The sequence below is a fragment of the Phaseolus vulgaris genome, chromosome 9 (genome assembly GCF_051622355.1).
Source record: "Phaseolus vulgaris cultivar YP4 chromosome 9, ASM5162235v1, whole genome shotgun sequence".
NCBI classification, from domain to species: domain Eukaryota; kingdom Viridiplantae; phylum Streptophyta; class Magnoliopsida; order Fabales; family Fabaceae; genus Phaseolus; species Phaseolus vulgaris.
The window spans coordinates 2680831-2752919 of NC_143506.1; the positions used below are offsets into that span (position 1 = coordinate 2680831).

Below are 72089 nucleotides of genomic sequence, written 5' to 3' on the forward strand. Positions count from 1 at the left end.
CTCGGTCGTACTCTTTCAGCACGGTCTCTAGGGGCAAGAACGACACGTGCAGATCGTGTCGCATTTGGAGCATCAGCTCTCGGAGGCCACTCAGTCCTTGGAGCAATCTTTGGCCGCTAATGCTGACTTATTAACCAAGATTGCCAAGGAGTCGACCGAGAGAGAGTTGGCCCAAAGTGAGGCCGGCGAGGCGAGGCGGCAGCTAGAGGCCGAGAAGAGGAGGGCGGCTGCTGAGATCGCCCAGCTGAAGAAGTGGGCCGACGAGAAGCTCGCGGAGTCGGCCGCTGAGGTGCTTGCCCTTCAAACTGCCAAGGCCAAAGTCGAAGCTGAACTCGACGAGAATTACGACGAGGCCGAGGAGTTATTGAAGCAGTGCTTTGAACGAGCCGTGCGTCAAGCGCACGTGCTATATGGAGGGTCGCCGGCTACTGGGGAGTTCGACCTTGACTGTGAGGTCTATCAGGGTCGGATCCTGCCAAGTGCCGAAGTGGACGCTCTGACTGCTCAAGGGGCTGAACCGGTCGGGACCGAAGGAGGGGAGGTCAAGGTTCACGGTAGGGAGGCGGAGGCCGAGGAGGGTAAGTGTGTTGAAGTGCGGGATTAGGTTTATACCTTTGGCCGGGTTGTGGCCTTTTCCCTTTCTTTTAGCATCTTCCGAGGCCGGGGCGTGGCCTTCTTATTTTGTGTTTTGATGTATCGCCCGGTGCTTTTTATTAATATATCGTCCAACTTTTCCTTTATCACTTTGGCATAAGAATTGACAAGTTAATCAATCGGTATCCCACTGATTCGGGCGATCGGCCATTAATTGCGAACGTTAAATTCGAGCAAGTAAAATATGGGCAATCGACCATTAATTGCGAACGTTTATCGATGTTAATCGAGCAAGTGGGCAATCGGTCGGCCGGCACTTGCGATGTTAATCGAGCAAGTGGGAAGTCGGTCGTTGCTTGTTCGGTAGGATATTTTCGAGAGGTGGGGGCAGAATATTTCCAATACTTTGATAAAAACGCCTCGTTAAAACCTCCCTGGTTGGGTGAGGAAAGAGTGCGTGATTTTATTGATTTTAGCTGTAATAGAACTTGAGGTGCGTGGCATTCCACGTCCTCGGTACAATTTTCCCTGAAAGCCATTCTAGATGATAAGCTCCTCCTTGTGCAACTTCCCGAACTCGGAAAGGCCCCTCCCAGTTGGATGAGAACTTCCCTTCATTTTTTCTTGCGTCGCTGCGCATTCTCCAGACGAGATCGCCCTTCTGAAAACCTCTCGGCCGGACTTTGGTGTTGTCCCTTCTGGACGCCCGGGCTTTGAGGCGGCCTCCCGAATCTTGCTTTTGTCACGGAGCTCACTTACGAGATCGAACATTTGCTGTCGTATGGTGGACTCGGCCACCTCAACTGGGATCATGGCCTCTGTTCCGTATGTCAGGCTATAGGGTGTCTCTTGCATGGTAGTTTGGGGGGTGCACTTGTACGCCCAAAGTACCTCGATCAGCTCCTCGGTCCATCGGCCCTTTGCTTTGCCCAGCCGCTTCCTCAGTTCGTTGAGTATGACCTTGTTGGCGGCCTCGGCCTGCCCCTTGGTTTGTGGGCGTTCCACCGAGGCCGTGATGGACTTGATGCCCAGGTCGTCATAGAAGGACTGTAGGCCTCGGTCGATGAACTGTCGGCCATTGTCAGTTACTATTGTGTGCGGGACGCCGAATCGGCAGACAATGCTCCTCCATACGAAGTTTTGTACATTCTTCGCCGAGATGGAGGCGAGGGGTTCGGCCTCGATCCATTTGGTGAAGTAGTCGACTCCCACTAACAGGAACTTGGTCTGCCCCTTCCCTAGGGAGAAGGGGTCGATGATGTCCATTCCCCAAATGGCGAACGGCCATGGGGAGATGATGCTGTGCAGTTCTTCCGGCCTGGTGTGGTGGAGGGGACCGAACTCTTGGCACTTGGCGCATTTCTTCACGTATTCGGCACAGTCGCCTTGAATGGTTGGCCAGTAGTAGCCGGCCCTCAGAACCTTGGCGGCCATCGTCCTCGCTCCGGCGTGGTTCCCGCAGATCCCCTCATGGATCTCGGCCAGAATGTACTCGGCCCTTTTGTTGGTGATGCATTTCAGCAAGGGGGTCGAGTAGCCTCTCCGGTACAAATCTTCCTTGATCATGGTGTACCGGGTGCATTGTTGTTTCATCGCCCTCTCTTGGTCGGCCTTGCATGTGTCGTCCGTTAGGTATCGGATGACGGGTGTCATCCAGTTGTCGGCCTCGGCCTCTTCCTCTCCTATAGCCAGACACTCGGCCTCGGCCTCCGTCACACTAGGGTGTCTCAGCCATATTTGTATAACCGACCTCTGATGACTCTTCTTTTTGCTGACCGACAGCTTGGACAGGATGTCTGATGGAAGAGGCCCAAGCACAAGCCCACATGCAAGCCCACCAAAGGGTAGATTTGGGCCAACCATAGAGTTATGGCCAAGAGGATCCAAGAAGACGTTCTTTTACATGTTCAAATGCCATAAACTCTAGTGTAGAGTAGACTTTAATTTCTTGTCAAAATTAGCATAGGAACTTTATTTGTAATTTTCTTAGAATTAATTTTGGCACCTAAAACACCAACCTAGGTAAACTTAGAGTTTCTAAAAAAACCTCTAAATTTACCAAGGCCGGTCTAGAAAAGCCCATGGAGGGGGTGAGCATAAAAACTAGACACACCCCTCCCCATGTGCTCATTTGTGCACCCATGTGCCATGTGCACCCATGTGCTTCACATTTACATTTCATTTGGCTAGCATTAGGGTTGCATTATGGTCCTCCTTAGCCTATAAAAGGAGGAGCCTACACCTTGTATTTTCAAGTTTATTGTGAGTAAAGTTATGCTGCCCATTTGTGCTCAACTTTGCTTCTCCCTAGAATCCTAGGCTCTAAACTTCAATTCCTTCATCTTTTCCCTTGAGCTGGCCGAACCACTCAATATCCATACCTATCATGCACCTACAAGATCAACACCACTCTTAGGAGGATCTTGCTCACTCTCATTCATTGCTTCCGCCCCATACTCTACATTGATTCAAGAAGAAATTCATGAAAATGCCATCAATGTCGGCCCTTTTGTTGTCCTCCCTCGGGATGTGTTCCAAGGGTGCTTTGCTGAAGCGGGCGATGCTATTTCTGGCCGCGTGGTAGTATCGCTGCAGCAGAGGTTCTTTAACTTCGAACTCCCCGTTGACTTGGCCGACCATCACCTGGGAGTCGCTTTTGCATGTCACTTCGCGCGCTCCCATATCGTAGGCTAGGTTTAGTCCAGCGAGCAAGGCCTCGTTCTCGACTTGGTTATTGGTTGCCCGGAAACCAAATTGGAGAGCTTGTTCTAGGAAGAGGTCGCCCGGTCCCTCCAGGACGACTCCCTCTCCACAGGCTGTTTTGTTTGAGGAGCCGTCCACCTAGAGCGTCCACCCGCCCGGGAGGGTGGGCAGTGGTGTCAGCTCGGCCGAGAAGTCGGCCAGGCACTGAGACTTGATGGCGCCCCTCGGCTCGTAGCGTATGTCAAATTCGGAGAGTTCGACTGACCATCCTATCATCCTCCCTGCGAGGTCTGGTTTAGACAAAATTTTAAAAATAGGGTAGTCGGTTCTTACAGTTATGGAGTGATTTTGGAAGTAGGGGTGCATTCGTCTTGCCGTGAGGACCAGTGTGAGAGCCACCTTCTCAATCATCTGGTATCGGGTCTCGGCCGAGTGGAGGGTTCGGCTGACGAAGTATACGGGTATCTCCTCGCCCTCCGTTTCCTGTACCAGGGCAGCGCTGACTGCCTCTTCCGAGACTCCCAGATACACCAGGATTGGGTGGTCGGGCCTCGGCTTCTGGATGACGGCCGGGGATGTGAGGAATTCCTTGAACTGCTTGAAGATTTCCTCGCATTGGTCGTCCCAGGCGAATTTTTTGCCCTTCCGGAGGAGCTGGACCATCGGCCTCGTCCTCTCGGCCAGGCAGGGGACGAACCGGGAGAGGGCGGTCAGCCGCCCTAGGAGCTGTTGTACCTCCTTCACGCTGTTCGAGCTTCTCATGTTGAGTATTGCTTGACACTTGTCGGGGTTGGCCTCTATCCCCCGGTGGGTGAGCATGAAGCCTAGGAACTTCCCTCCCTCGACCCCGAAGGTACATTTTTCGGGGTTGAGCTTCATGTTGACTCCCCTTAAGGCCTTGAAGACTTCGTCCAGGTCTTTCAGGTGTTGATCAAATGAGTCGGACTTCACGACTATGTCGTCCACGTACACCTCTACCGCTCGGCCGATTAGGCCTTTGAAGACTTTGTCCATAAGGCGTTGGTAGGTCGCCCCTGCGTTCTTGAGGCCGAATGGCATGACCTCGTAATAGTAGTTGGCGTCGGCCGTCATGAAGGTCGTTTTCTCCTTGTCCTTCGGGTGCATGCTTATCTGGTTATAGCCAGAGTAAGCGTCCATGAAGCTCATGATTTTGTGGTCGGCCGCCCCATCAACCAGTCGGTCAATGTTCGGAAGTAGGTAGGTGTCCTTCAGACATGCGCTGTTGATGTTTCTGTATTCGACGTACATCCTCCAGTTACCGTTCGGCTTGGTGACCATGACGACGTTGGCCAGCCAGGTCGTGTATTGGGCCTCCCTTATGAATCCGGCCGACAGGAGCTTCTCGGCCTCCTCCTTCGCTGCGAGTCGCTTTTCGTTGCCCAAGTCTCTCTTCTTTTGGGAGATCGGACGGGCTTCCTTGAATATTGACAGTCGGTGGGTGATGACATCCGGGCTCACCCCCGGCATGTCGGCCGGCGTCCATGCGAACATGTCGATATTCTTTTTCAGCGCGGCGTGCATGATCTCGGCCTCAACTGCTGCCAAGGCTGTCCCTACAGCCGTGCTGTGCTCTTCGTCGAGGAGGGGGACTCTCCTCAGCTCCTCTCTTGCCTCTAGCCTGTCCTCGGTCACCCGGGGATCGAGGTCTACCAGTGCCACGGTTGGTTGGACCGCCCTTGGCCGGTCCTTCCTGGGGGAGCGGTTCTTTCGGGAGGATTTTCTCGCCCGAAGGGAAGAGGTGTCGGCCTTTAAAGGCTCCACCCGGAGGCTCTCGGCATAGCACTCTCGTGCTTCTTTCTGGTCTACGTGGACTGTGAGAATGTCCCCTGTCCTCGAAGGGAATTTCATTGCGAGGTGAGGGGTTGATACTATGGCCATCAGCCGGTTGATGGAGGGTCGGTCGAGTAGAATGTTGTAGGAGGTGTTGGCGTCGATGACCAGGTATCGAATTTTGATGGTCCTGGTGCTCTTCCCCTCTCCGAAGGTGGTGTACAAGTCGATATAACCCTTGGTACCCACCCTCTCGCCCGAGAATCCTACCACGTGGTCGTCGTATGGCATCATCTCGGTCTCGGCCATCCTCATAGCCTTGAAAGTTTTCCAGTAAAGGATATCTACCGAACTTCCTTTGTCCACGAGGGTCTTCCGTATGATGAATCGGTCTTTGTCGACCGCTATCACCATCGGGTCGTCTTGCTGGCGGTAGTCTACGCCCTTAAAGTCCTCGTCCGTGAAAGTGATGGGTGGCATCCTCGGTCGGAATGCCACCGCATTCACCTGATGTACCGCCCGGAGGTGTCTCTTCCGAGCGTTGTTCGTGCTTCCTCCTCCGGCGAAGCCGCCGGCTATAGTGTTGATAACCTCTCGGTTACCTCTCTGATTGACCTCCCTGGGGGGATCATCTCTCCGAGGGGGGTCGGCCCTTGCGGGTTGTCGGTCGCCTCTGTTATTTCGGTCATTTCGGTCGCGTTGAGGTGACCTCGTCCGCCTGGGTGGATCCGCCCGGCCGGGTGGGTCTCGGCCATTCCTGACGAAACGACGGAGATGCCCGGCTTGGATAAGTTCCTCGATATTATCCTTAAGGGCCTGACACTCGTCGGTTGAGTGTCCGGTGTTTTGGTGGTACCGACACTGCTTCCTCCGGTCGGCATTATTTGGGCTGGCCACCTTCCTTGGGGGAGGGATCAACTCGGCGTTGAGGGCCTCGTCCAGAATCCTCCCTCTCTCATTCGTTAGGGGTGTGTACCTTGAGAACCGGATCGGTCGGTCTCGGGTATCCCGGCGTCGGTCACTTCTTTGACTCGGCCGCCCCTGGCGATCCTTCTCTTCCTTGTTTTTCTCCACACCGGCCTCGGCACAGGCCTGGTTACGGAATTCTCTTAGCTCTTCCAGCTGCATGTACTTAGCAGCTCTTTTTCTCAGCTCGTCCAGGCTGTCGGCCGGCTTCACAGGTTGTCGGCAAAGGGTCCCGGCCGCAAGGCCGTCAGCATGTGGTGCATGGCGACGTCCAGACTCAGATTCCGGATGCTCATCGCCACTTTACTAAACGTAATTAACAAGGTAATTAACAATAAACCAAGTTGCAAAGGAAATAAGAGAAAACTCCCTTTGTTGTTCCTCCTTTTGGTTAGTGCACTTCTTTGTTGTCTTGATTGTTGATCTCCTAAGTGTTTGTAGTGTTTGTTTCAAGAAAGCTTGTTTCGGCTTTGGCTTTGTCTCCTCCTTAGAATGTTGGCTTTAATTCTCCAATTTCCAGCACCTATTCACAAGGGCTAAACCTTAAACCAAGTCAAATTCCATGCACATAAGCACCAAGGGAGAAATTAAATTCCAACACCCAAAAAGAGAGGTCAAGGAACAAAAGCAAGAAACAAATTTAATTGAAAGAAAACAGTACCACCAAAAGGATTTATAATATGACAACTTAGAAGGAGATTCAAGAAATTAAAGCAAACAATTAAAGGTACTCAATAAAAGGTTGGCACACCAAAAGAATTCCTAAAGAAAAGCACTAGATTAGATGACCAAATAAAAAAACAGCACCACTAGAAAATGTTGTGGGCTAGAAAACGTGTTTGTTCCCCGAATTATGCTGATCTGTATTTTTGGAATTTGGCTCTGAAATTTGTTATGCAAGATATTCAGGATCTTATCTAAAATCTGGCTTTGGATTCACTCAAAACGGATGCACCATTTTTTTTTAATAAATTTTTCAAAATTGGTGTTCGGTTAGGCCAGCTGGAGCGCTCAAGATTTGCACTCTGATTTTGTAAGATTTATCATTTTTTTTCTGTTGCTTCTTTTGACCTAATTCTTTTTTTGTCTTTTCTATAACACTTTAAACTTGCATTTTCCAGAAAATCAGAATTTTTCTATGGGTGGAAATATTTTTCTGGGTTAAAACAGCCAAAACAGAGAAGGTGTAAACAGGGGAATTCTGGAAAACTGAAAAAAACAGCAAGATAACCAAAATTTAACACAATGGAATTGTAAGAACGGAAATTGTGTAAGAACTAAGACACAATTATGAACTCAAACTAAAAATAAAAAAGGCACCAAAGGAGCAAAGAACAGCAGATTCAAACAATTTAAAGAGACCCAAAAGCAAGAAACAACCAAGCCAATAATAGGACTACTAAGAATTGTTGACAAATATGGATTCACATGACTTGACACAACATTTATAGATTCAGAAAATAAAGACTCAAAGCATAAAATGAAGCAAAATTAAGAAAGCAATAAGGACTCAAATTCCTAAAAGAAAAACAGCCACTCAATGGTGTAAGGAATCCTATCACAAGCTGCACAGAATTTGTTCAAGATCAATTGAACAATTGTGCTTTGGTTGGATCTTCCATAAGCACACCAAGAACAATTTAAAAAGTAAAAAACAGCAAGACAAGTATGGAATGTAAATGACAATATGAAATAAAGAAGAACTAAAAATTTAAAAGACCAAGCTACTCATCTTGAAGAACCAAAAGCTCATGATACCAAATGATGGCATTTCATGTGTTCTTCTTGAATCAAAGTAGTAAAAAGTGATGCGGAAGCAATGGGTGAGTGAAACAAAGCCCTCCTAGGAGTTGTGTTGGCTTTGAAGGTGCATGATGAGTGTGGTGTTTGAGTGGTTCGGCCAGCTCAAGGGAGAAAGGTGAAAGGATTGAAGTTTAATTGAGTAAGAGTAATGGGGCGGAAGCAATGAATGAAGGTGAGCAAGATCCTCCTAAGAGTGGTGTTGATCTTGTAGGTGCATGATAGGTATGGGTATTGAGTGGTTCGGCCAGCTCAAGGGAAAAGATGAAGGAATTGAAGTTTAGAGCCTAGGATTCTAGGGAGAAGCAAAGTTGAGCACAAATGGGCAGCATAACTTTACTCACAATAAACTTGAAAATACAAGGTGTAGGCTCCTCCTTTTATAGGCTAAGGAGGACCATAATGCAACCCTAATGCTAGCCAAATGAAATGTAAATGTGAAGCACATGGGTGCACATGGCACATGGGTGCACAAATGAGCACATGGGGAGGGGTGTGTCTAGTTTTTATGCTCACCCCCCCCTCCATGGTCTTTCTAGAATGTTCACACAAATATGCTTTCTACACTACTCTAATTACTAAGCACCCCTAATGGGCCTTTATGTAACAATTACAAAGGTCTTCTCTTCCCAAAATCGTAGCTTTGACCCATGTGTATGTGAAGCTAGACGGTCTAGAAGGAATCCTCATCATGGCCTAGACGCTTCTTATGTAGCCGCTCCTCATCATAGGCTAGACCGTCTAGTCTTGGAGGCTTGGCTTTCATCGTGTGGTGAGCTTGGGCCCTCCTCCATCAGAAAGTGATGAGAATTAAACCATCATTACATTAATGATGAGAATTAACGATGAGCCATTAAAAATATAAAACAATAATAATATAAAATAATGACATTCACAACCCATAATGTAAAAAGGTAACACTTTGATCAAAATAAATAATAAAATAATGAAATTAAATAATATAAACAGGTGGAAACAAGAATACAGTCTCAAAGTTGGATCAAATGAACAAATTATTTAGATGAAGAAAAAAATTATCATAAAGCCAACAACAAACTTTATCTTCTCTATTTAGAACTGATAATACGAAAAAGGAAAACGAATTATCCGGATGAAAACAAAATGGACAGATGAACAAATAAGATGAAGGAAAAAAACATGACAAAGCGAAATACAAACCGTAGATAACATCAAGAGTGGAAACAAAAATACACTTTCAAAGTTAAATCAAATGAACAAAGTAGATGAAGAAAAAAACTATCACAAAGCTAACAACAAACTTTATCTTCTATATTTAGAATTGATAATACGAAAATGGAAAACGAATGATACGGATGGAAACAAAATGGACAAATGAACAAATGAGATGAAGGAAAAAAATATGAAAAAGCCAAAAAGAAACCGTAAATGAGATACAAAAAAATGGACATGATACAGCTGTATGATTAATTTTGACCATATTTTGTACAATAATGGTAGTTAACTTAAACCATCCCAATTTGAACCATATATGGTCTGAAAAAGTAAAGAAACAATACAAAGAATTCACATTTTATTAGTTATTAAGGTCGGACAGATAATGGATTGATATTAGAAGGCCTGATATTAGAGAATCAAGAAGATAAAAAAGTGTTGATCAAGAGTGATCAAGAGTTTTGAAGAATCCAAATCCAAGGTGTTTGATGAAAGGTTGGTGTTGTTACTGTGTGTGGCTGAGATCTGGGTAGATTAAAGTGTGATCCACTCTTTTGTTGAATCTAAAACTGATGTGAATTGAAACCTTTTTTGAATTAGATGTTTTTCCAACTAAGTGAAAAAACAACCTGTTGTTTTGTCGAATCAACCAGTTGTTTTGCTCTTAGAGATTTTGGAAAAAGTTGAAAGTTGTTTGACTTAGGGATCATTGGCAGTTACTTGTCTTATCAATGGTTGATAAAATTGTTGTGTGGTAAATAGTCGCATTCGTATATGCTTCTGAATGATTTTATACAGGGAGGAGTAACACATTTACGAATGCGGCTATTACCTTAGACGTATTAGTGTTTGTAATACAATTTTATGAATATATAAAATTTGATTATATGAATTTATGTATTTGTCTGACTGGATTATAATTGAACAGGTTAATTTATATAGGAATTAGCATTAAACATATTGAACTAAAAAAATCACGATTTACAACGGCGACTATTTACCATAGCCGTATTTATAAATCCAGCGCAAGATTTATAAATGCGGCTCTTTACTATAGCGTCGCATTCGTAAATGTCATTTATAAATACATCTAAGGTAATAGTCGCATTCGTAAATGCGTTACTCCTCCCTGCATAAAATCATTCAGAAGCATATACGAATACGACTATTTATCATAGTCACATTTATAAATGATATTTACAAATGCGACTAATTAGCCGCCTTCTTATATCTTCGATTTAAGACTATGTGTACAACAAATACGACTATATAACCGCTATTTTAAATATAAATTAGTCATCGTTGTTTTACCTTTCTGCACCATACAACACATTTTTTTTCATAACTTTAAGTCAAAAGATCAGTTGAATCCATAACTAATTTTATATGTATAAAAAAAAATATTTCTCTACTTTAAACAATTGATTTTTCTTGTAGTTTCTCAATTATAAAAAAAATCAATAACTTTTCATCCCATAAACTTATAAAAATATTACATGTGAACTCCTTCCTTTTGAAATAATTGCACCCATCTCGCAGAGTTAATAACGTTTTTTTGTGTGCCTAGATGTAAATCTAAAAAAAACATGTCAAAATTTATGAAATTTTCAACAGTTTAAAATACGAAAAGAATTAGAGCAAATCTTAAAAAGTTATAATTTACTCTATTTATTTTATCATTTAATAATTCTATACAAAATATATTTTTAATCAATAAACAGTTTATACGTTTTTTAATTATGTCTTTTCCATTTTTATACAATTATATGGATTCGGAGATTTAAAATAAGTTTTAAAAGACAAAAATATCTACTATAACTTTCTTACTACGGGCACACATGTAATTTCGTTTAAAAATGGACTAAATTTTGAAACTTTTAGTATTTCTCTATGTAATTTGGCCTTTTACATCCTAGATACTTATAGATTTTTTAAATTAAATTTAAAATAGTTATTTCAAATACAAACAGTAGTATAAATTCAATTTAAAACTATATTTTAAATGAAAACTATAATAAAATATTAATGCAAAGTAATTTAATCCCTAAAAATAAGTTCAAATAACGAACATCACACGATATATATTTAAAACTAATAACTTTTTTAAATAATTTAATTTTATAAGAATAAATAAATAAAATAAATTTTAAACACTTTTTAATCGTTCATGTTTTTCATTAATAATTTTATTTTATTATTTAATTCCTTTTAAAATATTCAAACTGTAATTTAGCAATCAATAATAAATATATAAAGATTGAATACTATAGTATTTATATCTACGATTAATTAATAAATAAGTAATTATTTTTTTATATTCATAAATACCCATTCAAAATATTTATCTAGTAATAACAAGTTTTACCCTAAACATTTAAGGATTTAAGGAGTTAGAGGTACATCATATTTCCCACAAAATACAAATTCAATAAAATATTTTTTTATATATATAAAAAGCTTTCATGTGCATAAATCAATAAAATATATTTGATATAAAATTGATTGCATTTTAACTAAATCAAATTTATTTAAATTTTTCAATTCGATTTATATTAGTTAAAATTTATATTAAATATACTTTGTAATTAGATTAAATTTTATTTGGGATCGACTTAATCAATATGATACGAGATTAAATCAACTTAACTTGACACCCCAACTTGTTATTGACTTGATGAATCAGTTGGATATGGGTTCAAATTAACTTGGTTTGACTTAGCTTGGTCATCTTAATCTTCTTTGAGTCCAAATTGGTTTAGACCCAACCATAATCGATTAAATATATAAACTAACCAAATCTAGTTCAAATCAAACTCGTTGTTGACCTGGGTCAAATAAAACTAGATTGAACGTGAGCAAGATTGACTTAGCTCGATTTGACATGGGATCAACCTAACATAGCTTGACATGACCTCAGCCTAATGTAGGTCTGATGTCTCAACTCAACACAGACCAACTTAAGGCCAACAGCCGATCCATCACAATCCCACCTAGGCCCAACTTGACTTGAATCAAATTGAACTCGGTTCAACCTGAACTCAACCTAACATGGTCTAACCAAACTCGATTGAACATGGGTCTATCTCAACTTGTATCAACTTGATGTGAGATCGACTTGACATAATTTGATCAACCCCTTATAGGCTTGATGACTCGACCCAACACAAGCCAAACTCAACTTGTCCAAACCTGACCCAATCTGTCTTCTCCCACTTGGGTCCGACTCGAGTTGGACCTGACTGAACTTGACTCAACATGGGCCTAGCCAACCTATGTTAAATGTGGTCACATCCTAAATCGGTTTGAAATGGATCTAAGTCGAATCGGCTCAATCTAGATTCAAACTAACTTAGCTCGACCTATACCTGAAATTACTCGACACAACCTAACCCCATGTCGCATCGACTTGACCTATCTTTAGACTGACTAACTTGACTTAGGCTCAAGATGACTCGACTTCATCTAGTCCTAATCAAGTTTTTATCAAATAAGGACCAACCTAAACCTAGCTCAACTCAATTAAATGTAGGTTAGTCCTAACTCATCTCTACCTATGCTAGGATAGACTAAACTCAACCTGGACAAAGACTCACTAAACTCAACCTAGACAAAGACTGACTCAATTTAATTTGGACTTAGATTAACTTAACTTGATTTTGACTATGAACTACTTTAATGGAATCTAACTTGACCTAATATTTCATTAGATAAAATGACCTAAATGTACATTGATTTAGGATTTTAAAAAATCCAATAAATTATTCAATTTATATAATATCTAAATCCAATAAAATAGTTTAGATTTTAAATATAAAAACATAAATTTAAATTTAAAATAAATCTATTCAAATAAAATTAAAGTAATATGAATTTAGATTAGCTATTTAATTTTTTTTTCTTACCCTTGATTCAACTACACAAAATTTAAGTCATGCTATAGGACATTTTGCATTATATACTATTTGAAAGTGCAATGTAATTGATTTTTTTTACAAACTTTTATAAAAGAAATGAAGAAAATTATTTTTATAATTCATGCATAAACTAAAACTGATTTTTTAAAAGATAAATATTTCCCTTAATTATTAATTAATTTATAAAATAATTTTAAAAGATGGAAAACATATTTATTATTTTCGTAAGATATTTTAAAGAGATTTATGAAAATATATCTTCAACATTTATTTTCTACCTTCTCCATTCTCCATCTAGGTGGCACGACTCCTCGAATTGGATCACCCAATGCCTTTTTTTAAAATTAAAATTCATGACAAATTATCGTTTAGGTTGTTAGTTTGCTTTTGTACTAATCTTTGACGAGAATTTGATAATTAAAATTTAAAAATATATTTAATCAACTTTATTTCTTCTCTACCCCTACTCTCCTATAGTAATGACATTAGGAACTTGCCTTTCAAATTACACAATATATGGAATCACATCATAAATTATTGTTATGGTTAATAATTTGCTTGACTCTCGAGGGAGATTTTTTGTTATATGTAATGATTTGCTCGTAATCACACTGTCTTTCAAATTACACAAAACACATTTTGTCGTAATTTTTTACAAGTATCAAAACCATTTTTTGTTATAAATACTAAAAGGACAATGTAATGATCACTCACTTGATCTTTGCATTTGAATTGGGCTTTACAAACAAATAATGACACAGACGCAATGGTGCTTCTGTGATTTATGTGAGCATTTTTAAACCAAAACCAAAATACAAAAAGTAAGACCTTAAGTTAAGCATAACTTCATAAAAGTTATGAAATTATATATTTTTTTATATGTTTACTTTATAAAAGTCATTCTGTTACAAACTTTACTTAAAATAGCTGTTTAGTCCTTAATTATTATTTTTATTTTAGTGTCATTAATTTTCAGTATTCTATTTTGATCGCTATATTTTTTTCTGCTAAATTTGATATATAACTTACCAACAAAGACCAAAGTCAAACAGAGATTCAATAGGAACAGAAAGAAACAAAAATGGAAAAACGACAAGACAGTTCCTGTAGGAACTTAAAATGAATTTCAATTTCAGTACTTAAATGTCTACTTCTATCAACAATATTCAATTCTTGGTCAATTAAATCGCTACTCTGAGTTTGCGGCGTCTTTGGATAATGCTTCTTCGGAACATGAGTTAACAATCTTTATAAAGCTTTGCTTCACTCACATAAAACATAAAGCTCAATAACTTAACTAATAATATGGGATTTCTTAAGTAAATTTATTAGCAAGTTTTAGAGAAAAAAAATAGTTTATTTTTTCATCATAATATTGCAACAAAAATCGTACAATTATAGCATCATTTTGGTGTCTCTCCATTTCATGTCTAAGTCATATGTTTGTAAAACAATTTTTTATCTATGATATGAATTACTCAATCTCATAATTTTTTTTTATCAATTTACTTAATACACATTACTAATCCAAGAACCCAAACAAATAAAAATGAAAAAGATAATTGTACTACCGGGTGGCCGAGAAGCCGACTAGCCGACTAGCCGACAAAGTTAACAGCCAAACACGTACAAAAATAAACCAGGTTAAGCGCAAAGCATGATTAGGGTGCAATTGGACTTCCAACTGGACTCGAATGCAGGCCCACAACAGTCAGAACTCATCCACAGTAGTGTAAATAGAGGGAGAGACACAACACTCGAGGTAACTATTCATTCCCTATTCCTCTGGTACCTAGCTCTCAGACTGACTTAATTGTCGGAGTGTCATCGCAGGTACTCCCCCATCGCGTCTAGACCAAAGGAGATCCAGCCGAAAGAAGTCTAACCGTAAAACCGAGAAGACGAGAAGATTACAATAAGAAGAAGTGTTCTGCAGGATTCTAGAGTTCTAGTTCTGTAGGAACAATAATTATTTAGAAAAATTATATTTATAATAAAAACTTCCTCAGATCGAATCAAGAATAAAACAGGATTTCGTCTAAAAGATCAGGTTAACAAGACTTTATCTAAAGAAAATGTCTCTTTCAATAAAATAAACTATTTTCAAAAAGATACAAATTAATTAATCTAAGAAGGGTTTGTTATGATGTTCTTGTTATAAGAATATGTGAATATTTGACCTTTTCCTGTTGCTATACGTTGATGAATAAAATAAGGTAATTAAGTTATGATGAAGGCCTGGTTGTCAAGTTGTTATGTGCTAGATTTCATGGGTTGAGCTTTTTGTGACGTAAAAGTAGCTAAAGGAACATTGAACTTAGCTATATGTGATCACATTAGAAAGATAGATTTTGATTATGACTTGAGTTTTCTTCCTCTCGAAGACCATGTCAAGTTCAACGCCTTCAAATCTGAAGCCATGATTAATGAATGCAAAAAATATCACAGCACTTGGTAAGATGATTGCTATAGTTCGACGAGTTCAAGGATTTTATTTAAGGGCGTTTCTTACTGCACCTCCATAATTTTGACTCAACCTTTATAGGTCTGAAAAAAATATAATTTTATCTTTAAAATAATATATTTCCGATTTTATAATTTCAAATTTTATTTTTTTCTATTTACATTTTCAATCTGAAACTTTTTTTTATATTAAAAAAATCATTTTGGATTACAATATCCTGAAAGATATTTTTGAATTTGGAAAGATATTTTTGAATTTGGAAAGATATTTTTGAATTTGGAAATATATTACTGATTATATATTCGTAACACACCTTATTATAATATATATTTATTTTAGATTGTATAATTTGGAAGGTAAATTTGGTTATGAAATTGTCTTTCAAATTATACAATCGAGATTGTTAGTTCAAAATAAGTTACAAATTGGATAGTTTGGAAGATATTTTTTATATGGATTACATTAAGGAGTGTTATAAATTCTACAATTCATAATGCATATTACACTAAGGGGTGTTACGAATTGTACAATCCCATGAAAAAAAAAAAAACTCTAAAAACACTACAAAACTTACTTCAATCACCAATATTTACCATTACGACCATTATAAGCATTCTAAGTTACTTGAAAGAATAAGACATCACACTCTCCATCAATAAAATATCCTAACACAAAAGGATAAGGTTTGAATTATAAAAAAAATAAAACATGTAGGAAGAAGGGATTATAAAAAAATAAAACATGTAGGAAGAAGGGATGGAGATGGCGGGAAGAATTTGGCTTTATTTAAGTACCACGTTAGAGGATTGTTTCTTCTTGCACCTCCATAAATTTTTGCATTTGTTCCTATGTAATATTTTGGATTATGTAATCTGGAAGTCATTTTCCAAACTCATAATTAGCTTATGGATTACATAATCCGAAAGCCTTTTCTTCATATGCACTATTAGTTGTCGGATTACATAATCTGAAAGTATTTTTTACCTTCCAATCTGGAAGCCTTTTTTCAAATGCATTTATGGATTACATAATCCGGAAGCCACTCTCAAATCCAAACTTCTGGATTATATAATCCGGAATACCATTTTTTAAAGATATATTCCGGATTATATAATCTATAAGCTATTTTCGAATTCGAGATTAACTTTCGGATTATGTAATATGAAATATGGGGGTGGCATAAGAAGGATAAAACCACATTTTCATGTTTTGTATGGGGGTGTGAGAAGAACATATGGAGGTGCAGGAAGAAAGATTCACGTTAGAGTTATAGTGTGAGAACCTGGCCCAACAGGCCCATCTCTTTTTACCCTTTTCTTTCTTCTGTTTAATATTTTTATGCGTATGCTTTTCTCTCTACACCTCCTTCCAACCACTCTATTCAATCATGATTTAATTTTATTGTAATTATTGTATCTTATTTTGACTACTTTAACCAGTACCAAGTTTGAAATAAATGGAGATAAAATATCAACCAATTTCATCCAAACATATTAAAAAATATATATAACTATACATATATATAGTTTGAATAATTTTAAATATAAATTTAATTAAATTAGAAACTAAATATTAATTATCTTTAATATATAATGGATGATTCATATTCCATTAGCACTTGTGTAATATTAGTTGTTATAGATGTTTAGTATTATTTTCAATTTTGGGGAAAAATACTGACTATTAAATTCTTTAATGTAATTAATTTTTCTAATTAACAAAAATCCTATAAAATGTTAGTAATCATTGAATTCAAAAATATACATTCACTGACCATAAAAATACTACTTGTAACAAGTGTTTAAAAGAGTTACATATTTTTTTCCAAAAAGTATATAACTAATGAAATAAATAGTTGCTGCTTAAAAAAAGAAATAAATAGTTGTGAAGTTACCTTCCTTAAAAAAATGATTTCTTTAATGGGATAACGTAATAATTTATGTTAATAAATTATTTCAAACTTAATAAAATTAGACTTAAATTTTTATTTCTATTAATTTAACTAAAAATACCATTAAATGTTAAAATGCACTAAATTAAATTCTAATTATATTTATTCTTAAAATAATTATATACGTCGTTGTTAGAAATTCATTAAATTGTAATGTTTAAACACGTGAAGGCTTGACATGTTCGCCCATTCAAATCCAGTTATTACTTTGTACCACTTTTTCAGAGCGAGATAAGTAAGATAAGAAAAAGGGTCAAATTACATTTTCTTAATTTGTAATACGTAATTTTGGTTTTGTTTATTTTCTAAAATTTAAGTTTATACGTTTCAAAAACTTTATAATTTAATCCAAATTTTCAATTTTGTATATATTTTTATAGTTGACTTAACATATTGCTTTAAAATACTATTTAATGAATTAAATTTAAAAAAAGTAAAAAAATATGTAAATTTGACAAATGAATCAAATATATAGAATTTTAAAAATCTCAGACCAAAATTATAGAAAATTTTAAAAAATAAATAAAACTGTTATGTAAGTAAAATATAATGTATAATTATATATATTAAAAAACCAAGCAAGGTGTCTAGGGGAAGGAAGAAACAAAGTGACTGTCCATGACATATAGAATGTAATAATTTCCAGCGCAATTTTGAAAAACCTCTGTCTGTCCCTTTTCTTTGTTCTCTTCTCTGTGATATTCAAACACCGTTGCTGCTGGTGCTTCGGTTGAAATCAAATCAACACTGTGCACTGCGGTGGAAGATTCGATAAAAAAAAGGATTTCTGAATGGAAGCTATCAGAAAGCAAGCCTCCAAGCTTCGAGAACAGGTCGCTCGCCAACAGCAGGTTCCTTCTCTTTCTCTCTCTCTTTCGTTCTCTGAATAAAACCTATTTCAGTTGCCAGATCTTTCTCCGATCAACGCAAATGCATCCCTTCCAATAGATCAACACAAGTACGCGCCTCTTAAATTCGATTAGGATAATTATTTTCTTCGCACCGATAATTCCGAGTTCTGACCAACCTTGTCGTACACTTGCATTGCGGGAAGGGTTTAGAAATTTTGTAATGATTGATTTGCCAAATTCTTAGAATAATAAGCTTAATTTTAAGCTGTTACGTCGCCGATTTCGGAAACGCTGCATAGATTAGAACTTGATGCTGATTAAGCAATTCGTTCAGTAATATTAAGTTTATTCGTGAAATAAGCTTTTTGAAATAACTGAACTTTTAGATTTTTTTGTATTGATCTGATGGTATCCTGAAGGGAAGGTGGCTTGAATATTTGGCTAGTTGCTTGGACTGGAAACGCGCTTGGTAATCAAGTACATTGTTTAGGGTAAAATGTATTTTTATTCCCTAAAATATGGATTAATTTGGATTTAGTGGTCTAGAAAGTTTTTGTTATTGTTTTTAGTTCTTTCTCGTCCTTTATTACCAATAGTGATGATGTATGTGACAAGCATCCACCGCAGAACGGCCACTTACTAATATGTTGGTGCCGCTAGATGTGTGTAGCAATTCTACGGAGTGGTGACAGGAACCATTTAGAAAAAATCTATGATAACCAAAATCAACAAAAGAATTTTGAAGGGCCACAACTAAATGAAGGCAAATTTGTTACTCTATGATATTGTATTGCATGGCATGAGTATAAGGATATGGTTACAAGCATTGCATTCAATGAATACAATTACAATACAGACACACATGATCATTTATAAAAAAAAATCTACATGCAAACATGTTTAGTTATTACTATAGAATATTTGAAAATATGCATTTATATTTGAGGAAGCACAAACACTTCTAAATAGTTGTTGACTAGTGATGTCATTTGTAGCTGTATAAATCAAACTGCTACTAATCTTGGACATTGCATCAACGCTTAAAATACCTTTACTTGTACTGTTATGATTTGATTATTTTTATTCATATCCCAATCTTCTGTGCTGTATTTGAGCCTATTAGTTATACACATGTAATGTAAAAAATTAGTGTTATATTTTAATCCTATCTTATGTTCATTCCAAAAGATAAAAGGGTAAAAATATTTCCTTGTGTTTAAAGGCCAATTTTCATGTCTTAGCATCTGATTGAATGCATTTCTGAGCAAAAGTCCAGAAAATATAAGATAATCTTAGAGGCACTGCTATTACTATCCTACGCAGAGATTAATCACACAAAGGCACACTGCCATGCAATTTACTGCCCTCCTAAGCCATAATGCTGGGATGAATATTAATTGGGTCTATAGATATGGCCTTGGCTCCTCCTACCACAAACAGGAAAGTAAAAGAAAGTAAATTTTGAAGACAAATAGATTACACTCAATACTGTTTTACAATATCAGTAACCTGTCCCTGAGAGACATTGGAACACTTAATTAAAGAGATTTCATTCATTTGACTATGATCTGCAATATGACGATTACCACTTTTCTTTAGAGGATACATCATCCTCCCTCATGGTTGTTCTTATTCTCTCCTTTCTATCATGTATTTTCTTGAGTTATTTTTTATGGTAGGATTCAATACATCTCATGCTCCTTTACCTGCTAGCTAATCCTTAGTTTTGCTTTCTTCCCCTATTGAGGTTTTAACCACAATTATTGCTATTTAGGCTGTACTTAAACAGTTTGGGGCTGGGGGATATGGAGGTTCAGATAATATGGTTACTGATGAGGTGGAACTTCAACAACATCAGAAACTTGAGAAGCTTTACATATCAACACGGGCTGGAAAGGTTATTTGGTTTTTCTGTACCAATCCTCTATTTTTGTTGATTTTTTTAACTCTACTTATACGCTCCCTCCTTGACTGATATGAATTTTTTTTTTTCCAGCATTATCAAAGGGATATTGTTCGTGGTGTGGAAGGTTATATTGTAACTGGATCCAAACAAGTTGAAATAGGTCCGTAATTTTGGTTGGTGAAATTTTATTTGTAGTTGGGTTTCGGGAAAAGAGTTTATGACATTATGTTAGAGAAGAAAAAGGAGGATGGGATGTTAATTGTGTGTTTATAATTAAAGAAATAGGAGTGCTGCTAGAAGGAATGAGAGAACAATGATAGGAGAGGTAATAGAATGTACACTAGACAGAAAGCTATTGAAGAAGATAACTGTGCGGTAAGGGGAGAGGAATAGGAATGTGAATGAGCGGAAGTGGGGAATAATGGCAAGGCAGAACAGAATTTTTGGGAGTAAGTTGGTAGCTTAGGCCAGCGAGGGTATAATCAGCTATGATTGTTATCTCATATTTCTGCATTTCTTTTCTGGCATGCGTTTCCATATGTTGAGCTGTTTTTTCCCTGTAACGGAGATTTTCTCCCTGAGTTAAACTGTTATTTAATTTAAATACCACCTCCTATGAGTATTGTTATTAAATTACCACTATACTTGTTGTTATTTAACAGGAACAAAGTTATCAGAAGATAGCAGGAAATATGGTGCAGATAATACATGTACCAGTGGTAGCACATTATCTAGAGCAGCACTAAACTATGCACGTGCCCGTGCGCAAATGGAGAAGGAGCGTGGGAGCTTACTAAAAGCACTTGGAACACAGGTAAAAAATGCCCTAGCAAATGCACACTCATAAATCATAGGGTTCTGAAGTTAACAAGTTTATGCCAGTACATGTGATTTTGTGCCAGAGTAATGTGGACCAAAGCATCTTAAAATACAAGCGTGGTTATATATTATCACTGCTTGGATGGATAGTACATATATTCCAGTTTTGCTGCCTTATTTTTAATCCAAGATCCACTGTCCCTAGCGAAGCAGTGAAATATCAAGCAGTTTCCTGAATCCTCCGAGTAATTTATTCACATGAAATTTAATTATTGATACTTATTTTACTTTATACATTTCTACCATTTCCCTTTTGAGATATTACATTTTGTAGCTTCTGTTATATTGTACATATTGCACACCATTATTGTGCCTGGTAAAGATAAGTAGGAATAATAGGGGTTTATCACATTAACCTATATCTTCGGTTTATGCATGAGTCCATCATACAGCCATTGATAGTTTTATGATTGAAGGGTTCAGCTCTGGCTTCATACATGTAATTCTTGGATTTATCCCTAACTAAACTGTTCTATCTAAAATGAATAAGATACATAATTATAGATATTTAAATGAGAGCCCTAGTTACTGTAATAACATTGTGGCTTTGTGACCTAGGCCACAGTTTCAAATTCAAGGAAGCCCCATCTCCAATTGCAAGGGTAAATTATGTACATATATATCCTTCCCTGACAGACCCTGTTTGCTGGGAGCCTCGTACATTTCTATAGATGTTCAGATTTGGATTCACTGATTTAATGCCTGGATTCCATCCTACTGATTTTCTTTTTTATCCTGGATGGCCATGGATATTCAAATCCATTTACCGTTTTAATTGAATTTAATAGTAATTGGACGTATACATTCACTGTGTTAGTCTTTCTTGCTTGTTGACCTAATGTCTCGGACAGTGAACATTTTCAGTTTTGGTTGATTCTTAGGTTGCAGAGCCCTTAAGAGCAATGGTGATGGGAGCACCATTGGAGGATGCTCGGCATCTTGCTCAACGATATGACAGAATGCGGCAGGAAGCCGAGGCCCAGGTATCTGTAAATTTATGTTTCATTTTATTGTATATTTTCCATTTGTCACCAGCTTACATTTTGGTAAATGTCCAAATAAGTAAATATTTCATCGATAATTTTTTCTGTGTACTTTGTAATTACTATGTCTTTTAAACCTAGACAGGCTATTGAAGTTTCCAAACGCCAGGCAAAAGTAAGAGAAACACCAGGCAATACTGAGAATGCTATGAAGCTGGAAGCAGCTGAAGCAAAGCTGCAAGACCTGAAGACAAACATGGCCATATTGGGAAAAGAAGCAGCTGCTGCAATGGCTGCTGTTGAAGCGCAGCAACAGAGGTTAACCCTCCAGCGTATTATAGCTATGGTATTTGCCGTTTTACCATATGATGTTGCAGTTCTTATGTTTTAAAATCTTGGATCTGAGTTATCGGAAATTATTACTCTTGAATCCAATGTTCTATTTCTAATATTAAGGTTGAAGCAGAGCGAGCCTATCATCAAAGAGTACTCCAAATACTTGATCAGCTTGAGGGAGAGGTAAGCCATTGTATCCGTTGGTCATTTTTTCATCATCTTCTCAATATAAAAGTCAAATATGCCATTAGAAAGTTACATCATTTTCTTTTGCCATCGACATATGATTGCATGCCATATTTATATTTGAATAATAGATGATATCAGAACGACAGCGAATTGAAGCCCCTCCTACCCCAAGCGTGGATAACAGCACGCCACCACCTCCATCATATGAAGAAGTAAATGGCGTATATGCTTCTCAAGCACATAATGGCTCAACAGATAGTATGGGTTACTTCTTAGGAGAGGTTAGATTTTTTCTTTTACAAAAATTAGATATTCTGCTAAAAAATAAGTGACTGCTTAATTTACTTTCTGCTGTTTACTCGTGCAGGTTTTATTTCCCTACCATGCGGAGTCAGAAGTTGAATTGAATCTATCAGTTGGGGATTATATTGTTGTTAGAAAGGTTTGTCACTTACCAAGTCTATCATTACAGCTTTTGGTGAACCAAAGGATGTCATTTTATTTGAAGGAATCAAACCAGTATCATCTACTGCATATCTCCAGCACCATGTTCTCTGCGGCTAAAATCTGAACCATTTATTTACATTCTCTCTATTTCTTTTAGTACTATGTACCAACTAATCAACGGCTGAGATTTGGCTGTAGACAACTTGCTGCAGAGGATCTGATTTGGAATCTGTTTTTTTTCTGGGGGGAGGGTGTTTTATATATGGATTGTTCTGGTCTTTACAGACCTGTTAAATAAAATTTTTGAAATTGACTCGTGAAAAGGCAGTAAAATACAAGTATACCAAAATGTAATAGTCAGACCCTCAGTTTAAGCATCAGACAGAATAGGCAATCTAATATGATATCGGAAAACAGTTGATCAATGAATGATTAACACTACCATGATTGTTTGGTCATTTGCTTGTACCTTGTGTCATAACATACTTGTCTTGGCTATAAAGGAATTGTGGTCCTGCAAGAGCCTGTATCTCTTATTTATCACATTCGTGTTATATTTAAAAGAAATTTTGGTTGTGGTGGTGGTGGTGGTGGTGGTGGGGACAAATTACCCTAAAATCATTTTAAATTGTTCCTAATATGACTCTGATTGACAGGTGACGAACAATGGATGGGCCGAGGGCGAATGCAAAGGGAAAGCAGGTTGGTTTCCGTTTGGATACATTGAAAGAAGGGAGCGAGTCCTTGCAAGCAAGGTGGCCGAAGTGTTTTGATTTTTTTTTCTGCTGAGCAGGGTTGAGTTGGTGGCTTCTTCCCTCAGGGGTTTTGTATGTTTGTATGTTTTGGTTTGTGCTTCGTGGATAATGTGTGCTTAGCATACACCAATCCATTTGTGATATATAGATGACAGCTTCTTTTCTTGTGATTATCAGTTGATTTATGCAGTATTAAAATCATTTGTAGCTATGAATTCCTTCAAGTATTAAAATATTTATTCTCCTACCCGTGTTTAAGAAAAAAGATTCGTAGCTAAATCCATTTGAATGAATAACTTCACTATCCATAGTCATATACGATCGGTACTTGTATATTTCAATTTGGGTTTTTTCCACTTTTTAATTAAATTAACTAGAATGATTTTCTTTTTAATGTGTTGTTTTTCAGGAGTTGTTCCGCTGGTTATTTTTCTTGCTTAGTTATTTTCAGCATTCCTGTTTTGATCTGGTTTTGAGCCTACATTTATTACTAAACTTAATAATTAAAAGGTACATGTTTGTTTTCAAATTATTAATTATATTAGAATAATTAAACTAATTGTAAATAATTTAATACATACATCATATTTTGACTTTATAATAAATAGTTTATATTGTAACATAAGGTCATTTATAATTACTGATATCTTGTTAAATGTTGAAATTTAATTTGAAAATGAAAATTGAAAGGATAAATTGAAAGGGGTAGATGATTAAGAAAATAAAGTATAATTTTATCGTACGTGGGTAAAACAATAATGGTTTAAGATAATTGAAAATATTTTTTTGGAATAGTTAAATTAAATTAAATTTGAAATCAAAAGTAAGAAATGTATTGAAAATGATTAAAAATTTAAAAGATGAAACTAAAAATAGGATTAAGATATGTGGCTTGTAAATAAGTTCTTAAATTGTCTCCTATTATGCAAGAAAAGTTCTTAAAATTGCTCCTGTTGAACGGTGTAAATTTAAATTTATTATAGAAAATTAGATTAATTATGAAAAAAAGTAACAAAATAAGATCACAATTAATATTTGAAATATTTGTAACTTGGTCATTAGATAGAAGAATAAGGAGCAATGATTGTATTTATCCTTGTATGCGCTAAATTTTACGCATTTCATAATATTTTTATTAAATTTCTTTGGATATATATTTTTCTGAAACTCTCAATTGTTTGGGACATACACGTCGTCCTTGAACTGTATTGTACTGGTATTTGGTGGAAAAAAAATGAGAAATTGATAAGAAAATGGCATACATGAAATTGAAATGATCAATATTTGAGTGAGGGGTGAAATTTCAAAATTTATATCGAAATAAGAAAACGTAAATGTGTGAATTAATCTAAAATAGTTTTTTAATTTTCAAATATTTAATTTTTAAGAACTTATTATTTGAATTCTAGTTCTAGTAAATTTTGCAGTCACAAAACTTAAAACCTATTGAAATTTTCAGTTTTCACAGACCAACTTATAAGTCGGCTAGTGATTAAATCAAGTGAGTTATACAAGTGTACCAAATTCAGTGAATTGATGGATCTCTTCAATAACGCTCACTTTATAATAAATTAGAAAAAATTCAATATTTCAGTACAACTAAGTTGCCTTACTAAATTTAAAATAATATATATAAAAAGTATAAAAAATACAGATAGATAAATATTAAATCAAAATCAAAATTGTGTAGAAAAACTGCGGATAAAAAATTACAGATAGTTAAATATTAAGAGATTAAATTACGAAAATAATAGAAATCAAAATTCAGGTTTCATAAAATATAGAAACAATAAAATTCTAAATTACATTGAATATTTTTACACATAAACATGTACTGTTTTCTCCTTTGAATAATTATACATTAAAGAAAATTTAAATAAAATAATTAAGAAAGCAAATATTAAAAAGTAAAAAATTGAAACTATGATATATTTTTCTGTAAAAATATAACCTTAATTTAAATAATTTAACCATTACCATCACAACAGGTTATCCATGCCAATCATTGTATTTTAGGATAACTCAATGTTGTTTAACTGGTGTCATATTTTTTAAAAATTTAACTAAATTTATTAAGATTGTAAATAAAAATACTATGACCTCACAATGATTTTCTATTAATAGTAAAACATAAAATTTTATGATAACTATGCTAGAAACGCATGGTATGTGAACTACTAAAGTTGTGCAAACCACGATACAACATGCCTTCATATACTCTCTCTTTTTTTGTCAACTTTCCACAGATCATGACTGCGACATGTTATTTTATTCTATTTTTTATTTTGCTGTTTAATTTTTTAACGTGGAGAAAAAGTAAAAGTTTGAAATTTAGAAGTCATTTATTTGTTTGTTTATTTTGGGGTCTAAAAAAAGTTATTGATTTCAACATCAAAGAAATGCATGTTTGATCTGCCCAATAGTGGGACGGTGAAAGAGTAACTAACTACTTTGTGAGTGTGTGATTAAAAAAGAAGAGTAAAATATGTTTTATTTTTTCACAAAATTCTAAAAATATTAAATACTTTTTTTTTACTATTTGACAAAATGAAATATATTTCTGATTTCTGAAATGTGGTGGAGCGTTGGCTTCTAATTTTCGAAGCTTTTTATGAAAATTGGAACCCACAGAACAAAAGTGCCCCAGTTGCACGTGAGGCACTACCATGGCTGAATCTGGAGGTGACAGCTTCAGCTAACTTCACAACACACTCACAACCATCACCAATAAAATGGACCACTAAATATTTTATAATTCATTGCATCTGCCTAAAGTTTTTGAGTGTTGTATTAAATATAAATAAATAAAAAATATTTGTAAGAAAACCAAAAAATTAACTTTTAACTATTTTTATATAAATTTAGTCAGGACTACTACCGTATTCTTACACCAAATTAAGGTTTTTATTAGAAAGTAAGATAATTTTATAATTAATTACTGAAAATTTAAAAATTATCAAAATAAATAAGTGATGTAAATTTTTAATTAAAGTTGTGTGGGAAATCCAGATGGACTAGAGATTGAGACAATTCATTGTATATAAATGGGTGCAAACTTCACCTCATAGATCAGTTTAATGAGATTGAATTAAATTTAAAGTTCATTTCGTAATATAGTATCATAATCCTTTCGAATCAATCATAGCGAGTGTTTGTTTGATTTATCAGGTCATCACTATTAGACCGACCACCCATCATATAAGTGAGTAAAATCATTTTCATCTTAACATAATTTTAGTATTAATTAAAATTTAATTATACTAAAATTATAATTAAATAAATATAAATTTTATATTAATATAACATAAAACCTAATAATCAAAATCACCATAAAAGCAACAAAAATTCACATGACATTTAATGACATAAAGAGGTGTGTCGACCCACAATAACAATGTGTTAAACTATTACTTATTTCAATAATTTTTTGAAGTTTTATATATTTTAATAATTAATCTATAAAAGTATCCTATTTAAAAAAAAAATCTCAAATTAGCAACCCTAATGCGTTATGCATATATTTTTGTTGTAATGGAGGCATGGTTGTTGGTTAGTTGAAACAAACACATCTTTCAGGCTTGTTTTCCTCTAAGACGACCCCACAATTAGATCTTACGCTTTTTCTCACACTTTTAAGTTTACAAATCAGCATCACTCAAGAAACTTATGGGTTTGGATTAGGATAGATAGTCTTCTAAATTGGAAGCAAAAGCTAATAATTTCTCAGTACTTGCAATCACCATCATTCTCCTTTTTCCCCTCTCTTTTCTTTGTTTTTAATTTACTCCATCTCATCTTTATCTCTCAACCCTTTTTCAAATAAATGCATAACATTTTTTACTTAAACCCTCTCTCTTTAATAAATACATCTCACTTATACATACATCAATGTGTTTTTAAATCATTTAATAATCCAATATTTACCACTTTTTAATATTTAAATAATTTAATTGTAATATTGACGACAAACAATCTCGCAGAACACAAATGTTTCAAGCTTTTCAAGCTTTAAATATAATTTAATTCTCTATGCCGTTTATTGATCATATTTCACGAAATTTACAATTTGTTCTCTATGCCATCGTTAAACTTTCCAATTTTATGATATTTTACTGACTTTATCGGAAATTAAGTCGCGTCAAAAAAAGTAAAACGATGAAAAAAAAATTACAATAAATTATTATAACATAATAATGTTGTTTTTTGTAATATGTAATTGATTATGCAGAAAAAAATATTTTCTGCAGATTAATTATATGAGTTAATTATTATTAAGTGAATATATAAAAAACTTTGAGAGTTTTGGTAGTTGGAAGAATTCTTACTTGGAGAGCATATTCTTGTTATGTAAAATTCGCTTAATTAAAAGTTCAAAAACTTTTGTCACTAAATGAGTCAATTCTCGTTGAACAATAAGTTTTTTTATAAAAAAACTAACACTGGTATGTTGTAAACATAATTTTTAGGTCGACTTTTTTTTATATGTTTAACATGTGTTATTGGATCGAGGATTATTAAATAAGATATATTAATATTAATGATATTGGAATCATAAAGAAAAAAATTAACAGGTAGTAAGAGGCGTTAAGAGTTGAAAAATATTACTATAACTTAATTTGTAATGGAAAAAATATTTTGTCTATTAGGTTACATGGATTTATTCTCCAATATAAGTGGCGACAAACATAAACGAAAGTAGTATGATATATATAAATCTTTTAGTCAAGTTGCATGTGTCTTCCATAGGTAAAGTCAAACATCTTATAGTTTATGTCATTACTTTTCTTCTATGAGTTATACTTGATTATACATGATTGATTTAAATGACTAAATAGAACTTGTATTGTTGTGTATGAATGAGATAAAATTGTGAGGTGGATATATAATTAAATTTAATATATGTAAAAATTTTGTTTAAAAAATTACATTTTATCTGTTTTTTCATCTGTGTTTTTTTTAATCGATTATGATAATTGTGTGTTACACGAAATCTCACCCCAAAGTGAGTTGAGAAATTAAAGAAAAAATTTATTTGTGTTATGTTTAACTTTTTAAAACCGAGACATGTTTATATGTGTGTGTTTTGGCACACTATAAAGAGAAAAATTAAGTTTTAATTTTGAAAAAAAAATAGGATATATATATATATATTATAACAAGAAAATGTTAAATCATAAATTCTCAGTCATATTAAACTCAACTAATTAAAATAAACAAAATATGGAAAAGACCGAGAGAAAATGAACATCTTATTTAAGGAATGATTCATTATGAATCAACAAATATAAAAAGAATTATGCGCTCAAAATAAAAAAATTAATAGAAGATTTACACATAGAAGTTCACACCTCTCAAAAAAAAACTGACTTATATCACTTATTTGATTAATTAATCTAAAAGATATTTAATACCTATTTAAAGAATTGTAATACGCGAAGCGGGTATAGATGTTTGTTTGCTGGTAAGTTTGGATTATGTTGTAATACTCTCGCAACTTATTTTTGGATCCAAATTGTATTACTCTTAACTAATTAGTAAACAAAAAATTTTAATTCTTTCATATCTTTATCTTTTTATTTGTTGTATATGACATGACAATTATACTTAATTTTTTCTTCATTATTCCTTGACATTTGTTCGGATAGTCAATATTCTTCCTTGACATTTGTTCGGATAGTCAATATAGTTTTACAGAAGTGGTTGAGGTTAAAAACAGTTTATATACTAATTTTTTATTAATTTATTGAGTTTCTTTTAAAATAAAATCGTGAACTTCAAAATGAACAATACCTCAGATACTATGATTAACACTAACGATGCTAATTTCTCAGACAAGTTGGAACAACATTTTTGTCTTAATTTTAGAGTTCTTATTTATTTTTGACTCCAACTCTGATAACCACTCATTATTAAATTATTTGAGTGATAATTTTTTTCCTGGTCAAAGTCTCTCTTTGTTTTGTATTTGAGCAATTTGTGGTTTTGGTAGCGCAGCAAACGTAATTCCAGTAACAAAAAGGCAACGGAACGGAAAATCTCCTTCTACTTCCACCGTGAGCTCATTTTGGGGCAACACGCAAATTACCAAATGCCCCAATTCCAGCGCAATTCGCCCAAAAGCTTGACCAAGTAAAAAATTGAATTCAAACAGTGGCAAATTACCACAATGCCCAAAAAATGTAGAATAAATTCAAAGTCTTTTATTGTGATCGCGTTATTACACACTTCAGAACCTTTCCAACGTAATATTTATGTTTTTAAGAAATATATTGACCAGTGTTAAGAGACTAGTCATAACAATTGTTTTGAAAAATTTAGTTACTACACTGTTCACATATCCATCATTTATAACAGTATATAACGAACATTCTCTCATTTAACATTTACATTTTATTTATCGAAATTATATTAAATATAAATATTTTTTTCTGTGTATAAAGTTTATAAAATTGAAAATGGTAGGTTAATTTTTTATTTAACATTTTCTTTACCTCTTATCTTCTCTCTCTTATTTATTTTTTTATCTTTTTCTTCCACTTTCTTTACCTCATGTCATTTTCTTTATGTGATCGTCTTATTTTTCTTATTCTACAATTAAAAAATTACGGTGATTACAAAAGTTATTATTTTAAAATTAGTTTTTAACTACCATTTATTTTAAAATATAAATTGTTAACCGCGTTAATTTAATATGGCAAACGGACTAACGAGTACCTTCTCAAAATATAAAAGACCAGAATTTTTTTTAAAAAAATGAACTAAAATATGTTAGCAAAAAAAAATTAGATGTCGATTTTTGAGAACCAACCCGTCAGTTTAAATTTAAACAAAGTAGTCAATTATCTCTATATTATTAGTTTGTCATAAATGAAGGAGTTATCTTGCGTTTAAAAATAAAATAAATATAGGTAGACAAAATATTTTTTTATTAATTAAAATTGCATGTCTAGAGTTTTTATTTTACATATATTAGTTATTTAATAAAAAGAATTCATTGTAGAAAGAATGAAACGAAAAAAAAGTGTAAAATAATTATTATAAAGTAAACTACAATTTTGTCTTATTATTGATGATGGAATGAAATGAAATTATTGGTGATCGGCTGGCGCAGTTATTCCCGCTCAACTCACATCCTATTTTTGAAAGGCATTTCGTCAGTACTCGATTTTATCGTGCGCGGCGCGGGTCCTTCCAAACACTTTAATTCAATTTAAACCCACTTCATTATTGTCCTGGTAAAATTAAATGAAATTCAATTTATTCCATTTTGTAATAAAAAAAGAAGAAGTTTAAACTCTTGTGATTCAAAACTAAAAAATATTAAAAAAGGAAATTAAATTTGAACTGTGACGATGAGCATCTTCTCCGTTTTCTCTGCTTCCATTCATCCTCACTCACGGCTAGAGCTAGTTCCTGTGTACTAGAGAAGACGAAACGATCTGTGTCTCCGTGCTCGTGCGTGCTTGCGTGTTTTCCTCTCTCTGTCTCATACAATAATATCCCAAACCATCTAAAGGAAGCAACGGAGAAAAGAAAATGAAAAGCCAAGAGAACCAAATTTTGATCCCTTTTCTTTGCATAGCCATGTGAGAATTCTGACACATTCTCTTCCCCTCGCTACTTCTCCCTCGCTGCGTCGCTAGTTTCTACTGTGTCACCAACTCGGTGAGACTGAACTCTATGGCTTCTTCCTCACGCGGAAGGAGTAGCTCGCCGTTTTCTTACCGTAAACCTTCCACTCCTTATTCATCCACTTCTTCCTCCTCTTCCTTCACCAACGGAAGGTTAATGCCTCGCTCCGGCTCATCCTCTTCGTCGTCGTTTTTCAACTCCGGTGGCCGATCCATGACTCCGAGTCGCGGTCGCAGCGAGTCAACGTACAACGGCTCTCAAGGTTACGCCGGCCGTTCTCCGGTGGCCTTCGGTGAGGAGGACCTTGTTGCGGAGCCGGTGGATTCGTCGAGGACCGGCGATAGCATTTCGGTCACGATTCGGTTTAGGCCGTTGAGGTAATGCTTAGATCTGAGGTTGTGCTTTCAGATCCATTCGCTGCGCGATTGAATCGTTCGATTTTTTCGTTTGTGTTATCTGAGGTTGAATTTCTCTAACTGAATGGTTCGGTTGTAGTGAAAGGGAGTATCAGAGAGGGGACGAGATCGCGTGGTATGCGGATGGCGACAAGATTGTCAGAAACGAGTATAATCCAGCTACTGCCTATGCATTTGGTATTGCTTATTGTCTTCCTCGTGTGGTGTTGTGGTCATTCGTGTTGATTGATTTTTTATCAGTCAATGAGGCTTCTACTGGAAGATTGACTTTGCTTTTGATGTCAGCGGAGAAACTGTGGATGCTAAATTTAGAACTCTGTTTTAATTTGTGGCAGATAGAGTTTTTGGACCACATACCAATTCTGAAGAAGTGTATGAAGTAGCGGCAAAACCTGTGGTGAAGGCTGCCATGGAGGGCGTCAACGGTATGGAGTGTTGGTTTTGGATTCGATTCAAAATGACAATGTGATGCGAGCAGAGTCTAATTTTTGTACTATCAAGTCATTTTAATGGATTGAGGAAAACTATTATGGTTGTATACTGGTTCTGTGTCTACTTGAATTACTAGGTGTAACTGATTAATTGTATTATGGTATAGTGTTAGAGTGAAAAGTGGATTCTGTTAAATTTGGAAGTCATCTTCTTTGTTGTTCATTAATTATTTTTGGTTGATTGAAGATGATTTTTTTAATATTGCAGGAACTGTGTTTGCCTATGGAGTGACAAGTAGTGGTAAGACTCATACTATGCATGTAAGTGTCATTCTTTAAATTACTGATTTCGTTTTCCTTTTTGTTTCCATTTTACGTTTTGTGCTGAAAATTCATTTTTCATGTATCGCCTTTCGTCAATAATCATGTTGCAAATTTGCAACTTGCGTGTCATCAATATTTTACAGTTTTTTCTTTTTCTTAGAGTTGGTTATGGATGATATGTTCTACATTAGTGATGTTGTATTGGTTTATATTTTTGAACACAGCAGCACATATGTCATATGATACGTATGTACTACGTGTAAACATCGACTTGGTATACTTTCTTTTGTGAAAAATATAGACGGTAATATTATTCCACCTGTTCTTAGATATTACGGTGGTTAAGGATTGTTGAGAAGTTCCATATTGCTTGCCTAGAAGTGTGATTGTATATCTGTTGTACAACTTCATTTAACGCCAATTGGTTTTGAGATGAAATCTGAAAAGGAGAGTTTATCAGAAGATTATTTTCTGGGTGGTGTTTAAAGGAGATTGATCCACTTATGGTTGACTTAGTTTTTCTGGAAATTGGACAGGATAAACAGTTAACTATTATTTTGTATAGCAGAATCTGTAAACTACCAATAAACACTTGTATGACTGATGTAGGACAATCAATTACGCATGAAACAACTTTTAGGGTTAGGATCATTTTCGGTGGCAATTGGTAAATTTCATATTGGCAGTGCTGACAATGTATATCTGAAATTATGATTTAGTTCAAGTTAAAAAGGTATGTGTAGGACACACATATAAAGACTATATTACAAGTATTGAGCAAAGTATAGGAGTTTTGTATTCTAATGCGATTTAGTTATGAAATCACATACACGAATGCAGTCGTTGAACCGTTTATTTCCATCCAGTAAATGTAGTTTTGATAGCGTATTCTTGCTACCCATTTAACATAACCTTACGTTGGGACTGTCAATTTCTCTTCCTCTTGTTGAATTGTAGAAAGTATGATATTATCAAGTAATTTGGTCTCTCTGAAAGTTTGTTACCATGATCTGATATACTTATGTCCTTTATGCAAAAGTAACAATAAGAAATCTTCTTCGGTGACTGATAATGCTCCTTATATGCATTTTATCAGGATACAAAGGATGGTAATATGTTAAATAAGCTGCAACCATTTGTATAATGATCCTATTAGCATGTCCACTGCAGAAGTTTTAAATTTGGTTGTAGCTTGCTAATGCTTGATTAAATCGTAGTTCTTACCCCATTTTACACTGTCATGTTTCTTGCTTTGGTTTCAAAGTACTTTATACCTTTGAACTGCATTTTCTAATTTATCCTTTTCCGTGTAGACATGATCTCTCCACTTATGTCTCTAAGCTCTGATTTTTGTTTTCAATAATAATGTACAGGGAGACCAAAATTCACCTGGTGTTATACCGCTGGCTATAAAGGATGTTTTCAGTATGATCCAAGATGTAAGATTATTCTCCTAGCTCAGTAGTTGTTGATTGTTTAAATCACATATCTAGAATCATGCTATTGTTGTTCATTATAGTTTATGCTTTGAGATCATGTGTGGCAGCTGTATCTTTTGTTGATAGTGTATCACTCTCTTGCTTTGTTCTCTGCATGGTCATCTTGGTGCTCCTTTTAGTTACTTTCAAAGGATACTTGACTCCTAGGTTTTGATTCATAATAGTTTATGGTTGCTATTTCAACTTGACTTGAGTTGATTACCAAAGTATTCCATCTTAATTTTATTTTACTCTCATCTTGCTTGGGGTGCCTAACTGTATTTTTACTGCAGACCCCAGGAAGAGAATTCTTACTCCGAGTGTCATATCTAGAAATATACAACGAGGTAAATGACAAAACAGCCCTTGTTCCATCATTTTTGTGCTGAACACAGTTTAGCCCTTGTACAGTAACACTTTTTGTCTTGCCTTAAATTTTCTATCACTATGTGGCATTGATTGTCACCTTCTTGCTTGTTGTATTGTTTGTGTTTTAATGTTTGGTATGCTGAAAATATTTTTGGTTGTTTCTTCTTGGTATCAGGTGATAAATGATTTACTTGATCCAACTGGCCAAAATTTACGAGTTAGAGAAGATGTACAGGTTTAGTTTCTTACTATTTCATCTCAATTGAATTCTGTTTAGAGTACTTAGTTCACTATTTTTATTCTATCTGTAAATGACGAGTCTCTTAATCTGTCTCCGTTTGGCTTTTTATACATGAATACTGATATTTCTAGTTATCTTGGAATGGAGTCCATGTATTATGTATGAAATTTTAATCTAAAAATAAAACTACCTTGTTGCAATTGTTGATACTAAATTGGTTCCCTAGTAAATTCTGATATTTGAGTATTATTATTTTTTCCACTTTTTTTTTCTACCCTTACAATGTAATTGTGACCATGTTCATGTAAGAATGTTTATGTTTTTGTTGTTTTGTGTTTGTACATTAAAAGATTCACTTCTAAGTTGGAATCATGTGTTATAGTTTCCATTAAAGAAATAAAATGACAGCATTTGTAATTCAAAGAAAATTTAGGAAGTTATTGTTAAATTTGAACTTGATAGGTTATGTTTTCTTTCTCTAGTCTAATTGGAACGTTATTTTTTATGATGGTTTGTTTTCCAGGGAACTTATGTGGAGGGTATAAAGGAAGAAGTTGTTCTATCTCCTGGACATGCACTTTCCTTTATTGCTGCTGGAGAAGGTAGTTATGTTGAGAATGATAGTGCCACAATTCTGCCTATTTTGTTTTCAAAATTGTATGTTATTTATTACCAGAATCTTGACTAATGGTTGGTTGAGAAACATTCTTTAACAAGCTTTTCTTTTTCCTTTTAACACCACAGAGCATCGACATGTTGGATCAAACAATTTTAATCTCTTCAGCAGCCGGAGTCACACAATATTTACACTGGTAAGCATGCTTGATATGGTAGTTGCTTGCATTTGAATAAAGAATACCTGAATCAGGCCTGAGGCTTTGTAGTTTCGAAAATGCTAACTTGCCAAATGTATTTGCTTGTGTGAATTGCTGTACTTGCCTTTTCTACATACTTCTTAAAAGCTGATTGATTATTGCCGAAGAATATGTTTAATGATTACATGTATTTGGCTTTCTGTTGGTCTTGGACCTCTTCAGGCCCGCTGTTTATTATTATTATTATTATTATTTTATTTTTTTTAAAGAAAAAAAAAACAACCGAGCTCTATTGTTATAGTTATCTAATACATTTGCAGATGATAGAGAGCAGTGCTCATGGTGATGATTATGATGGGGTCATCTTCTCTCAGCTAGTACGTAAAAATTATTTATGGCTTCCCAAAATATTTCCTTGTTTATACTTACTGGATATTTTGGTTCACTTTGCTTGTTTTCTTCTTCAGAACTTGATTGATTTGGCTGGATCTGAGAGCTCAAAAACTGAAACAACTGGATTAAGAAGAAAGGAAGGATCTTACATCAACAAAAGTCTTCTGACACTTGGAACTGTAGGTGTTACAAAATTTGTGTTTGTCAATGTAGTAGTTAGTTATGCATTATTTTTGTACTTCATAATTTCTATGTTTTTACATGGGAGAAGCTGTGACAATTTTTTTATACTTGAGCTGACTAGTTGTATGACTTGCAATATCTTTGTTAGAAGATATGCTTATAACTGGTTGAAAAGAAATATTTTTTGAAAATTTTATTGGGTAATGAAGCAACCATAAATTATTTTATTACCATATCACATTCTGTTATATGTTGATAAAAAACATGTATCTGTTACACTGGACCTAGAACAATTTTCAAAGAACATTCCTGCATTGCAAGTAGACTAGCAGTGCCAAGGCTTCACCTTTTGTTCTAGTGGGAATAGATGAAATCGCTTACATTTTTTTTGTAATGTTTTTGGGGGTGGATGGGGAATCTTAGGTTTAGTCTTGATTTTGTGATTTCATTGTGAAGGTTATCGGGAAATTGAGCGAGGGGAAGGCATCTCATGTTCCTTATCGAGATTCAAAGCTGACCCGCCTCTTGCAATCATCTCTTAGTGGACATGGGCATGTTTCAGTGAGTTTTGGGTCTACAGCGTTTTCAATTCTTATATAGTTTAAGTACAATTTTCTGTCTCTTATCATGTAGATTTATTATTCTATTTGAATGCGGATCTTTAGTAAGCTATGGGTATTCTGGTTTTTTCTTTCATTTTGTCCCTGCAATGTTAGATTGTTTGTGTATAGGCACCACAATAAAATTTCTTGTAATGTGAAAATTTCAGCTTATATGCACAGTAACTCCAGCATCCAGCAATATGGAGGAAACTCATAATACCTTGAAGTTTGCCAGCAGGGCAAAACGAGTAGAAATATATGCTTCCCGCAATAAGGTTGGCTGAAGCTAGTGATTATCTATTGAATTGCATGCCTACAAGCAGGAAAGGTTGCTTATTCATTGTGAAATTATTTGCTAACAGATTATTGATGAGAAATCTCTAATTAAGAAGTACCAGAGAGAAATTTCTGTCCTCAAACTTGAACTTGATCAACTAAAGAAGGGAATGGTAGTTGGTGTCAATCATGAGGAAATTTTGACCTTAAAGCAAAAGGTTTTTATCTTTCCGGATATTCATTTCTATTGTTAGTTGTTACTTTTTACACATGTTTTCTGTGATTTGTAACCATCTTTGCTTTTCTAATTTATTTGTACTGTTATATGCGTAGTTGGAAGAAGGTCAAGTGAAAATGCAATCAAGATTGGAAGAAGAGGAGGAAGCCAAAGCTGCTCTTATGAGTAGGATCCAGAGACTAACCAAACTCATTCTGGTTTCCTCAAAGAATGCGATTCCTGGATATCTAACTGATGTTCCCAACCATCAGCGAAGTCATTCTGTTGGCGAGGATGATGTGAGCTCATCCTTCAGTTAATTAGAGCAATTTTTTTTTCAATTTACATTTCCAGTGATTGTGTTTCTTCTATCACTAATTTAGTAAATAACTCCTTGTTGGACATGCTTGAAAGCTTACAGGGGCTTTCATGTAAACCATTCTTAAATGTCCCTCTTATGTTCAAATTAAACTTTCATTATGTGACTTTTTGGACCAGGTGGCAAACACAGTAAACGTGTATTTTTTTTCTTCCAGAAATTTGATGCCTTGCCTGATGGTGCGTTGACTGAAAATGAGAGTCAGAAAGATACTTCTGCGGTGTCATCTGATGTGTTTCATGACGTTAGGCATAAAAGAACTTCTAGTAGATGGAATGAAGAGTTCTCCCCAGCTAGCAGTACTATTACTGAATCAACGCAAGCTGGTGAACTGATCAGTAGAACAAAATTGACAGTGGTAAACTCATAAAACTTCTCTGTAACAAAGTGTTACTTTTTATCAGACCTCAATTTATGTTTTTATATAAATTTCTCAGATAGAAGATGAGTAACTTAAAGTATTTTTCCAGGGCCAAGTTTTTTTTTTTTCCTTTTGCTAACGTCAATGCCCTGAGTGATGGAGGCGTATCCTAGGGAGGGGATTTATCTAACTAGGACTGCAATCACATGTTACAACTTAGCCAAAACTTTCATGCAAAATACCTCCTTCAATTGATCCAAAAGAAATAAGCGGGTGGTTATAAAAAATCACTATTCAACTTGTGAATTCGCAAGTTCATTTTTGAGTTGTGAGTCGTAACATGGGTAGTAGTATTTAGTGACAATGAAAAATAACCATATATACGTGTGTGTGAATATCATTTAAATGATCTACATAGTGCTCGATGTAATAGTTTTAAACTATAACTTAGCAAAACAAGTTAACAATTATTATTATGAAGTTGACTTTAAGTCTCAACCTTAAAAAATGGCTTATAAGGTGAGATTTGCACCTACTTATATACTATGAAATGTTTTAATCTCTAGTCATCTACAACAACTATAATATTTCACAAGACAATCATAAGCCACATGTATGTTTGTTATAAGTTAGAACGCAAATAGAACAATGATAATTTGATATAGCAAATTAAGGTGCTTCCCATGCTTCCCTTAGGCCGATGATCTCCATAGCTTTGGTCTTGATTGAATGTGTCCTAAACTTCTTGTACCTTTTTCTTTCTTATTTATGCACTCATTATTTAACTAGTTTGTTGCTGTATGTTTTATTAAAATTGTGACTCGGGACTGCTAGTTGAATTGTAGGGTGGGATGACAGCGTCTGATCAGAAGGATCTTCTTGTTGAACAAGTCAAAATGCTAGCTGGAGATGTTGCTTTAAGTACCAGCACTCTGAAGCGGTTGATGGAGCAATCTGTAAATCACCCTGAAGGCTCCAAAACTCAGGTATTCTGCTTTGTTTTCAAACAATGTTGCATTGAAATGTGTTGGTATAAAAGCACTAGGAAATTAATAATCAGTAACTTTCTCTCTGATATTTTTAAATTCGTCAATAATGATGTCTCCAACTAAACGTTACAACATTGTCAGTCAAGTTTTGTTTGACGTGTTTACTGATGCCAAACAATACTTTGGTATTGTTTTGATTCCCCTCACATTTTGCTGTAATGCTTAGTACCCGACGTGCTACTTTTAAGCGAGTGATAAAATTTTAACAAAAGTTACAGTCTTCATTACTAACTGAAATGCTTGCCGTTCGTTAAAATGCTGTCTCAATAACAGATTGAGAACTTGGAACGTGAGATCCAAGAAAAAAGGAAGCAAATGAAAGTGTTAGAGCAAAGATTAATTGAAATTGAGACTGGAGAATCTCCAGTGGCTAATTCATCACTAGTTGAAATGCAGCAGGTTAGTGATATTGGTATTGAAATTAATAAATATAGATTTGAAGCCTGGATATTAATGTAAATGCTATGATAAAGCTCATTTATACTTTTTCCTTGTGGGTTTGTTGTGACAGACAGTGACAAGGTTAATGACTCAATGTAATGAGAAGGCCTTTGAGTTGGAGGTGAGTAGTACTTTAGCTTTGTTTGGGTGTTATTGAGCTGTCATTTTGTTTCCAAAATTGTGCTCCCCTAGTATTTGGCAATTGCAGTATACGTTTTAGCATAATATAATCCGTGATCAATAATGGCCACTCATTAAAATTTAATTTGTGTTTTTAAAATATCTGTAGCTAAAATCGGCAGACAACCGTGTCCTTCAGGAACAGCTAAATGATAAGGTACTTGGTTTTATTTTTTTTACTGTTTTCTGAACATTTTGACCTTTTCTCTTCACTTTTAAGCTAAGCAAGTGTACTTGGATCCTTATGCGATCCCTTTCTTTTTTGTTTGCCCTCCTTGAAATTAAGGATGATGGAAACCTCATCAGTATACATGTTTCTATATTGACATTTCCCTCTTCGATTTTTCTTTTATTAACAGTGTTCTGAAAACCGAGAGTTGCTAGAAAAGGTGAAGCAGCTAGAGCAGCAACTTGCGAAAGTAACTGGTGGTACATTGTTAATGTCTTCTGAACACTGTGCATCAGGAGAACACGCTGATGAGTTGAAAAAGAAAATACAATCCCAGGTAACTTAATTTGTTGCTTTTGTAGTAGTATAGGTGAATATTTTATATGCTTTTGATTCTATTTACTTGATTTTTGTTGTTTTTTTCCCTTTTATATGATTTTGTATTCCCTGCCTTGCAAAAATACTTCCTCTGCCTTTGCCCAGTACTTATTAATGAAATTCCGTGTTAAGATTAATATTTAAATCACTTCTCTTCACTATTTTCAGGAAATTGAAAATGAAAAACTAAAACTAGAGCAAGTTCACTGGTCAGAAGAGAATAGTGGGTTGCGTGTGCAGAATCAGAAACTCTCTGAAGAAGCTTCTTATGCCAAAGAACTGGCCTCTGCTGCTGCTGTGGAACTGAAAAATTTGGCGGGGGAGGTGACAAAACTTTCATTGCAGAATGCAAAGTTAGAAAAAGAACTGATGGCTACGCGAGATCTGGTCAACTCTCGTAGTGCTGTTGTGCAAACAGTTAATGGTGTTAACCGCAAGTTCAGTGAAGCAAGATCTGGAAGGAAGGGGAGGATTTCTAGCCGTGCTAATGAAATTTCAGGAGCTGTTGTTGATGATTTTGAGTCATGGAGTCTTGATGCTGATGATTTGAAGATGGAACTACTGGCTAGGAAACAACGAGAGGCAGCTCTGGAGGCTGCATTAGCCGAGAAGGAATTTGTGGAGGAACAGTACAGGAAAAAAGCTGAGGAGGCTAAGAAAAGAGAAGAGGCCTTGGAGAATGATCTAGCAAATATGTGGATCCTTGTTGCCAAGTTGAAAAAAGAAGGGGATGCTGTTCCAGAATCGAACATGGATAAAAAAAATGATGGTGCACAACACATAAATGACACAAAAATTAATGACATTGAAAGTAATATAGTTCCCAAGGAGCAGCTTTTTGATGCACCAAAACCGGATGATGAAATTCCCAAAGAAGAGCCATTGGTTGTTCGCCTCAAGGTAACCCCGTGATGCAATTATTTATATTTTTCTAAATTTCTTTTAATTGATTTTCGGTTTGTTTTGAAATTATTGAGTTTGGGTCAGGAATAATGAAAAAAAGGAATAAAGATAATTTTTTTTATTATTGGCAAAAGACCATGAATAATGGGATATTAAATAAATTTGATTTGATTTTGATAAAAAAAATACTGACCCAATCATTTTATCTATCTATTTATGATTTATCAGTTTAATCTTCAATATTATTTTTGCTAACTGAACTTGTATCTGCTCTCTTTATATAGAAGACCATTATCGTTAATATATATCTCATTCGTGTCTATAGAGTGATTAGCGTAAATTAGACTAGGAGTTACAACTTATTCCTTCTATTAGTTTAGAGTAGCGAGTTTAAATGAGCACTATCATACTTCTATTCTTTTGTTGAAAATACACCGAAACAGCGCATGTAGTATCCCCCAATCTTTTATGTAGGAAGACATACAAAACTGACAAAAAATATTTTTCTGTAATTTTATATGTAATAAAATAACTAAATTCTTTAAATCATATATCATAAGGATAGTCACAAGAAAGACAAATAAAAAAAATATCTCTTGGCAAACGTCCAGGTCCAACTATAAAAAGCAATGAGATTTTTATTTATTTAAATTGCGATATGCAATTAACGACTTTCTGTAACTTACAGAAAAGTCAACCACATTTATTTTAGTTCTTAATCCTCAATGTATTGGACCTTCATCGTGAAAATGAGTAAGATATTGTTTGAATAAATTTTACTAAAAGTGTTGAAGGAGAAATTATTCAAATATGTTATCTTTTAGCTTTTGCACTTTTAAATTATCTATGACTTCCTCTAATCATAGTTTGTTTGTTCTTTTTTATTTGGGTATTGCATGTGACTAAAGGAAAACAAATTATAATCATAATAGTTATGAAATAAAAGTGATGATAAAAACACTAATTCAATATTAATTTTATTCTTAGTGCACGTAGACATCATTTGAGAGATTTTCACTTCCTAAAATTTGTTATGCAACTCATTGCTGAGACTTTGATGAGTTTTGGTTCAATTTATGATTTCAGGCGCGCATGCAAGAAATGAAGGAAAAAGAGCTCAAGTACCTTGGGAATGGCGACGCCAATTCCCATGTTTGTAAAGTATGTTTTGAATCTCCAACTGCAGCAATTCTGCTTCCATGCCGACATTTTTGCTGTAAGTCTTCTCCAATCTTGCCTGAATCTATTAATCTAATTTTATTTGATGATTTTCCTATGCGTTTACAATTTTTGTCAAAATACTTATAGCCTCTCTCGTTTGATCTTGCAGTGTGTAAATCTTGTTCACTTGCTTGTTCTGAGTGTCCAATATGCCGCACAAATATTACAGATAGGATTTTTGCTTTTACATAATAGAGGTCCTGTTATTATCTTACAATAGTTTTGTGAACTCTCTCCATTAAAATGTGTAAAATATTAACTATTTCCATTTTCGGTTTTCTAATCTTTGCAGGGCTCTATCCCATTGAGTTAATATACTCCATGCTATAATGGGTGCAATTCTTTTATTAGTTTGCCTGTACGTAAAGCCGTTTAAAAGGTATATCAATATTTTCTTTCTTTTATACTACCCCATGGGAACTGTATAATAGGGGAGACAAAGGGGTGTGTAGAAAGAATGTATAAAGGAAAGAGGTGTAAACAGCACTGCTCAAGTACATATGCACTATACGTTTGTTTTATGAAATCCAGCAGAATTTTTTTGCTCATCCGTTAGTCCATTACTCAGTGTAAGAGCAGTGAGTTTTTTTTTTTCGTTCTCCGGCTGCACTGCCGTAGTTTTTCATACCCATTATCTATCAGTACGACACCCACATTTAATGGGATGCAAACACAGGAGACCTTGCTAGAGTTTAACCGGAATCATAGCCTCAGTTAGTAAATTGTGCTGTAGATAATGTTTTGTTGTATTTTTTATTTATTTTAGAAAGTGTTTTAATTAAAAAAGAAAATCAAAACCGTTATTTAATTTGGGTAGCTCTAATCGACTAAATTTAATCCTCAATTGCCACTTTTTGTCATTTCTAGAGGTCGACGAGGAAAATGTTTAATAGTTTTAAAAATAAAATATTTTTAAAGCGAAATAAGATAATATTGAAGTGAAATTCTGATTTAGCTTAATATAATTGTACTGGTTAATTTGATTTACTTAATAAATGGTACCGTTTTGACGTTAAATATTTTAAAAAAAAATACTTTTTAATGAAATTTTGTGCTAAATAAATGTTATGTAAAAAAAGTCATTATTTTGCCAAACAAATTGACGTTACCATTTTTGTGACAAAATTGAGGACTTAATTTAAATGTAATCACTGTTTATGTTTACCATTTTAATTTTTTTTTATAATAACTCGGCGAGCATATTTAACTGAATAAACTTCGTTTGTTGCGCTTTGTTAATTTAAAAGAATACTCAGGATGTGATGTTCTTGACTTGCGTTTTGATTCAATTGTAGGCATATAAATCGTAGTTATGTTTAACGTTGGGCATGTGCAGTCTTCAACGTTGGAATTGTTGTAGTGGGAAATTAATTTCGCTCGGGGCAAGGTTTCCACAATCTATATTTGGTGCAGAGCTTATTTGCTAACATGAGTTTATTTTGAGGAAATAATATCTCCATTTTTTTAAAATAAAAAAAATGACTTATTCAATTATATGGAACATGTCATCTTAAGAAGTTTATATGGAAAAGCACTACCGGTGTCTGTTTGAACCTTGCTTTTGGTTGAGGTAATTGACATTAATATGAAACCATAAGCACCGGGTATCCAACGCAATTATGATTATAGTTTCGTTTGTAGAAAAGCAAAACATGGCATTTGCGTCGCTCACATCTTCAGGTTGGATAAAACTTGGATGGGCATTAGCAGGAACGTGTGTTTAAATAATATCTACTGTGTTTAATTAGTAATAAACTCTCATCGTATAAGAATGTATATAACTTTAGGGAACTTTATAAAATAAGGTAGAAAGAACATGTTTGCTAAACTTTATTTTATAATTTATTAAGAATAACTAAGTTCGGTATCAAATTTTTAAAGAGATGACTTATGGTATACTTAATTGGGAGGGGAAAAATATAAACGAAAGAAAATATTAATAAATATATTTTTCTTTTGCTTTGTTTTGTTTTGGAGAAAAAAAAATATGGAAGAAAGAGAATAAAGTGAAACACAAAAAATTAAAATACTCTTTTCTTTTACTAAGAGTCAGTCCAACATATATTTAGGTCTAAAATAAACTTTGAAATATGGTAAAAAATATAAATTGTTTTTTTCTCTGGCAATATTCAAAACTCAATTCACACACAGGAAAAACATTTTAATTACCATTACACTAAATTTACTAATGATAATTTAATTAAAAGAATTAGCAAGTAATAAAATAGGTAAATACTAATACTAATACTAATTTTAAAAAAATATAATTTTTATCTAAAGTTAATGGTTTGACCGATTTTTGTATTTGAATTAAATGTAATTTTACTTTTTTTTTCTTTCCATTTAAGTTTCAAAATTTATCTCATTTTTTTAACCTTTTCTTTATGCACAATGTAACTTACAAGAAAAATGATTTTAACAAAAAAAATACAAGAAAGATTAAGAAATTAGCATAATGTACCTATCCATCGTAAAGTTGAAAGTATTTATAGTCACATAACTTAATTCTAATTACTAACAGTAAAACAGTTAATTAAAAATTAAACGAGTTATAATTCTTGAGACTATTTATCAGCTAGTGACTATCATAAGATAAACTTAAGAGTCATTATCTAAAAGGTCTATAAATACTATAATTTTATCTTATTCAATATATATATATATATATATATATATATTTAACACACATATTATTTATTTTATATTTTTGTTGATTTAAACATCAGAAAATCTCTTTTTTATGTGAAACTTCCTCTTCTCTGTCTATGACAGAAAACATTTTTACATAATAATACTAAAATCCTCACCAAAACACTAGGTAAGAACACATAACAAATATTTTACTAAAAGTTGGAGCCACAAAATATTATTGGGAATTAAACTTGTTAATTTATAAGAACAAACACCCTTACTATCAATATGTTATAAATAACATGTTTCCTTCCAACATAACAACTTTGACGAACAAGTAGATTCTGTATGTGTTAACAAAACATTGGTGTAAAATTTGAGGTTGTAATTAATTTAACTAGGCCTCTTAATAATGTCAAATATAAAAAATGAATTGTATGAAAAATAGAGTTATAATGAAAATGAAAGAGAAATGGCCCGTGTACCAACCCCCATGTTAGGTTTTGAAGCTTGCGTGAAGTCGTTCTCTGAATATCCCCAAGGTGACGATATTAACAGCTTCAAAAATCCTGATATCCATCACATCAATCAACGTCGCACTACAACTAGGCAAAAACTGTCGGTTGTTGTTGTTGTTTAATAGCATTGACTATGAATTATGACAATTTGATTGCCATGTTACCCAAAATACTCCATAGCTTTAAAGATTCATAACTCATTAACAACATTTTTTATACGCCTAAAGTTACAAGTCATATCAAAACATGCTACCCGTTTTAGAAAGTGGAGCATGCTATTCAATGAATTCACCCCAAAAAATATTATATATACTAATCAGCCAAATCAGAATAATAATAATAAAAACACTCAGTTTATAAAAAAGAAACGCAGATAACAAATCATGGAAGATATTTTCCAACAGATTTTTACAAGTAGTTGGTCTAGATTTTTTTATCAATCCATGACTAGTTTTAAGGAACGGCACAACCATAACATCCCCCATTTGGAATTTCCTTAACTCCAACCAAACACGTCCTAAGTTGAACTAGATCTTGGTTCTGAAACGCCCAACGATGATCATGGTTCTGCTTCTGCGACCACAACGACAAAACAACAGCAACAACAAACGCGGGTTCAAAGTTGTTAAACAAAAACCTCGGAAGAAAAACAAGCTATATATACTTGCAAGTTGCATCATATTATAAGGTGTAAAGCAAACCTTACAGAAACCATTAGTAGGTGCAAATGAACCATCAAGGAGTTCTTCGAAACAGTAACCGGGTATTGTCTCGATCAAATACTCAGAAATGCTGCTGGTTGAAACCGAACCAGTGTCGCTGCCCACGTTGTCTTCAGCCTTCCAAGAAGAGGTGAGATTTTCATGGGAAATTGATCTGGGTCTGTTGGTTCTAGATCGACCGTTTTTTCCTTCAGAGGCAGTGACTGTATCGGTGCAATTGGTGGAAGAGGAAGCAGAATCCAAAGAAGTGGCCGAGAGCTTCACACCCGTGAGAAGAAACCTGTTATGCTTCTGCGTATGCTCATTCGCTCTGTGGATTGGAAGGTCACATTCCCTGCACAGCAATGCCCTGTCCTCTTGGCAAAATAGATATGCACGCTTCTCCTGTTAAAACAAGCTATTTTTCTTCAAAAAAAACGAGACCAAGAATATGAAGAAAGAACTGATATCTGAAGATAAGAAAACTGAGATAGAAAAATGAAAAATTTCTTTCATAGTGAAGTGGGGTTGTTTTGTATTAAGTTTAGTTTGAATAATTTGAAAGAATGTATATGTGTGTTAGATGTTGAAGAAGAGGGTTGTGGAAAGTTGAAGAGAGGAGTGAGTACTTGGCAGATATCACAAAGAGGGAAGTCTTGGGAGGTGGGGAAGATGAGAGGGAAGCGAGGGTGTTTGGTTGCAAGCTTGTTGGCGTGGTGAATGGTGCGATCGCAGCTACGGCAAAGAGCAGCTTCATCTGCAGGACAGAAGACAGTGGCTTCCATTTTGTCACACACGTCACACTGGATCTTCATCTTAGGTTCTTGGTCGTTTGTGTTGGAAGAGTTAGAAGAGAAAGAGAAGAAGAGGAAGAAGAAGAAGAAGAAGAAGAAGAAGGGGTTTAATTAATGGTGGGGTGTATGAGACAAAAGAATTATGGGCGAGTTGGCTTTAGGTTGAGCCCTATTTAGTGTGTTCTGACTTTGAGAAAAATCTGGATTGGGAGAGAGCAAGTTGCATCTTCTTCTCCAATTTTTATTCTCAACATATTCCAAAATCTTTCACTCTCATTCGCTGTGCTTCTCAACTCTCAGGCATGGTCTGCGTTATCCACTTCCTTACCTCTTTCCTTTCCCCTCAAATACTATAATCACTCTTCTAACCCACAAACAAACAAACATACCTAGCTGCCATGGAAAACATAATTAACCATAACATTCTACACTCATTTTCACACAACCCTACATATCCACATACAAACAAACTAATCAAACCCTTTTCTTTTGCATTTTTTTCATACAATAAATCTTAATAATTTAATATGTTATCCATAGAGTAATAACTTTAAATCTAGTTAATACAACACTTTTTTTTATTTAATTATATTGAGAGACCATCCAATTTAATATGGTGCTTCTTAAATAAAAGAAAATATTTTTTTCTTTCTTAAAAGCGTGAATACCTTACCGAAATCTTACCTTACACTACTTTATGTATGTTTCTCGGTATGAATAATAGGTACTACAATAAAATCATTGAATAAAACTTAATTTTAGAAAAAAAAAATAATTAGTTGCTAGAGTGACTAAATTATAGATCATTTTAGAATTTAAAATAATTTTTTGTTTCTAAATTAGTTTCTATTATTGTTAAATAGTTTTTAAATTAATATTTAGTTAGCTACCAATGTTTTTGCTACCAAATTTAGAATATAATTTTTTTTAATTTTTAAAATAGTCTCTAATTTAGTCACTATAGCAACTAATTATTTTTTTGTCTCTAAAATTGGTTTCTATTCAGTGATTTTCTTGTAAGGAGGATACAACATTTCATCCAATTTTTACTCTAAAATATCACTTTTAAAATCTTAACTAACTTCTTGTAGGTCTCACCATGATTTTTTAGTAAGAGAATTTAAAATATGATACCTTTTTATTGGAAATATTATAAAAGAACTCATTTTTCATGTCAAAGATCTTATCTCTCCTTTTAAAATTTTGATAAAAGATTTAAAACTAAAGATGCTTTTAGAGTAAAAATTGTAAGGATGTAGATGTATTCTTAAGATGGACATGCCTATAATTAATTTATTATATTTTTTTTATCAGCAAAGAATAAATAAAATAAAATGAGACATCTCAGGGTGTCTCAACCCTTAATTATACAAAAAACCCAAAACAAGTTTCCTAGCACCCTACCAACTAAGGATCCAACATACACTACACTACAAACCAAATTAATAAACTAGATCAAGATATAGAAACTCAACAAATACAATTACATCAAGCACCAAAGAGATCCCACTCTCAATATAGGACATACATCCAACAACAAAACAAAATATTTGCTAGTAGGTTGAAGTGCCATAACCAAGTGCCAAACTCAACAAACCGATCCTACAAGAAGGAAACGTAAACAAAAAATAACTCACCAAAGAGATCACACCCTCAATACAAGACATAACATCCAACAACTAAGCAATATCTTTGCAACAGGCTGAAGTGCGCCAAATAACCAAGTGTCAACATTAACAAACCGATCCTACGAGGAGGATACATAAACCATAAATAACCTGCAAAAAACATACAACAACTTCCCAAATTGGACATATCAATAACCATAAACACTACATATCAATCTCACAAAACTCATACACCGTAAAGATTCCAACACCAGACCGAAAAACATAAATCAAATACACTTTACTAGCTAAAATTTTAAACTGAACTTTGGATAAAATTGTGTTTCTTATAAACTTATATGTATAAACTTATTTAAATTTATTATATTTTAAAATCAATTGAAAATTTTATCCACACATGTAGTTTATTTGGTTATCACTTCAATCAGTTTTATTGGAGTGTTTCAAAACTATCTTTATTAGCTATGCCCCATTGCCAAACTCTTCACTTATGATTTAATAAACGGTGTATGATAGTCTTTTTCAAGATTATGGCAAGTTAAATCCATTATAATATCCTTTCTTATATTTTCTGTTTTTATTTTATTTTATTTTGTATTTCTGTTTTTCTCTTTTTATCTTTGTCTCAAAAAAATCAATTATCATAACACATTTTGTCACATCTTATTTTGATAACCAATGGATTTTGTTTTCGTCGATTGCTAGCCATATTTGATTTCTTTACTTTTACAAAAGTAATGTGTTTAGAAAACCTTAACATTAACAAAATATAATCATTAATAGCATATATTTGTAATGAACTTTTAAAAACATTACGAGTAACATTACATAAATCAACTGATTAGAAAATTTAAGAATTCCAATTTTAATATATAATTAAGAAACCGAAATTGTACAAAAAGAATAAAAGAAACATATTAATAAATGAGAGAAAGAGTGGGAAGTGCTTTTCAAATTTTAAATTGATTTTATTATCAATTAATTATGAACAAACAACTTCATGCATGCAAGCTTATCTATCACAGCTTCATTAAATGCTAAAGTAAGAGAACCATTGCCATTAAAAAGGGCACAAAGCCATGTAACCACTGTGCCAACTTCTTAGTTTAAGTATTTAACTTCAGAATTTATCCAGCACTTGTTTCTAAATTATTAAAAATACTTAATGGAATATATTTAATATTTTTAGGCTATGTATCTAGGATAACACATTAAAATATATAGCAAAAATCTTGTTCTAGAAATTCGTAATAGAACTTAAAAATTAGGATGTAAATTACGTTCTCAATCGTAATCCTCACGATCTTGTAGCTATATATAGTGTGACATTATGAGGCATCAATTATTGTGACGTGCCATACCTAAAAAAGCAAATTTATGAATATAAAAAGAAATAACTTTTTGTCAAAATATAGGTCCCTACTACTCCCTACTCTAAGACTCTTGTCAGACCTTCCTTCCTTCACTTTGAATCGATGCAAAATTTAAAATGCCCAATAATAAAGATTGTTATGTGGCTTAACAATTATGTATTAGATTATAATAAAAGAATGAATAAATTTTTATTAAAATATGGATCTTATATAAAGAGGTGAAATAATTTTTCTAATTAAAATTATGTATTTTATTATATAATTGTTAAAGTAACTTTTTAATAATAAAATAGATGGAAAGAGATCAAGTACCACTCATTTGTAACAATTTTTAAAATAATTTTTAATGTGTTTATCTTTTTTTGTTTTCTTAACCTTTTTTTTAGTTTATTTTAATTTAAAAAAACTAGTTCTAGAAAAACAGTACTCACAATTTTATTAACGAATTTATTATTATTAAATAAAATATCTACTGCTTTTGTTCTTTATTTATTTATATAAAATTTTATGAAATCTTTGATATTTTATTAGTAGAGAAAACTATAAAATAAAAATTAATTTTATATAAAAATAATTAGTTACTATATTAATAAAATTAAAAAATATTTTTAAAATTAAAAAATTATTAATATATAAAACTAATTTTAAAGTTAGTATCGAATTAGATAATTAATACTAAATCTAATATAAAGTAATTGGTAGTTAAAATTTTACTCACTACTTAGATACTAATTTAAAAAATATTTATCAATAATAAAATTTAATTTAAATATTAATAATTAGTTTCTAAAATAATATATAATTTAATCAATATAACAATTAATTATTATTATTTTTTAAAATTAATTTTTATTTAATAATTTTTGTTTAGTTATAGAAATGAGATGCATATTATTTTCTAACAATAGAAGATAAATAAGGAAATATAATAATTATTGTGTTGGCTAGATTATGTTTTTGTAAGGGACCATGAATTCTATTTTCTCTAAAAGATGTAATTTGTTTCGTTAAGTTTGCATAAATTTTTCTTTTAAGAGATTACATATATTCCTGTAGATTTTTTAAATAATTAAAAAATATATTATAATTCTGGAAGGATTGTAATTTTTTAAGCAACTAAAAGAATAATTGGTAGAATTGAGAAATCAAAAATATATTTAAGTCTTAAAAGGAAAATAATTTCTTCTTCTATGCATATTAAATATAGTATTTTACAAGGTGGAAATGGAAAAGTGAATAAAGTAGTGACTCTACAGATCCAAGTAAACGACAAAGAACACTTTTTTTGTGAGTGGATATGGATGATGATTATTATTATTTTTATCACGGTTTTAGAATCTTTGAACAGGATATGTTCTATGATATGCAAGTTGTCGGCACCAATAAGGTAACTAGCACACCTTTGGGATCTTTGCCAATTAATTTAAATTTCATATGCAAGATTTACAGAGGGAAGAACTTGTTATTTCATTTTAAGATAATAAAGAGGAAAATAAAGTGATTTACAGGCACATATACTTTGGGTAAACAAATAAAATAATCTAAGATAAAGTTTAACTTTTGTGTAGTTAACAGAGAAGGAAATGGTGAGTAAGAATATAAGACTAAAAGAAAAAAAAAATGAGAGAATTTTGACGTTATTTTGTACTGAGAAAATAAAACTATGAATAAAAATAAAAGTGTATATATATATATATATAATATTGTTTGTTATCGAGAAAGTAAAAAGAATTATTTGTATAATTTACGTAAAAGACAAAAGTACATTATAGAAGGAAAAGATATATCAGTCTTGTACAGTGAAAAAGTTTATGGGTCGTAGTCTCTTACTCTCAACAAAAATTTTACTGCTTCTCTCGGCTTGTCTTTATTCATTTGGCTCTGTTCTTTCCCTTTAAGATACAGAATATAAAGTTTTGGGATACGTGTTTTCCTATCTACTTTTTTTCTTTCCATTTAAAATAATTTAGGTTATGTACCGGATCGAACTGGCAACACTAGATTAGACTTAGTGGAATTGACGAAATGATAGACGTTTGTGTAGGATGATCGACACTTTTGGTCATTAACGCTTAATCAAAATTAGTAAAACTAAACTATTATATAATACACATTTAAGTGTGATTTATCTCACTAAATCGATCAAATAAGATAAGTTTCATTAAAATAATATAAATAGCGCACATTTCAAGAACTACGTCATTAATTATTGTACACGTCCGAGTGTTGAACGTCCTTTGCTGATTTGAGCGTCGAAGTGCCTTCTGCAGATACTTCATTCGGCATTCTCCTTAGAGACTAAGCAATCAGGCGACCGAGACTTAAAAAAATAACACGAAGACTGAAGGAGTAGGCTGAAATGTGAGCTGACCGATCGGTACAAGGAAGAAGACGAAGCCAATCAACAGTTTTTTAGGATTCATCTCCCTAACAGAAACATATTAAAAATTAAACAAGATATTTATTAAGGTTAATAATAATTATATTAATAAATATATTTTAAATTTAATTTAATTTTACAAATTTATAAAATGAAGTTTGCCTTCATCTCTATATTATGAAATATTTTATATTTAATTGATGTAAGATTTCAATATATTTACTTACATTTTATATTTTTTTATCAACATTTAATAAAATTTTACTATGATATCTAAATGATTGGAATATTATATTAGAGTGTGATCATATATTTATTATATTTTTTTTAATGCAAAAAGCTTAAGTGTAAATATTCATTAATACAGTGAGATATTTGTCTTTATGTTAAACCTATATTTTGGTAGGTTACAGGCTTTGTTAGTTGTTGAGTCGATGAATCAAGTTAATGAAGTAGCACCTTACACAACCCCTCCACCCTTAACCCATGCTTCAAACTTCATAAAAATCTTAAGATAAATACTTTAAACATATGCTAACTATTTTTTCGAAAAATACAAAATCACTTCTTATTTCATAACTACTCACAAAGTGGTACATATATTTTAAAGTCTTGGTTCATAAAAACATATCTTACATGGTTCTTATTTCTATAGCTTAAAAGGTATTTTTTTTAAAAATGATAAAACGTATTTTTGGAGATGCCACGTGAACTAGTAATAATATAATAATATATAATAAATGTAATTCTTATTTTATGAGTTATTGTAAAATAGATTTAAAATTTATTTCGTAATTTTGTATTTGTTCCTGCTAGGGAGATGAGACCTAGAGAATTATTGAAGGTTTCGTCTTCTTCCTTTTTTCGGGTAGGTCATTGGTACTTTACTGTGGTTCTTCTTTACCCGATCTCTCAGTCTCGGATGAATACCAAATGAGAGAGGTAGATGCAGAAGATACTCCGACGCTCAAGTTAGTAAAAATGGTATTCAACATTTGGGGATGTACAATAATAATGACGTACCTTTCTTATTGAAATGTGCATTATTTATATTATTTTTTAATGAGCTTACCTTTATTGGATCTGTTTAGTAGAATAAATCACATTTATAATTGCATTACCTAATTTTTAATGGTAGTTTAACTTCACTGACATTGTTAAATGTGTTAGTGGAACTAAATGTCCGTGGAAGTCTGGTTGGAACTACAGTCTTAAAATTTATTTTAGTAAAAAAATGAAGTTATTATGTCAGAGATCTGAAAGGTTTTATAAAGGATATTAAATCCATGTATTTATGTTTGGCGAATTGAATGCGAAATTAAAGAGGAAGAGGTAGTGAAAGTTGAAAAGGTTTTGACAGTGAGAAAGGTGGTGGAAGTAGCCTACATTCTGTTTGCTCTGCACTGCAGGTTCATAATTTCACATGCCTCACATAACTATTACCAACATTTAACCTACAAACCAGGGACCCTTTCTGATATCTACCTTGCTCCTCATTTTATCCAATAATCCACTTCATCAATATTATATTCATATTTTATAAAAATCTAACACTTTTTACGCACCAATATTATTCATATAAAAAATTAGGTTTAAATGTGAGATTATATATATATATATATATATATATATTTTATTTTATTTTTCTTTTAATTAAATTTTTTTCCTTTTTAGTTTTTTTGTTTATTTTGCAGAACAATATTTTATTCGTTTGGAATTATATATCATGTAAACACTGATAATAGGTGGTCTACTCATTTTGTCACTTGTATTTAGTTCATGTGTAGGATTTTTTAAAAGTTTATCAAAAAAATTTAATAAATTTGTTTCATTATTTAATCCTCCTTTCTGTGAAATGTTATTTTTGTTTTAATCTATGATGTTGAAGGCTTTTAATAATATTTTCTTTATATTATTATTATTATTAGTTATTCTCATTCAACTTATGCAAACACCTCATAACATTAATCTTTGTCCATTCACTTTCATATTGTAATATAATCATAATACTAACCAAAATCCTTTTACATCGAAGAATTTTGTTTCCCAGATAGTTTATTGACTCACACAAACACAGTCAACACCCAAAATGATTATAAATAATATAATTTTTTTCCAAAATTCATGATGTTATATTTAGCATGCAACTCATATCCTTGAGATATCAGTAGAGAGTGAAATGATTTTGCTAATGATAATTGCTGAGAGAAACACCTCAAATCTGTTTCGAATGAATTGTTACTCTCTCTTTCATATATGTAAATATAGTCTCACATCGTTCAAGTGTCAAAGTTATGGACGGTTTATATATTTCCTCCTTCTCCAATTCTCTGATGCGTCTTTTAAGGACAAAACCGTAATGAAGTACTGACCTCCAAAGCAGACAATGCCTCGCGGTGATTGACCCAAGCGATGCTATCTCTCAGACTTGAAGTTGGGACATCCCTTGTGGGGCCCAAGAGGCTCCTTAGCCCTCGACTTGGGAGGCTTGTTCCAGTATGCCAATATAGTCCCACTTCAGAAGTCGAGGCTAAAGGTAGTTTATATACTCTCTCCTCCTTCAACCCTCTACACGTCTTTTAAGAAAAAAACCATACAATTTATATACCTCCTCCAATTTTTTGAGGTTTGTTATTATTTTGGTTCTTAAAGTAAATTCACCTGCACATAATAACTAAAATAAAATTTAATAAACTTTAAAAAAATAGCTCTATACAAAATTAAAAAAACTGAAAATAAAAATATTAAGAAAATCAAAAGGAATAATATACACAATTTAGAGAATTTGAAGTTTATTCTAATAAAGTTGATTCTTTTGGGAGAGAAATAAATATGGTGACCCCATGACCCTTCGTGTAGCTTCTCTGGTACATGGCATTGCCAGCTCAGCCACTGAATGCTTGGTGTGCTAACTTCACCAACTTGTGAATTCAATTATATATGCTTTTCTATTACATTAATATGTGTCGTACAATTTGTCTCCTTTCTATTTCTCTCTTCTTCCTTCCTATTCGTCTACTCTTTATAACCAGAATAAAGACTACACTTTGCCTCATTCTTTCATACTCAAATCTGGTAAACAAATATAACTGCACCACTGTTTCTAGAAGAAAAACTTTTTTTTTTTTTTTACAGAGTTTCCCATTTGTAATAATTATTGAAGATGTAGAAATAAGAATATTTTATAATGAAAATATTTATTTTAAGGTCAATTTTTTAAGTCTAGTATTATGCGCCAAGTCCGATATTGCAGGTAAACGGTCGTCATATTTAAAGACATCAATGTTGTATCAGCATAAATTAAAGAATATGTTGGAGATCTCTCGTCGACTAGAAATAAAGACATTTCATAGTATATAAGTGAGGATAAATCTCATATTACGAGAGATGTATTATTATATATAAAATAATTTTAAAATATATTATAAGTTTTATATAAATATAAATACATTTCTACTAATAAAGTAAAACAAAAGTTAATATATTATTCATCTTATCTACGTTTCCTAAACATATACTTATGCCTACTCTCATGTATATAATCCAGAATATGTTTATTATACAAACAATAATATATTTATGTTTGTCTTCAAACTCAACAATCTCAAAATCCATGTTCAAATTTTAATCAATCATTTACTTCAAATTCTACGATCACACGTTACTCAATTAATTATTCCATATTTCTAAACTATATTCAATAGAATTCTCACTTCTTAGGATTAGTTTAACATTTATCTTTAACTTATTTACAAAATGTAAAAAAAAAAAAATAGCTTCCACATAAAAAGTTGTTAGAGTTACACGAAACACCCTCAATAACCAACGAATTTCAACATTCTAAAAATTTAAACTACATACCAAATTTTAGTATAAAACTAAACAAACTTAGAAATTTACTTTACTCAATTGACAAAATCGAGATAGATATCTACAATGAATAAGAAAAGAAAAACAAAAATCTTCAAAGCAAAATATACTTAGTTTGATTTGAAAACTTATTGAGTAGAAATGATTCTAAACTCGTCCCTTTTTGAAAGACGAAATTAGATTTTGAAAAATACGAGAATCAGAGTGAGACTTTAAAAGATATGTTACAGAAAAGAAAAAAAAACTTTAAAAAGAGAAGAAATATTGCATGTACGAAGGATAGGGAATGAAATATTTTACACTATATGTTATTTTTTTATAAATTAAATCTTTATAAAATATCTTTAGAGATACAAATATTATTTGAAATAGATTGGACGGTTTAAAATAAGAAAATAGTAAAAACAATATTGACAAAAAATGTAAAGTAATTTATTGAAGCACATAAACTACATCTAAGTATAAAATGTCTGAATTAAATAATTAAAATGAAATCATTAATAATATTCTAATAACTTAAATATATATATATATATATATATATATATATATATATTTATAAACATTTTTGTGACTCAAGATTTAAATATGTTTTATAATTTTTACAAAATACAAATATAATATTTATAATATATAAATTTGAAGTTCGTTGATAACAAATCTTCTTTATTTTTTACATTTAACCGTTTTGACAGATGAAAATAAGGTGTGAGGTTAACAATATATAATATATAAAAGAAAGAATGAGAAGATGGTGGTAAATAAGTAGTTAGAGTGCGTAAGTATGTATATATGATGACAAAAATAAGGTGGAGTATTGCAATGAATGAGAAGTTAAAATTTGGTGAATTGTGTGTTTTATGTTATGGGGCGTCACATCGATGTAAGATGCACCAAAAAATAAAATGATGGGAGGAATGGGCCATAACCAAAGGGAATCTATTAAGATATTCGTTTTGTGGTCATATAACACATTTTAAATATTGCTGGGCCTTCTTATTCCACTTCTCAACTAACTTCACACCTTTTTCATCAACAAAAACCAAAATATCAACACAATTTATAATTCATTTCTTCACTTCTTTCTCTAATTCATTTCCTCATTTGATTCACTCTTTTTCTTCTCTTCTTATATATCCAAATACAAATGTTTGATTGAATTAGTACTATTTCGATATATGTGTTCTTTAGGGAGATGAGACCTAAAAAACTATTGAATGTTTCGTTTTCTTTATTTCTTCGGGCAGGTTGCTAAGCTTCATTCTGATCCTTCTGGCTTTCGCGTTACTCCTTCGGCTCTCAGTCTCTCAGTCTCGGGTAAATGCCAAATGCGGGAGGTACCTGCATAAGGCACTCCGATGCTCAAGTTAGTAAAAAGGATATTCGACACTTAGGTGTGTACAGTAATAATAACGTACATTTCTTCTTGGGATGTGCGTTATTTATATTATTTTAATGGATTTACCTTATTGAACTTGATTAGTGGAATAGATTACACTCACAGTTGTATTACCTAATTCTTGATGGTACGTCGGTCGGCTCGGTCAGTCCATGACAATGATGGGTAGGTCCATACCAATACATGTGTATTTGCCACCAAATAATTCCTACTATGATTTATTTTTATATATCTAATTGACTGTAATTTTGAAAAAAAATTTAAAGCATAAAGAAAGTAATATAATTTTTGCAATTTTTTTAATAACTCTTTTTTCTCTTTCTTTTATCCTAGAATTTATTTGATCTCATTTGTTTCTTTTTTGTAATTTCTTATTCTCCTCTGCATTGTAAAACAAAGATAATTTGTAAAGAGGAAATGATGGCTTCAAAATACCACTACTATGAGATGCAACTCAAAGTCAAAAAGATGTTTGATCAGTTTGTTGTCAACTTTAATCACTGTTCATGACTTTACTCTTCTTTTGTAGTTCCAAAAAAGTAAATATTCACAAAAAATAAAAAAGTGACATTGGAATTTACAAAGGCATAAAATTTGGCCTATTATTTAATTGATATTGTTACTTTAGTTTCTTCGTTCTCACCGGTTTAAGATGCCCCCCACATGCTACAATTGTTCCAACCAAAACATTAGATCCAAAGGTATACTCCACAATAGTAAACCATTATCACAGACACTTTACTTCTACCATAATATATAAAATCATGTATTCTACAAACTAATATTTAATATATCATATTATATTAATATAACAATTATTAAAATTTCTCTGAAAAATTATATCATCACAATAACCTTTTTTTTTTTTGTGGAGAATCATCATAAGCTAATTCAATGATAAAAAAAAGTGAGTATCGTCGTTGTAATAGCTATTATGCAGCATGGGATTTTTATGCTTTACTATTTTGAATAATTAATCTGCATAAGATGGCATATGCATTGTTATAAAACTATCTCTTTATCCATATGTTCACAAGTGAGTTCATAAGTTGGCAGATATATGGTGTACAAGTAAATAAAATTTGGGGGCAACCCTGATTACTTGGTTTTGATTCTCTTCAAATTAGGGTTTCTGTTTCTGAAATGTGACATTATTTTTAACTTGCTAGCACTGTGATTGCGTTGAGTAATGATGTTTTGAAGGCTAGACCAGCATTTGTTAACTAAGTGACTGATAAAATTGACAAAATTTGCCCTCAACTTCTATACTTTTACACGCACTTCCATATTAATCATGAAAAGTTGATTTTAATCTTTTTAATTTTTTTTTAAATAATTCTAAATAAATCATGATCTCAAGTGCACTCTCACACTTCTCTCTATGAACTACAATATTTTCATTCTTCTTCCGCCACAATGTTTAAAAGAGCACTTATATCATTTGAACGTGTGTGAGATGATTGGTGATAAGATTAATTGTATTCGACATTTCCGGTGTAAATTTTTTTTTTTAAGTTTTGTACTCCATTTTTGTAGGTTGTTGATTTTTATTTTTTTTTAGTTGTGTGACTTCCAGAAAAATAGAAATAAGAATAAGCGAAAGAAAATATACTCACAACCAGTACAGACAACACAAAACTTACATCAATTACCAATATTCACCACCAACTACCATAAGCAATCATCACCACTTGAAAACAAAGAAGAGAACACCATACTCAAAAGAATATTATTAAAATTTTAAAAAATATAAAGATACAACGATAAAGTATAGAGTTGTAGGAAGAATTTGCCATAAAATTTTGATGAATGATATATTGAAAACCTGCTTGACTATACAACATTTAATTGATGATATAAAAAAGAGAATATTTTTATTATTTCACATATAAAAATTGAAATTTTAGACAAAGAAAAAAAGTGGTATATTGGAACAAGATGGTTAATTTATCATTTTTCTAAAATTTTATGGTGAGTTGTTTTCCGGGTTGAGATCAAAGGCCCAAAACACTCTAAGATGGTCCAGTAGCAGCTCAGTGGCCCAAAGCACATAACAATTAGAGTTGAGATTCCACAAAAAGCAATGCATATAATGCAAATTTATAACCTATTTATTTTTATAACAATCATCTGAAAATGAAGAAAAAGGAAGGATATAGACGAATAATCCATGCACGGAGGAAAGGCGCCAAGTAAAAAAAGGAACAGCAAAAGAGCCTAAAGTATTTTTTCACTCTTAGTTACATCTACCCATATTCCTTTTTATTTTACCAAATAAAAAAATACGAGTGAATAACTTTCAAAAGACATGTTCCTAATATATCTGGACAAATGCATAACAAAAACCACTTTTGACACGCTAACTTTATACTGTCTCATACACAACCAATAATTGCTAGTTTCAAAACATGCAAACCAAAGACATCTAAACTGTTGAAGATTCACACTCACATTTTAAGTGATTCACTTCCTAAAGCCATTGGTTATACCTGCATTTTGTCGTGCACAGAACCCTTTAGTTTACCTTTCCCTTATTCTAACACGTTTTCCTTTTTAATCACTTTTTCTTTCCGGTATGTTTGCCTAGTGGTTCGGTGACGTGGATTTTACTTCAACCCAGAATCGATTCTCATGCCATGGTGTGCTTCAATTTTAGAACTCGAGCAAAGTGCACATCATTATATAAATAATACTTTGGTAACAATTATATTTTTTTAACAAAGACAACAAGGTTATCGTTTTCTTTTAATTAGAGCCATGGATGAGCTCAGTAGGAGTAGGGTGATACGAATTTAACAGAAAAGAAGATGAAAAGAGGAACACAAGGCGAAGAAGAAGTAGTGTCAAGGGGTTCCAAGTGCCAAGACTGTGGGAACCAAGCCAAGAAGGAATGTTCATATTCAAGGTGCAGAACTTGTTGCAAGAACAAAGGGTTTAAGTGCCAAACCCATATCAGGAGTACTTGGACTCCTGTGGACAAGAGGCGCAACACGGAGCAACCACCTTCACCTCCACACAACTTTCATGGAGATGTTCCTCAAAAGCACAACCAGATCAATCCCTATTCAGGTTACTATTTATACACTTAAAACCAAGGCGTGAAGGATGTATATACAGCTTTATTAAGCCAAAGTTTTTGTTACGTTTCTCTTTTTTTTTAGTTTCAGGTTTAGAGATGAAATTTCCTGGTGCTGCGAATTCGATGGCTATGTTTCGGTGCGTTCAGGTTCGGTCTATGGATGATGCGGTCAATGAAGTAGCGTATCAAACATCTGTGAACATTGGGGGGCATGTATTCAGTGGAATACTATATGATCAAGGCCCTGAACAAGGGTATAATCATAAGGGTGGGAGTTCAAGTGGCCTTGTTGATGAACAGCAGAATAATAATCTTGGTCTTATGAATAATGCTTCAATCCACAGTAGAGATAGTAGTGGTGTAACTATAGCCTCTGCTGGTCACGGTGAACCTCTTTTTCCTCCACCACCATATCCGTTTCCCCTTGCTTCCTTCAGACCCGGTATGCCATATTTCACATACCCAAGATCTTAATTTGCTTCTTTCGGAATCATGAACAACATATATATGCTGGGAATGCATGGAATTGAAGGCATTATTCAGATGAGGAAAAAATGAAAGTGATGTAGATTTCGGCGTTGGTGGATAGAAATGCTCAGAACCTTTGTACTGGGAGCACTTTATTAGTGTCCAAATAAACACGCAAGTGCACCTAGAAACAAATGAATTGATTAACTGATAGAGCTTGTTCTTTTGTGGTCGAAAAGTGGAGGACTCAGTTTGTTCCTATTATAGTTTTATGTGTAATTTAGAATGTGGCCACCGCTAAGTTTGGCAGTTTTGTCCTCTTGCTTTGCTCATGATTCACTTTTTAGATTTTTGTCAATGATAATGTTTAATTCCCCAACTTCGACTCCCTCATTATTCTGCACTCTATACTTCTGCCACCTTGGTGCATATCTGAGACGAGTTTCCATCTTTTTTACTATCTTAAAAAAAATTGTTTATAAAAAGTAATATATATATATATATATATATATATATGGAAAAAAGTTACACTGTAATCACAATTATTTACTTTTTATAATGATTGTCTTAAATTTTATATTAAATATGATTTGTAATTTACTGATAATGTTTTACTTATGTCTATTAAACTTAGAGTTTAAAGTTTCATGGTTAAATATGTTTTTTCTTATATTAATATTAAAATTTAAATTTTTTTAAGTATAAACTTTAGATTTTATGTTACTTTGTAATAAAAACTATTAAAATATATTTTTATTAGTATTTTTTATGTAATAAATAAATTTTTAACATAAATTTATACTATAATATTATAACATAAAATATTTTAATATCTTAATTAATTTATTGTAAAAATCTGTTTGTCATATAAAAAAAATTATAAAGACGTATTTTAGATTTTAAGGTATTTGTAATATAGAAACTTGTTGGAGATCCCACATTGACTAGAGATTAGAGCCTTTCATTGTATATAAGTGGGTGCAAACCTCAATCTTATTGAGCTGGTTTTATGGGGTTGAGTTAGGCTTAAAGTTTACTTTGTAATAAAACTATTGAAATATAGTTTTATCAATATTTTTTATATAATCAACAAATTTTTATCATAAATTTATATAATATGAAATATTTTAATATCTTATTTTATATTAAAAATTCATTTATTATGTATTAGAATAATTTTCTTATTAAAGAGTACTTTAAAAGTTCAACTAAAATTTAAAATAGAAAAAATACTAATTTTTCGTAAAAGCATATGGAAGAAAATATGTTTAACCCAAGTTAATTTTGTAAGAATAAATTTGGTGATGTGAGTAGCTGCATCAAACCTAAAGTTTGTGGATGAGAAGATGCACACATGATAGACTTATGACTATAAGAGACAGCGTGCTGTTAGCTGAGGACTTTCTGGAGCTTGGTAGCCTCTTTTTGTTCCTTCCATTGCCATTTTATTATAGTTTCACTTTTTCTCATTTTCTTACTCAAATTTCAATGCCAATTACATTTTAATATTTTTAAATTCATCCAATAGTTAACTTCATATAAATGTGTATAGATTTTAGAGACACGAACACCCTCTAACAGAACATAAATTTGATGCTACAGATGTGACAATGACATAGCAGAATAAAATTGTACATGAATGAGCAATATGAACTTCAAAATAGAGTAAAAAAGAATATTACATCGGTTCTTAGTAACAACCGTTGTAATATATTTTTTGTACTCAGAATGACCAATATTACACCGGTTAAACCATCTAACCGACGTAATATATAGCCCATATTCAGATATGGAAGGTTGTTACGATTGATGGTGGTGTTGGATTGGAGAGTTTCGCCTTTGATCCTCGCGGCGAAGGACCTTACACCGGCGTTTCTGACGGTCTCGAATCATCAAATGACAGCGTTCTGAGAGTTGTGTGGATCTGTCTCAACGTCGACCAGTTCCGTGCCATTGTTTACGACAGTGATCGCACGGGGTCCTTACTGTTAGCGGCGGAGTTGTTCCTAGTGTGTCGTCATGTCGAGCGCGACAATGACGATCTCGGCGAGGCACTGGAGGTTCTTGTTGGTGTCGAGGTCGAGAGCAACGACATTGTAAACATCGAGTGATTTGACGACGCAGTCGACGAGCTCTGGAAAGAGCTTGTCGAGCAGCGACTTGGCGATCTGGGAGGGGTCGCAGCCCATGAGAACGACGACTTTCAACTCGGTCTCACAACAGAGAAACTCGTGGAGGAGGTGGCGGAGCCAGGATATGGGCAAGAGTGTCATCGGAGGAGTCCTCGGTGGTGGTGGAGTTCCAAGAAGCGGTCTCCCACATGCTTCTGAAAACATTATTATTACAAAACTGTCATTGTCACGTCATCATTTTTCGCCACGTTGACAACGTCAAATGTGTGTCATGGTGCAGAGGGTGTTAACAAGACATTTTTCTTGATTTTAACTATCCACGCTATGATTAAAAACTAGAAAATTTGATTATTTCATTTTTGATTCACTTGCACTAAACGTTGAATCTAAATAATTGGTAGCAAAAACTTTTATTTCTAATTAAACACCAATTTATAAATCATTTAACAATAATAAAAACTAATTTAAAAACCAAAAATTTTTTAGTCTCTAAAATAGTCTTTAAGATAGTCACTATAGCAAGTAATTATTTTTTGTCTCTAAAAACTAGTTTCTATTTCATGATTTTCTTGTAGTGATATTACTCATAAAACTTTATGTTGATTTTAAGGATTTTTTTATATCCACTAAAAATTAACATAAATATAAACTACTTATAAAAACTTAAAAGAAGTCTTATTTTTTAATCTAGAAAATGCTTTATACGTGAATTCAATTTAAATTCGACACAAAGTTAATTTCGCATGTCCACTCTAAATTGAACTAATACAAAATACTTGTATTCAATTAAAATTTTAATTAATACAAGTCACTTCATACTTCATATATAAGTGTGTTATGTCGTTGATCTTATATTAAATTTGGTTTGGAAATATATAGTTTTAAAAAAAAAACGGAATTCAAACATCTATTAAATATTCTATTTAATTTAATTTATTTATTCTCATAAAAATTATCACAATAAAAAAACATGAAATAGAAATCAATTTTAGATACCAAAAATAATTAGTTGCTATAGTAACTAAATTAAAGACTATTTTAGAGACTAAAAAAAATTGATTTTCAAATTAGTTTTTATTATTGTTAAATGATTTCTAAATTGTTATCTAATTAGCAACCAAAATTTTTGCTACCAAATTTATAAACTAAATAATTATTGGTTTCTAAAATGGTCTCTAATTTAGTCATTATAGCAATTAATTATTTTTTGTATCTAAAAATTGATTTCAATTTCATTTTCTTCTTATAGTGCATGAAAAAAAATAATTTAAAATTCTAAGAATGAAGGAAGGAGATACCGTTATTTTTTATCTATGTGACTATAAAACCAACCTTTAACTTACTTTGATTTTAAAGTTCAACACATTTAGAAAATTACTTAATTTGATTAATTTTATATATAAAAAAATATGTGGAAAATAATATAATAAATTTCACAATTATTTTTTCTTTGTCTTCCTCTACCAAACCCATAATACACGTAGCCAATTGGGCTTCTTGTCTGGAATAATATGTTAAAGTATAGTAAATATAGTTTGATATGCAATGTACCCTATAAAAGTTTCGTTCGATGCTTTACTTAATGTTATTAGATACCATCTTGGTGCTTATCTAATCATAACAGTCATATGTTTATATAAGAATGTGATAATTGGAGAGAAGCATAACACTTATTTGGTTTTACGTTAGGCTAGGATTCTTAAAAACAAAGGTTGAAACTGAATTATTTTAAAAAATTGAATTATAAATAATTAATTATAAATAAAATATTTTAACTTAATTTAGCAATAATTTATAACATCAGAACATGAGTTCAGTTAAAATATTAGTTGTAGTAATTTGAACTATTTACATAATTTAAATATCTGAAAACAATTAACTATTGAAATTGTTGTCCAAGTTTTAAGGTACTAATTTAAAAATTGTTTGATGCAGAAAATCATGAAATAAAAATTAAATTTAAAGACAAAAAATAATTAGTTATTATAATGTTTAAATTAGAGACCATTTTAAAGGTTAAAAAAAATTGATTTCTAAATTAATTTATATTATTGTTAAATGGTTTCTAAATTGATATCTAATTAGCAACCAAAGTTTTTGTTACCAAATTTAGAATCTAAATAATTGGTAGTTAAAACCTTGATAGCTAATTAGATACCAATTTAGAAACTATTTAACAATAATAGAAAATAATTTAGAAACCAATTTTTTTTTCATTTTTAAAATGGTATCTAATTTAGTCACTATAACAACTAATTATTTTTTTGTCTATAAAATTAGTTTTTCAAAATGATAATTAATTTTACATTTGAATGGGTAAATAACTTACTTTTGTTGGTTACATTTGTAGGTGATACAAGAGAATATTTAAGTTTAGATTCAATTGATAAATTAAAATTAAAGTCTCTTATGAATGAGTTTTTTAATTTCTTAAAATATTGTGTCGATAAAATTATGATATCAAAATTAAAGTTAACATATAATAATGTGGTAGGTGCGCTTAAAGTATTCGCACTGTTACATGTAAATGATTGGTCTTAGATTTTTGTAAAATCCTGTTGTAATTTTTGAACCCAGTGAATTGTATGAGGCAGGTTGTTTAATGTTTTCTTGAGTTTGGTTTGGTTGTTCCGTATTTAAGTTGGAAGGTGTCCCTTGATAGGAGGTTGGTAAGGCGCTAACTCTTTTTGTATAAGGGTTGGACCACTTTTAAAGTCGTTCCCATTTATTTATTTTTTATAGTTGATAAAAAAAATATAATAATGTTATTTAAAAATATAGATAAATTTAAAAGATTGTGTAATGAGACTATATTGCTAGTCACACAACTAGCAAATCATGTAATTGGAACAAAAGTAATGTTGAAAACAATATTTATATTTAAAAAATGCCCATATCTTTGTCTTAATTTCCATAACCATTTAAATGGAGACAATTTTCTGTCATCATTTCATATGTCATGATAATAAAAAGGTTAACCAAAAAGTCCATGTCTTTGTCTTAATTTCCATGACCATTTAAATGGAGACAACTTTCTATCATTATTTCATGTCAGGATAATCAATAAAAAAGATTGTATTCACACATACCACTATTAGTCCTCTTCACGGTCATATATTAGTAAAAAAAAAGATAAGGTTTGAAGATATTAATATACATAAACAAAAAGTAATTGAAGAGAAACACCAACATAGTCTCTCAAAGAAATCTTTCAAGATTTATAAGACGTGCATAACTTTCAAATATATTCTAAAATACAACTTCATTCAAATATTAATTCATACTTTTAAGTACAACTATAACAAAAGGAGAATATTTGATGGAAATCATTCCGCCACAAAATCTCATAGCAAATGATGAAATTTCAAGAAAAAAAAAATTCTACATACCAAGAGTAGAATATAAGTATTTTTATTTATTTATTTAGTTTTGTATAAATTGTATAGGTATAATTTTTTTTATTTTGTAGAACTTTGTAGAGATTGTAGTGGACTATAATTGAGTCTTGTTGGATGACCAAATTGAGAGTATTTCTTCCGGTATCCTATCAATTTTGAAAAAGACTGTTTTATCCTTTTTTAAAATGATTTTTGGATTATTTTTTCTAGAATGTTTCAAGAACATACTTTTTAGAATTCATGAAATATATTTTTAGAAAATGTTATCCGAAACAGAATTTCTAAAATAAACTTTTCAAAACGTATTATATATGTTGCAAAATGTGTTTTATAGAATAAAATTTTCAGAATTCCGAAAGAGCTTTCAAGAATGATAACGAATTAGATGAAATATTTAGATATTTTATATAATTAATGTAATAGATTGAGAAATTTTATGAAATGTAGGAAGAAACACTCCAAACTCCATAGTAAAAATTCTAGTAAAAGCTGGTGAAGAGAGAAGAAAGTTAGATCATGAAAACTGTAAGGACCGAGAAAAATAGTCTTAGAGTATAAATGATACAATTAAAATGACACATGAATATTTTATTATTAAAGTGAAAATGCTATATATATAGAAATTTAGTTATTCAGGTTTCATTTTAAAAGAACCATCATCTCTCTAAAAACTCCTTTTCCTTTCTTCTACTTTCTCTCTAAAATTTCGACCTCCTCGCTCATTAGATCAACGATCAGAATCTGCCATTTGGACTTCTGGCAATGAACTCTACAAGATTGACCGATCAAAATCCTAGATAGAGTAAGTTCTTTCTTGGCTCCTTTTCCTTTGAGTTAGTTTTGATTTGATTAGGTTGCCTTTTAGTTTAAGTTTGCATGTGAGGTTTTTATCTTCAGAATTAGTCTCTGTTAGCTCAAGGTCTTAGTGATATAGTTGGATTTGTGATCAGGACTTTGTGGTGCAGGTTAGGGTATCCTTAAGCTTTTGGTGGGTTTGGAACTCTTAGTGAGCATATGCTAAAGTCCAGGTAAGGGAAGCTAGTTTAAAATCTTCAATAGAACCCTAGGTTAGAAGATTTGAATGTGAGTATGATGTGGTCACCAATTCCAAATTTTGTTGCAAGATTTCTTGTTCTGAGTAGATTGTAGTTTGATTGAAATTGAAAGTGTTGTGATTGAGAATTGGTTGTTTGATTTAAATGGTTTTGGAATTAGAATGTATAAATGGACATAATAGCTCAATGATTCAATGAGAGTGATTGTATCATGCTGAATAGGAACTGTCAATGTAATGTGTAGATTTATAATTTATGAATTGAATGAGGTATTGATTTATAATCTAATAGGTATATTAAGTTATGCAGATTTTTTCTGCATATTTCGCTCAAGCTAAAAAAATTTGGTGCTTTCTGGAGGATTTTACCTCAAACTAGCGAATTCTAGCTCAAGCTAAATTTCTAGGTGCTCTCTGGAGGATTTTAGCTCAAGCTAGCGAATTCTAGCTCAAGCTAAATTTCTAGGTGCTCTCTGGAGGATTTTAGCTCAAGCTAGCGAATTCTAGCTCAAGCTAAAATTCTGGGTGCTCTCTGGAGGATTTTAGCCCAAGCTAGCGAATTTTAGCTCAAGCTAAAATTCTGGGTGCTCTCTGGTGGATTTTAGCTCAAGCTAGCGAATTCTAGCTCAAGCTAAAGTCTAAAAAAAATAATAATAAATAAAAATATTAAACTAATTTTTATTTGCTTTTAAAAGATTGATTGATTTATTTCTATATAGTTTTTCTTATAAAGTATGTTAACTTTTATTTCATGTATAGTTAATTGAAAATCTCTTTAATTAGACATTTATATGATTAGTCAATAAATTGTTGTTTATTTTGGATATTCTAAACATTGGTATGATTTGATTGTTTGATGTTGGATATTATGAGGTTCAAAATATGAATTTTAATCAAGACATAGTATTTTCAGGAAAGAAAATACCGTGTTAAGATTGTTTAGGATGTGCATTGACTGGGGATTTGTCTAGAAGGAGATATTCTGACTCTACTGAGATAATGGAATCATATAGATGAAGTTATTCAGGTGATGAGAGTTGAAGGAGGTTCATATGAATGGGTAAGTTGTTTGAAAGATAACTAACTTGACCTGTTATATGAGTTAACCCTGTCATACTAGGAGAGAGATGATATTGAGATTAATTATGCGCATAGCTGTGTGGATTTCACAGTGATGTAGTATGACAGGTGCAGATCTCTGAGTCTAAGTCAACGCACGAGTCTTCCGGAAGTATGAATCAAGTGTCTATGTGTTATGAGTCAGTAGAAGTCTGACATGACAAAGATGAATATTGAAATTGTTGATAAACATTTTATTGTTATGTGGAATGCATGAGAAATGATGGATTTATGTGGATGTTTAAAGTTATATTATGTTATAAGTTTTAAAAATACCTAGCTTATCCTTTGTTTTGTTTTGTGGTTGTTTTTCTTTGATATGTGATGATCGTGTGTATTTTACACGGAAGCAGATGATATTACAGGTGATAAAGTTTCTCGGTGAGAAGATGGATGATGGAAAATGTTTATTTTCTTTTGAAATTTTGTTTTTAATTCTTTTATGTAAATGTTTCAAGTCTTATAAAGAGAGAGATAATTTCAAACATTATATGAAAGAATTGCATATATATTTATATTATTTTTATATATTTATTTTAATATTTCATATGGAAAAATATTGGGATGTTAAAAAAACCTCCCATCACATTGACCAATTTTAGGCCGAAGTCTTGTACAACCTTATATGGGCTAATTTCTGAAGGCTTACTTCCAAATCACATTCCTCATGGGCTGTTTCTTCCTGCACCCTAACAAATATTTTTCTGCACTCCATCATTTTCAAAGAAGATTATTTTACCCATTTTAAAAATGACTTTTGGATTGCTCTTTTTGGGATATTTTCGGAACATATTTTTCAGAATATATTTTATTAATTTCAGATTTACCAATCCAGAAATAAAAAAATGCTTTATGGAAAGGATATTTTAGGATGATTTTTTATCTTGAATTTTTTATTTCAAAAACATTTTTACTTACAGAACTCCTATTCCGAAAACTTTTTTGCTTATAGAACCCCTATTCCAAAATCATCCTAAATTGTGAAAGGTTAATTTTTTATTTCAAAGAATGTGGGGGTGTAGGAAGAAAAATATAAGTGTGTAGGAAGAAACTCCCTTCCTGATGTTCTTTGGGCTTATTTCAATATGCATATAGTCTTCAGGGTATTTCTTCTTGCACCGGTACATTTTTTTCCTGCACCCCTATATTCTTTGGAATACCAGAATTATCTTTTGATAATTTTGTGTAATTCCAGAATGGTTTTCATAAGCAAAAATTGTTTTCGGAATAGGAGTTTCATAAGTAAAGTTGTGTTTTCCAAATAGGAAATTTGAAAGACAAACCATTCCATAATATTTTTCCAGAACACATTCTTTTCATTTTCAGAATAATAAATCCAGAATTCATGAAATGTGTTATGAAAATATTCTAGAAAAAATAATTTAAAAGTTTTTAAAAAAGGATAAAATAGTCTGTAATATAACTTACCTTCGTCTATGGACTCTCAGGTATGCCGAATATTACTAAACAACAACATTTTGTAAATGATAATAAAAAGGTTTTTTTCTCCATATTTAACTGGAACATTCTTCTGCTTTGTGCTTTGTTTTGCTCTAATACTATGTTTGGATTAAAGGGTGTGGAAGAGTGAAAGTGTGAAGATTTGTGAAAAAAGTTGAGGGTGTTTGAATTGAGGTATGTTAGAGTGGATGTGTGAGGAAAGTTCATTGAAATATGTGAGTGATGTGGTGGTTGTAAGAATATTTTGAATTATTTTTAGTTGTGTAAATTGTAAGATTATAAATTTACCGTTGTATATATATATAAAAAAGAAATATATGATAATTAATTTTGTGCACATTTTATTTAATTAAAATAATTTAAATTTTCAATTATAAATAAAAAATAAAATAATGTAGAATTCAAATAAATAAAATATGTATATAAAAAATTATCCTTGTATATAAAAAAAATAACAAAATAAAATATTAATTAATTTAAATGACATTTTAGTTAACTAAAATAATTTGTATTATATTATTAAATTTGTATTATATTAATTTATTTATTAACATTCTTAAATTCCATTACTATATTAATATTTTTCATTTAAAATAATGCATATAATTATTTTTGATTAATACGACAAACTTAATTTATATTACTAATAATAATTCAAACGTAACATTCAATTTTCAGTTTTAATTACTAAAAAGTAAATTATATATAAATATATATAAATTAATATGTTTAATTATATATAATATCTCAAATTAATAAAATATATCTAAATTAATACTTGAATTATATATCCCTACTGTCGAAATATTAATTTAAAATAAAAAAAAAAATTAATAAAGAATTAAATGTTGAAAAAATACTTTTGTAAACAAAAAAAATCTAAAAAAGTAAAGGAATATTCTCAAAACCACATAAAAGAAAATTCAATATTTTATGACTAATATAAAAATAAACTCCTATTAATCAATAAAAAAACAATAATAATATTAATTTGGTCTATATTTAAATTGGATTTTAATTAAGACAAACTCATTCAAATGATTCTCAATAATAGATATTTAATTTAATATTTAGTTTTAAATAATATAATATAAATTCCATTACTATCTTAATATTTCTATTTTAAATTAATATATATAATTAATTCTCATGAAAATAATTATATTATTTTTATTACTAATAATATTTTTAAAAAACATATTGACATCTGTAATTTAAATTAATGTAAAAAAAATAAAAATAAAAAATTCATAAAATAAAAATCTTCAAAAATACAATAATAAATTATATAAACAACTTCACAGGAAAAAATAATTTACTAATACAATTATTGAATTTCATATCAAAATTTACATCTAAAATTAAAAACTTATTAACAAATTAAATTATAAAACCATAAACATCCAAACAGAATATAAATATAAACCACAAATTTAAAACACAAACCAAAAATAAATAAATAAAAAAACATGAAAAACAACAGATTGGAAATATCACCACAAGAAAACAATATAAAGTTGTGCCGAAAAACAATTCACAAATAATTATAAAACAAACAAAAATAAAAAATTCACAAATTTGGAAAAAACACATGAAGATAACCGATTAATTATTCCCTTAAAAAAAGAGCATAATCGATTATTGCTACAGTTTTAAATCCAACATAATCGATTATTCCAAACCATAATCGATTTACCTCACTTTTACACATAGTACATAATCAATTATGCTCGTGACATAATCGATTATTCCAAACCATAATCGATTTACCTCACTTTTAGACATAGTACATAATCAATTATGTTCGTGGCATAATTGATTATCCACTATTTTTAACAGCATAATCGATTATGTAATTTGTTGTTTTTCACTGATAATCGATTATCTACTCTAGAAAAGTAAG

The 72089-nt window shown here is 32.1% G+C and overlaps 5 protein-coding genes across 10 annotated transcripts; 3 read left to right on the forward strand and 2 right to left on the reverse strand.

The window, feature by feature from the left end:
• Positions 1 to 3435: 3435 nt before the first annotated feature.
• On the reverse strand, positions 3436 to 6216 carry LOC137820568 (uncharacterized). The gene has a single exon (XM_068624713.2). The coding sequence runs from the start codon at positions 6214 to 6216 to the stop codon at positions 3436 to 3438; it is 2781 nt and encodes a 926-aa protein (XP_068480814.2).
• An 11737-nt stretch (positions 6217 to 17953) lies between these two features.
• Positions 17954 to 24002, forward strand: LOC137821166 (SH3 domain-containing protein 2). Of its 2 annotated transcripts, none has more exons than XM_068625633.2 (10): positions 17954 to 18228; positions 20003 to 20125; positions 20225 to 20294; positions 20797 to 20948; positions 21895 to 21996; positions 22142 to 22342; positions 22453 to 22515; positions 22650 to 22802; positions 22889 to 22963; positions 23625 to 24002. In XM_068625633.2, the coding sequence occupies exons 1-10, from the start codon at positions 18169 to 18171 to the stop codon at positions 23739 to 23741; spliced, it is 1116 nt and encodes a 371-aa protein (XP_068481734.1). In that variant the 5' UTR covers positions 17954 to 18168; the 3' UTR covers positions 23742 to 24002. The 2 variants fall into 2 exon arrangements, with proteins under 2 accessions (XP_068481734.1, XP_090151281.1); XM_090295155.1 differs by having other exon boundaries at positions 17968 to 18228; positions 22138 to 22342.
• Positions 24003 to 30892: 6890 nt separating this feature from the next.
• On the forward strand, positions 30893 to 42729 carry LOC137820540 (Kinesin motor family protein). Of its 3 annotated transcripts, none has more exons than XM_068624678.2 (25): positions 30893 to 31732; positions 31851 to 31948; positions 32107 to 32196; positions 32471 to 32523; positions 33900 to 33965; positions 34298 to 34351; positions 34549 to 34608; positions 35138 to 35216; positions 35359 to 35426; positions 35750 to 35806; positions 35897 to 36001; positions 36462 to 36566; positions 36775 to 36882; positions 36970 to 37101; positions 37217 to 37399; positions 37637 to 37837; positions 38686 to 38826; positions 39163 to 39288; positions 39401 to 39451; positions 39620 to 39667; positions 39870 to 40016; positions 40226 to 40957; positions 42047 to 42176; positions 42291 to 42378; positions 42474 to 42729. In XM_068624678.2, the coding sequence occupies exons 1-24, from the start codon at positions 31404 to 31406 to the stop codon at positions 42371 to 42373; spliced, it is 3246 nt and encodes a 1081-aa protein (XP_068480779.2). In that variant the 5' UTR covers positions 30893 to 31403; the 3' UTR covers positions 42374 to 42378; positions 42474 to 42729. The 3 variants fall into 3 exon arrangements, 2 of the variants coding, with proteins under 2 accessions (XP_068480779.2, XP_068480778.2); XR_016515804.1 differs by having other exon boundaries at positions 31008 to 31732; positions 38675 to 38826; XM_068624677.2 differs by having other exon boundaries at positions 31043 to 31732; positions 35750 to 36001.
• A 2975-nt stretch (positions 42730 to 45704) lies between these two features.
• BZS1 (B-box zinc finger family protein) lies at positions 45705 to 47151 on the reverse strand. Of its 2 annotated transcripts, none has more exons than XM_068627581.2 (3): positions 46661 to 47151; positions 46032 to 46436; positions 45705 to 45903 (listed from the first exon to the last, which is right to left on the reverse strand). In XM_068627581.2, exons 1-3 carry the CDS (start codon positions 46844 to 46846, stop codon positions 45784 to 45786), a joined length of 711 nt encoding a protein of 236 aa, XP_068483682.1. In that variant the 5' UTR covers positions 46847 to 47151; the 3' UTR covers positions 45705 to 45783. The 2 variants fall into 2 exon arrangements, with proteins under 2 accessions (XP_068483682.1, XP_068483683.1); XM_068627582.2 differs by having other exon boundaries at positions 46037 to 46436; positions 46661 to 46983.
• Positions 47152 to 60182: 13031 nt separating this feature from the next.
• LOC137821201 (protein SHI RELATED SEQUENCE 3) lies at positions 60183 to 61401 on the forward strand. Of its 2 annotated transcripts, none has more exons than XM_068625676.2 (2): positions 60183 to 60544; positions 60637 to 61401. In XM_068625676.2, exons 1-2 carry the CDS (start codon positions 60283 to 60285, stop codon positions 61026 to 61028), a joined length of 654 nt encoding a protein of 217 aa, XP_068481777.2. In that variant the 5' UTR covers positions 60183 to 60282; the 3' UTR covers positions 61029 to 61401. The 2 variants fall into 2 exon arrangements, with proteins under 2 accessions (XP_068481777.2, XP_068481778.2); XM_068625677.2 differs by having other exon boundaries at positions 60643 to 61401.
• The last annotated feature ends 10688 nt before the right edge of the window (positions 61402 to 72089 follow it).

Coding starts and splice junctions, on each gene's coding strand:
- BZS1 (XM_068627581.2), bottom strand. CDS start 46,846: ATGAAGATCCAGTGTGACGTGTGTGACAAAATGGAAGCCACTGTCTTC. Junction 46,437..46,660: donor CTCTTTGTGATATCTGCCAA/GTACTCACTCCT, acceptor TTGTTTTAACAG/GAGAAGCGTGCATATCTATT. Junction 45,904..46,031: donor CTACTAATGGTTTCTGTAAG/GTTTGCTTTACA, acceptor TTGTGGTCGCAG/AAGCAGAACCATGATCATCG.
- LOC137821201 (XM_068625676.2), top strand. CDS start 60,283: ATGAAAAGAGGAACACAAGGCGAAGAAGAAGTAGTGTCAAGGGGTTCC. Junction 60,545..60,636: donor CCAGATCAATCCCTATTCAG/GTTACTATTTAT, acceptor CTTTTTTTTTAG/TTTCAGGTTTAGAGATGAAA.
- LOC137820568 (XM_068624713.2), bottom strand. CDS start 6,216: ATGCAGCTGGAAGAGCTAAGAGAATTCCGTAACCAGGCCTGTGCCGAG.
- LOC137821166 (XM_068625633.2), top strand. CDS start 18,169: ATGGAAGCTATCAGAAAGCAAGCCTCCAAGCTTCGAGAACAGGTCGCT. Junction 22,803..22,888: donor TGGGTTACTTCTTAGGAGAG/GTTAGATTTTTT, acceptor TTACTCGTGCAG/GTTTTATTTCCCTACCATGC. Junction 22,964..23,624: donor ATTATATTGTTGTTAGAAAG/GTTTGTCACTTA, acceptor TCTGATTGACAG/GTGACGAACAATGGATGGGC.
- LOC137820540 (XM_068624677.2), top strand. CDS start 31,404: ATGGCTTCTTCCTCACGCGGAAGGAGTAGCTCGCCGTTTTCTTACCGT. Junction 32,197..32,470: donor TGCCATGGAGGGCGTCAACG/GTATGGAGTGTT, acceptor TTAATATTGCAG/GAACTGTGTTTGCCTATGGA. Junction 33,966..34,297: donor TTTTCAGTATGATCCAAGAT/GTAAGATTATTC, acceptor TTTTTACTGCAG/ACCCCAGGAAGAGAATTCTT.